The following is a 72,089-nucleotide window of genomic DNA, read 5'->3' as shown; positions in this document are numbered from 1 at the left end:
TTTGTTTTAGTTAGGACTGTGTCATTATGATTTGTTTGTGTGTTTTTCCCTCCCATGTGCTCCCTTATCTGCTTGCATTTGATTTGATATTTTTCCTTATGAAATAAAATTTTAATTTTGTTTCATCAACTTGGTCTACAAGAGTTTTCTCTACATTATAGTTCCTGCACCTAAGTCCAGAGTGTAGAATCTAAGGGGCGAGTGGGTCGAACCACTCAAGGTTTACTGTGCAAGAGAGAGAGGCCTCTAGAGAGAGAAACCTCAGGGAAATCTCTCAAGGAAAACCCGTTGCAGAAAATGGCGACTGCGGCAGGACTCTGGCAGCAGGATTGCAATGTAGTAGATCCAAGTTTGAATGGTCGAAATGCAATGGATGAGAGAATAGCGGATTATGGCCTAGAAATTCAGTCGCGTTTGCGCCCACTTATTGGCTATAAAGTGGTTTGCGCCTGAAGTTTTTTATCGCCCGAAATTCAGTTGGACCCTAACATCGGCGTTAGCCGGTAGCGCTGCGCCAGCACCGATGACGTCATCGGTGTGCGCAGCGCCCCGGTTGCAATGCTATTCCGGCCCGATGGCCAAATTCAGTTGCGGCCGCCTCGCCCGTGGCAGCCGCAAACAGCGTTTGTGAAACGGGGCCTTGCAGCTCCGAAAGGCCGGCGCATAAAGGTGGAGGGGCGGCCGGCCGCTTTCTCAGCGGCCGCCTGCCCGCACCTCCCTCCCCGGACTCCTGCACCACCCCCCCGCGGCATTGATGTCTGAGTCCCGCGAGCCCGGCACTTCTCCGTGGTGCCGGGCTCCTTTGCCGGGGGAATCCACCGGCGATCACACGGCTGCAGGCAGCTCCTCCTTAAGAGAAGGAGGAGGCCTGCAGTACCCCAGCCTGCCGCACCGCATCGGGAGCCGAAGCGGGAGCTGGACGCCTGAAAGTGACATTCAGCGCCCCTAGCGAGGCGGCCAAACCCTGCAATAGCGCCCGCCTCCGTCTTGGCCCGTCGCAACTGAATTTCAGGCGGGCGCTACGGGAATCCTGGCGAGCGCAAAATTTCGGGCGCAAAAGACCTGGCGGGGCCATACTGAATTTCTAGGCCTATATCTTTGGCAAGGTAAATCTCACTAAACAGTGGATTTCCGATCTCTTGCTGGATGGGCGTCCAGTGGACACAGCATCAGGTGGACAGAGAGCAAAGAGCATAAGAAGTCAGTGGAGAAGGCAGTGTGGTTGATGTGTTACAAGAAGCAGGTCCAGATCTTGGACCGGGTCGTTGCAGCACAGGCAGCCAAGATCACAGCCCAGGCAGCAGAGATAGAGGAAAAGGCCATGGGTGGGGAAAAACTCATCACAGCGCTTCACGCGCTGAATCAGGAACGCCAAGTGGTAGCTAGTCAACATCAGGCTAGGATAGAGTACCTGGAGTGCCAGGTTACTGAGGCAAAGATCAATGAAACGAGGATACGGGAGAAAAGCGCCCGCCTCGCACAATAGCTAAGAGCGCAGGAGGAGAGAGTAGTGGAGGTTAAGGCAGCTTACAAGCTGGCCCTCGAGCACGGATTTGAGAGCACAGACCACGGACCCTGCCAAAAGACCATAGAGGACTTAAGAACGGCCCTGGTTAAGGCAAGAGGCATGGTGTGTCTCGTCAGCCCGAAAGCCAGTCACATGGACTTTTTAAAGGAATCAAAACAGCCGATTCCAGCTGAGGTAATTGTGGTACCAGCCACCGAGCCCTCAGCACCGCCGAGCTATAGTGAGACTTGGTCGGAAAAGGACGGGGTAGTGAAAGAGGAGGTAGCCGAGGTGGAGTGTGTGGAAGAACCACGGGTCGCAAAGCCGGGACCGGCACTGATGTGTCCCGCTCGGCACCAGAGGTTCGGTCCCAACGCTGCCGATGGCAGTGTCGGACCCCACCAGAACCAGCTCGTGGTGCCCTACGCTTGCCCGCAATTAAGGTCCATGGTGAGCCACCTCACACGACTCACAGTGAAGGGAGATCCCTCGATTCATTTCAGGGAGATAGAGGAAACAGCAGCCATTAATGACTGTGATGACCAGGAACAGGTGAAACTGTTGTTTTTCTCCCTGGATTCTACAATCCTTCAGTGCCTCTCAGAGGATGGCAAGAGGGGACGGAAAGGGTATGCGGATCTCAGGGGGGAAGTTTTAGAAGTAATGGGAGTGGACGACGGTAGTTCGTTCGACCATGTAGAAGGGACCGTGCAGCTATCTGGAGAACCCCCACGGGTTTTCGCAGAAAGGCTGTGGCCAGTATATCCACGCAGCTGTCCGGGTATGCCTGAACAGGCTCTAATGAGCAACGAACAGCGGGTTCATTGGCTCCGTTGTTTGGTTACCAACAGCTTGCCAGAGATACGGGCCCTAGCCAGATCTTGATTCGATCCCCAAGGTCCCGGCGTCACGGAGGAGATGGCACTCCGTCAGCTAAATGTTGCGTACAAGAATTGTAGAGGTCAGGAAACACCTCCCCAGAAAGGGAAGGCGCATGAGGCAAAACCCGCAGCTCCAAGCAAGAAGGAGTGGCGTCAGGAGGGGAATCGCCCTGTCCAAGCCAAGCTCAATTGCTACGGGTGTGGGAAGGATGGACATTGGCGCAAGGACTGTAGAAATCCGTGGAAGGATAATAAAGGGAGATTTCCCGCAGCCCAAGCCCAAGCCCAGACCGCCGCCCCAGCACCAGCCCAAACCCAAGCCGTAGCTCCTGCCCCAGCACAAGGAGCTGGTGCAGTTATGAATCCCGCTGCGATTGAATCGATCATAGAGACGATGCGGTCTCTGATGATTTCGCAGGGAAAGATAGCCGTCACCACCGATCTTATTGTGCTCGAAACCCCGACCGTTGTGCCCAAATGACTGGAGCCAGCGCAGCCTGTCGACCTGTGTCCCCCAGAAAGACACGCACAGGAAGAGACCTCCTGTAAAATGGAGGAATACCTGCGGTGCCAGGTTGCGGAGGCTAAGCTAGTTGAGCAGGCTTTAAGGGAGGAGAACGCTAGGTTAACAGCGAGGGCTGGCAGTTTAGAGGGTCAGCTAAGGGCTTGTAAATGGTTTCACATCAATCAGCGCAAACTGTTTAAGCCGGGTGCAAGAGCATCAGCAACCGAAGCCAGGTCTGAGGGTAAAGATCCTCAGCCTGAGGCGCGCGATGAGTCACAGACCACACAAGCTGGCGTTGTAGCCTGCTTGGAAGGAGAAGCTGTCCCGCCCACTTGGGGGGAGGTTTCCCCGATGGCCTGGGACTCGGACGAGGAGGGGCCCGAACAACAACGTCCTGCCCTCGACATGATTCTGGAGGAGGTGGAGTCGGAGGACGGAGGTCCCGCCCTCGACTCAAGCGTGGGGGAGGTAGAAATTGGGGGCAGAGATTCTCCACCTGTAGGGACAGGTGAGGAGGAGCCGTCTGCCACAGGCCCAATTCCCGAAGGGGCGGAACCTGAGGGGAGGGAGCCGAAGCCCACAGTCGTGGAAGAGCCACGGGTTGTGAGAGCTGAAGTCCCACCCGAAGGTCCACTCGCCAAGGGAGCCTGCCCAAATCCCAAAGGGGCGGAGCCTGAGGGAAGGGAGCCGAAGTCTACAGTCGTGGAAGAGCCACGGGCTGTGAGAGCTAAGGTCCTACCCGAAGGCCCACTCACTAAGGGAGCCATGCCCAAAGCACCTTTTGGCAGGTCGACTCGTACGCCTCAGCCAGTAAAACCTTGGGCCGATTCCCCCGCCCCCAGTAGACGCCAACTTCAGAAATCCTCGTAAAAACACAGTCCCCGATTAACAGCAAAAGGCTGCGGGGAACCAGAGCCACAGGTCACTGCAGCCCCGCCACAGGGAACGGCGAGCTGCAGTCCAATCAGGGATTAAGCAAGCCGCCCGGGGACGGGCGGCGCTGTACATAAATTTAGGTTTAAGTTTAAGGTGTGTAAATATTAAAATGATTAGAGTTTAAGTAGTTTTAAATCTGCCCAATATGTGTGTGTTTTGGATCGAGGTCGAAAGATCCGATCATGCCGTCACCTAAGCCAGAATCTCTCGGGAGCCTGGCTATATTGTTTGATTTATTGCAGGAACCAGGAGAAAGATGAGAGGGATCCTCGTCGCGTTCGTGATGGTCGGATGGAGCTGGGCCTATCGGGGCCGCACCAAGGACTTCACCGCCTACGGGTGCTCTGGAAATAGAGGCCCCATCGCGACTGATGGAACCGGCTCACGGGACGCTGAAGAGACTGCTGCCTACTTCCATGAAGGGAGATGGCCAGGCTGGCTGGGGTCGAACTCTACTGAATACTCCAGCCAGACGGGATTTGCATACATAGAAACATCTCTGATGTGCCCCAGGGTGCGGATCATTGCGCCCAGGATCAGCGTCACCGTGGGCAAGAAGATTTGCCTTGTTTGTCACGGACATGTACCTTTAGACCGCTGGTGGTGGCTGCGCAAGTTGAGCAACACCATGAAGAACTCGACGGTGGAATGGGAGAGATTGGGTAATAACACCCATCGGACAATAACGGGAACACACGGGGGGTTGAGTGTCTGTTGGGACAAATGGTGGGAACCAGATGAGGGGATCTACATCTGTATGTGGGGTTCAGAACGCGCTTGCCCCACAGACGTCTCCATCTTTTTCCAAAGACAGTGGCAGGATGCTGGACAAGGAATGAGGTGGGATGTCAGCTCACGGGTGTGCGGAGTCCCATACTCTCAAATCCCAGTAAACGCCACGGAGCTCATCACCCGACCCCGCAAGCCCCTGCCCACAGTTCCAGTAGCTAAAGCCCTCAAGGAAGGGTGCCCCACCACGACAAAGGGACCCAGGAACGGATTGGTATTTGTACCCACAGATCAGGTACTGTACCAAAGGGTCCACTACGCGGTGGCTTCGGTGATTTTAAAGCTCACCGAGGTAAGATTGCCAGCGTGGTGCCCCAGGGAAACGGAGCAATTATACCAGGTCCTGCTTGTTGTGTCGGTACCTTTCTACCTAGACACAATTTAGGACTCAGAACTCAGAGATTCAAACATGAAGTGCTTTATTGGAAGGAAAGGAAGTTCTGGCAAGTTCCGAACAAAGAGAGCTAAACTTAACAGAGAACACCCAAACATTTATCTCCTGTGACAGCGCCACCACAGGTGGGAGGAGAACACACAATAGAACACACAATACATAACATTTCCTCCCCTCTTAAATGGAAGGTCCACATTATTCCTCAACAGGTAAGTTACTTTCAATGCACTCAACGAACCTAGGGTAGAGGTAGACTGCCTCAAACCCTGACTTTACCCTGGGGTTTATTCTGCCCCAGTCTTGTGGGTAAGTCACTAAGCCTACAGATCCAAGCGTCTTGGAGACCGCCGCTCTCTGACAGGATACCGGTGGTCATCGCTGGCTTCCACAGCAGTAGGCACTGACACAGGCCTGGATGAAGAAGGTGCCTGTGTCAGTTGAAAGTCAGGAGTTTGCACAGGTGGAACAGTCTCTTTGACTTCCTGTGTTGGAGAAGAGCACTGTGGCAAAGGATGCTGGTTTGCTGTATCATCCGGAAACAGTTCAGGCCAACTAGCCATTGGAGCCTCTGTGGCTGTCTCTGCTCCTAGCAACAGTTGATCTGTGTGTCTTCTCCAGACGACGTCCTCAGCAGTCTCAACCATGTAAGACACAGGGCCCGTCTGCGCGATCACCGTAGCAGGAACCCATTTTGGTCCAGTGTTGTAGTTTCGAGCTAGGACGTGCTCTCCAGGGTGAAACCGTCTCTCCTTGGCTCTTTTATCTCTCTTTTCAACTTGAGCTTGTTGTTGACAATGGACAACCAGTTCTGCCCTTGGAGGTTTGAGTAAGTCAAAACTTGTCAGTAACTGCCTTTTCATCATGAGCGAAGCGGGGGAAGTTTTGGTTGTGGCATGCGGCTCGTTCCTGTAGGACAACAGGAAGCTGTTCAGACGTTGGTGGATTGAGCCCTGACCTTGCGAAGCCTTCAAGGCGTGATTCAAAGTTTGCACAAACCTTTCTGCCTGGCCGTTAGTAGAGGGATGATAGGGCGCAGACCTGATGTGTTGGACACCATTCAAATGCAGGAAGGTTGCAAACTCCTGTGATACAAATTGTGGACCATTGTCACTTACAAGTTGTTCCGGTGAGCCATAATGGCTGAACATCTCACCAAGTTTCTCAATTGTTTTCTCTGCCGTGGTAGACCTCATCACAGTGACCTCCGGCCACTTGCTACGAGCGTCCACAACCACCATAAACATCTTCTCTTCGAAAGGACCGGCGAAGTCCACATGTACTCGCTGCCACACTTCTGCAGGCCAATCCCAGGGGTGTAGGGTTGCCAGTTGTGGAACATTCCGGACCCTTTGACATGGGGAACATGTTTTGGCTTTCTTCTCAATATTCCCATCGAGACCTGGCCACCAGAAGTAGCTTCTTGCCATTTCCTTCATCCGAACCATCCCACTGTGGCCTGTATGAAGTTGTTGCAGTATAGGTTCCCTCAGAGGTGGCGGAATGATGACACGGCGTCCCCAAAGAAGAGAACCTGCCTGGACGGAGAACTCATTTCTTTTTGAAACGTAAGGTTTCAAACAAGGAGAATCTCCTATAGCTCTCCCTCGAATGACATCGTCCATTACCTCAGACAGGACTGGATCGTTGTGGGTGTACCTTCGCACCTGAACTGCAGTGACAGGTGCTCCCTCCACTTGTCTAAAGTAGAAGATGTCTATCTGACGAGGCTCTGGGGGAGTAACAGGCAAGGGTAGCCTCGAGAGACCGTCTGCGTTGCCGTGCAAGTCTGATTTGCGATATTTGATGTCGTATGTGTGTCCTGACAACAGTAAAGCCCACCTTTGCATCCTGCTTGCAGCGAGAGACGGAATTACGGTGTGGGGCCCGAAGATTGAAGTCAATGGACGGTGGTCCGTCAGGAGTGTGAACCTTCTCCCAAACAGGTACTGATGAAATTTTCGAATTCCAAAAACGATTCCCAAGGCCTCGCGCTCGATCTGCGCATAGTTACTCTCGGCCTTGTTCAAGGTGCGTGATGCGAAGGCGATAGGTTTCTCTTCACCCGAAGGCATGATGTGGGATATGACTGCTCCCACACCATATGGTGATGCATCACATGCTAGCTGCATGGGTAGCTTTGGGTCGAAGTGTGTCAGGACCTCCGATTTCAGCAATGCTTTCTTTGCTTGGGCGAAAGCTTCGTTGCACAGTTCAGTCCATTTCCATATTTTGCCTTGACATAGCAACTGATGTAACGGCTTCAGCAATGTTGCTAAGTCTGGAATAAACTTCCCATAGTAGTTAAGTAGCCCCAGAAATGAACGGAACTGGCTCACATTCTGGGGTGCTGGGGCCTCCACGATCGCCTTGAACTTTGACGGCGCGTTATGCAGGCCAGTAGCATCAATCACATGCCCCAGGTACTCAACTGAAGACTGAAAGAATTCACATTTGTCTTTACAAACTCTGAGTCCATACTCTTTCAGTCGTTGTAGTGTCGCATCCAAGTTCAGAAGATGATCCTTCTCATTTGTCCCAGTGACAAGGATGTCGTCCAGGTAGCACTGGACTCCTGGCAGTCCAATCAAAATCTGATCCATTGCCCTTTGGCATAGAGCAGGGGCTGATGTAATTCCAAACGGAAGGCGGTAGTACCTGTATAGCCCCTTGTGTGTCACAATTGTCAGCAGCTCCTTTGATTTGTCATCGACATGCATTTGTAGATAAGCCTGGCATAAGTCTATTTTGCTGAACTTTTGCCCTCCGGCCAGGCCCGTAAAAAGATCATCAATGAGAGGAAGAGGGTACTGTTCCGCAGACAGCACCGGGTTAATAGTCACTTTAAAATCCCCACAGATTCGAACAGATCCATCCTTTTTCAGGACAGGAACAATGGGTGTGGCCCATTTGCTCACGCTCACAGGCTCCAGGACTCCATTCTCAACTAAGGCCTCCAAGTTAGCTTCAACTTTTGGCCTAATTGCATAGGGTACAGGTCGGGCTTTGTGAAACTGCGGCTTGCTGTCAGGTTTAATGTCCAGTCTCACGCTGATCTTTTTCATGCTTCCAAGTTCCCCATTGAAGAGTTCTGCATGTTTGTTTAACACTGCAGTCAGACCTGACTCCCCTTTTGACATCATGCGGACTGCAGGCCAGTCCAGCGTGATTTTCTCTAGCCACGCACGTCCCAGTAGCGATGGGTAATTTCCCTTTACCACATATAGTGGCAGTTTTGCAGTCTGTCCGTTCAATTTAACTGTCACCTCAATGACGCCTCTCATGGCCACAGGTTCGCCGGTATACGTCTTTAGCACAATGTTTGTTGGCTGAAGGGTAAGATGCTTTAGCAGTTTGTTGTCGACAGTGTCTGAAACAAGGGACACAGCCGCGCCTGTGTCCACCTCCATCCGCACTGATTGTCCCTCCACCAGTGGTGACACCCAGTAGCCATTTAAATCACCTGCAACCGTCAGTATATGCACCTCTTCCTCCTCAGAGGTGTCGCTCCCCTCTGTTTTGCTTGTTCCATCATACTGCACTGAATGAACACTCTTTTTCCTCTCTTGTCCAAATACAGACATTTTGCTTCCATGCTTCCCAGCTCTGTCTGTTCTTTTTTTACCTCTACAGGCACGTTCAATGTGACCCTTTTTGCCACAATTTCAGCATTCCAGCTCCGTACACCAGCAGTCATTAGCGTGATGGCCCGTTTTCCCACAACGGTAACATGTGCCGTTCCGCGCACCTTTAAGCTCAGACGACACCTTGTGAACTCTCCCTGTTGAACTCAACTGGTGAGCCTCCTTTTCCACCATCTCCATGGAGATACTAACTTCAATGGCCTTTTCAAGAGTAAGGTTGTCCTTAGTAAGAAGGCGCTTCTGTGTGGCTGCATTTTGCAGACCACACACAAGTCTATCTCTAATGGTGTCATTCAGCACCTCCTTGAACTGGCAGTGTTCCGACAACCTTTTTAAAGCAGCAATAAACATCGTCACTGATTCCCCCTCCTCTTGATTCCGTTTATGAAATCTAAATCTCTCAGCAATAACCAGAGGTTTTGGTGAAAAATGTGCTCCAAGAATTTCCACTAGTTGCTTATATGTTTTAGTTCCTGGCTTATCTGGTTGCACGAGGCTGCGAAGTAAATTGAATGTCTTCGGCCCGATTACACTCAAAAAGGTAGGCACGACCTTTTCATTTGCCACCACATTCGCTAATACAAAATAGTCAAAACGTTCTGTATAAGTGCTCCATTGCTCCACATTTTCATCAAAATCACCGATGTTTCCTAATATAGTAGCCATCTCACGTTTCAAATTAAATTTTCTGTTTACTCACTGCACCCGTAACGTACGCAGATTTGTCCGCTCCTCGTTGCCACTTGTTGTGTCGGTACCTTTCTACCTAGACACAATTTAGGACTCAGAACTCAGAGATTCAAACATGAAGTGCTTTATTGGAAGGAAAGGAAGTTCTGGCAAGTTCCGAACAAAGAGAGCTCAACTTAACAGAGAACACCCAACCATTTATCTCCTGTGACAGCGCCACCACAGGTGGGAGGAGTACACACAATAGAACACACAATACATAACACTGCTAACAAACATGTTTAAACAGTTTTACGAATTCGACTTTGTCGATGTCGACAGAGCCGAATTGTACACCACACCACATGAGGCCTTGGACAGAGTAGGGAGACAAAGAAGGGGTGCAGTAAATGATATTTTCACAGATTTTAATACAGGAACTTCTGTCATCAACACACTGGATGACATGGAGCTGCAAACCCAGATCAATGGTTTAAAAACACAGCTAAGAAAGATACTGATGAGACTAAGGTAGTGGGTTCTGAGTTACACGAGGACCAGGCCATGACACTACACTTAAAAAAGATAATAGCTGAGCTGGAGAAACACACCAGAACGGTAAATGCCCTCATCAGGGAGGATTGGAATGCATCCGATCAGGCTGCACACAACGAAGCTTGTGTGCTATACGGGGCGTGGTTACTGGGCGAGGGCCGCAGTAATCTGGAGGATTTAAGGCAAGGTTTAGTCCCCTCCTGGATCAGCAACAAGCACCTCGCAGCCCTCCACCCTTTGAGAATGCATTGTGTCCATGCCAGCTCAGACTAGCTTCAGAGGCCTACCCAGTCCCAGTGGACTGTGGACGGTCTAATCACACCATTATGGGTATAGTGGTAAGAATGCCGGTGATGGGAAAGACAGCTACACCCGCCCCGGTATACAGGGTGGAGAACATTGGAGTCATTCAGGGGGGTGCGCACATTCGCTACACAGGGGTCCCACCTTATGTCATTCGATGGGAGAATGCAATGATGGGTACCGACCTCTCGGGTTGCCAGAGCCGGGGAGCACACATCATCCTGTGTCCCCAGCACTTGAATGCCCATTCAAAACCACAGTGCGGGTTCAGAACTGCTGGCGTGAAGCCTATAAATTGCACCATGGAGGCAATGGCACAAGGCCATGTGCCCCTGCAGGTGGCATATATAGGAGGTGGGACATACTGTGTCACCACTGCAGCGCCCCACTACCAACATGGACAGCACGGTTGGTGTCCGGTTAGTGACAGCAGCTCCTGTTTCAAGCCCAGGGCAGAAGTTCAAGTGGCCCAAGAGCGAATTGTCCCCATTCCTGAACCTTCCACTGTTCACAGAGAATTTCACCGATTTGCAGCGATTCGTTGCACATTTTGGGTATATCATTCCCCCTCTCCCTGAACACCTCACCAAGATATTAAAAGCCATTGTTGTTTCACAGAAACACTTCTACACACTGGAGCAGAAAACTTTAGAGATAGGGGCAGACATATTGGATATATTGACCCCACCATGGTGGGACCTGTTCACTAATATAGAGGTCCCTTCCTGGATTTGGATAGCCTCCCACATTCTTGTAGTGTGCCAGGTTGTCATTGTAGTTTATTTACTGTTTGTACACTGTTAAAGGGTCAAACATTCGCAAAAGTATGAGAATAGAGGGGAACGGAGAGAGCATTATGTGCGGGTAGAAGAAGAGGCACCCGTTTAGATTTTTGCTGCTTTGTATAAAGTTAAAATTTTCCCTCCCTCCTCTGTATTATTTCTGATATGTATTCATGTGCTTTTTGAATTTCGTGTGTGTACTTTATTTTATTATTGAAATTTAATTAGATGTGATGTTATTATTAGAAGGTAATGTGTATGCACTAGGTGATGTAGGGGTATAAGGACCCCCTCCACGCCTGGAAGATAATTGTTAGATTTTTAACCCCAAGGTATTGCCATTTACAGAAGCTTAATGTACACTAGATTTTTCTGAAATGGGAAATGCATGTGTCATGGGGTCATAGATAGGTAAATACTGGGGATGGTTAGATTGTGGAAAGCCAGAAAATTTTGCTCACCCAGAATTATTATACTTCAAGCAAGTTACAGTATCATCAGGGGGGAGTGTAGGATTTGCAAAATTGGACTTTGTATTAATAAGGTTCAAATGGCAGAAGAGGCCATGATTTTAAAAGACTGATTTAAAGGAAGCCCAGAAAAAGGGGCATACAAAATGGCCAACATACCATGTGACCAGCTTATTGGGACACTTTAAAATGGTTCCTGCGCAACCTCAGACAGCTTTGTGGATTCAACCTACAGCAAGTTCTGGAAGCCGTTTCTGAGAGAACGAAACCAGACCCACACGTATGCATATGGATTAGATGCAGATCTAGTCAAGGTCGGCCTGGAGACAGAGGCCATCAAAATGTTGACCCAGACAAAAGGGGACAATTTCATATTCATGAGAACAGCACCCAGGACTAGATAACGAGATCAGTAAGACATTAAAAACAATGAAGGTAATTCCAGACCAGAGATGGGCCTTTACCAGCCGTTTAAGACATTTTAAAATATAATAACTACCCCGCTGTGCTCCCAGCCCGACAAAAATAAAACAAAGACTAACCTGATTTTGGGCGGGAAGTGAAGCCTCTGAAGAAAAGGTATAACTGGAGTTACAGTTGGAGGGGGTTGCAGTGACAGTTGCAAGCTTGAAGACAGTCGGAGCTGGAGAGTTTTGAATCACAGCCAGAAGAAAAAGCAGGCACTCGCAGGAGGAAGAAGAAAGCCAACATCGAGAAGGCCGTCTCGAAGCCGGCGTCCCGCCCCAGGGAAGCACATCAGGAGATCATCGACCATCCCCAGGCCATTGCCGGAACGAGAGGCCATCAACCCAACTTGGGAGAAGAGACAAAAAAATAAAGGTCCCAAGAGAAGAAACCTTCCAGCCACCCCAGCTCGGGAGAAGAGATAAAGAACTGAAGAAGCGATGGGAGCCAGCCCAAGGCTCCTCTGACCAGGTCGAGCCAACGATCCTCAACCCCGCCGACACCCAGGCCTGCCGGTCTCCAGCCGCCCCCGACCCCCACCTCAGGAGAGAGGTGTGGCGCAGCTCGCAGGGGCTCCACGATCCACGTGGAGATGAAACGCCTGAAAGGACCAAACACAGACTCGATTTCAAAACCTTGCACTTCCTAGTGGGATTGGTGAGCATGTTTCTGGCCCTTCACAATCAGATCTAGATAGGTTTAATAAGGGGGTGGATTTTAAGGGTACAATTAACATGAGTTGTTGTCCCTCAATGTTCCGTGTGTTTCCTTATTTCATGATGATCTTTGTAGAGTATAAGTTGCCTGTATTTGCTTTAGTTAGTATTGTGTCAAATCAAGCGACATTATGATAAGAGCGTAAAAGCATTTGAGTATGATGTTGGAGACTGAGTAATGTTACAAAATTTCTCTCCAAAAAAACACTCAGTCGAGATAAAATGGACGGGCCCTCATACCATAGTAGATAAATTAAATCCAGCTGTGTATCTACTGAATGTCCCATATGGTCCGAAGGGAGAACCTAATCTGAAATTGTTCCATATCAATCAGATGAAAACTATTAAGAATTAAGATGTTACATTTTGGTTTATCCACAGGTTAAAGATGTGTCTCTGTATGCTGTTACTGATAATTGGATGTGCAGTGAGCTCTCCAGAAGTAACAAAAACTTTTGACATTACCATTAACATCTGTACACTGGACGAAGGAGGCGAATGCGCCCTACTACCCATCTATGGAACAGAACCTTGAATCGTTGGCGGGCATAAACAATCAAAGAACTATAACGGATCATCCGAGACGTAAGAGGGGAATGTTTCAGTTTGGATCAGAAATAGTACAAAAGATAATATAACAACACCATACGTAACGGGTTGTGGTACATTACAAGAAAAGGTGTATAATTGGGAAATAAAAGAAGGATACGGTGTGTGTATCAGGTGCAGGATAAGGAACAGGAAAGGCCAAAATGTGTGGAAATTCCTGAAGAAAAATAATGGAATTTAGGAACAGGTACAAGAATTAAATCAGGGACCAGTAGCTTCAGAAAGTAAGGGATATTTAAAATTATGCTGGCCTCGGTTATGTTGGAAGAAACATACCGGCCAGTATTCTTGTATTGAGTCGAATATTATCATGGGCTTTAAAAATCAGGATGATGATTGGCCTCCTATTCCCGAATATAATGTAAAGATTACCTCAGCAGGATATGAGATTCGCAGAGACGATATAGAGATCACCGTAGTAGAAAATAAACACTTTATGATAACTTTTAAACAAGGGGGAAATTATAGGGATTTTGGGAATAAAGATAACAGCATAATAGAATTCAAAAATGCGATAACTGGATGTGTAAGGGACAATGGATATGTCTATAGTGTTAAACTCATACCCTATGAGAAAGCAAGTCATTCAGAACCACGAGAGGGTGTACCCGAGGAACAATGTCCGCAACTAACACCAGGACCTGGGAACGGTCTTGTAATTATACCCACCTATAAAGCAGTGTATCATCAAGTAATACCGGAAGTGGCCCCTGTTATCCTAAATTTAACAGAACTATTACTACCAAAGTGGTGCCCTTTCAAAACAGCACAACTAACTCAGAGAATGCTGCAGCAGGTTTTTAATCAGTACTGGGAAAAGGCGACCTTAGCTATAAGCATAGAGAAAACAGAAGGGACCTTCCATCATGAGTTTAGTACCACTAAAGAGAGTAGCCAGGGAAAGTGTAGACGGAAAAGAGGATTGATAAACGATGGACTCACAGGTTTCACCACAGTAACATCGGTAATTAGCTCAATGGACTCTGCAGATTTACAAAAACAATTACAAACAGTAAGGGAAAAGTTGAAGGAGATACTTAGTAGGGAAAACAACATAGTAAGTGAGGGGCTAAGGGAGGATCAGGTAATGACCATACACCTGCGGGACATCATACATGAAATAGAGGATCATGCCATAAGAATTAATGATCTGATTAGAGAAAACAGAAATGCCTCTGATCAAGCAGCCCATAATGACGTATGCATTATGTAGGGGAATTGGCTGATTGAACAAACTAGGGAAAACCTTCAGACCATCAATCAGGGACGTCCCCCCACTTGGGTCACTAATAAACAGTTATCAGGGCTAACCAGTTATTATGGTGGGAAATATGGAGATGGCAAAAACACTGAATGAATATTTTGTATCAGTCTTTACAGTAGAGGACACAAAGAATATCCCAACACTGGACAAACAGGGGGCTATAGGGGGGGAGGAGCTAAACATGATCAAAATCAATAAGGAAGTGGTACTCGGTAAAATAATGGGACTCAAGGTGAATAAATCACCTGGACCTGATGGCTTACATCCTAGGGTCTTGAGGGAAGTGACGGTAGGGATTGTGGATGCATTGGTAATAATTTTCCAAAACTCCCTGGACTCAGCAAAGGTCCTGGCAGACTGGAAAACTGCTAATGTAACACCCTTATTTAAAAAGGGCAGTAGACAGATGGCTGGAAACTATAGACCGGTTAGCCTAACGTCTGTGGTAGGTAAAATTTTGGAGTCCATTATTAAGGAGAAAGTAACAGGACATTTGGATAATCATAATTTAATAGGACAAAGTCAGCATGGTTTTATGAAGGGGAAGTCATGTTTGACAAATTTGCTGGAGTTCTTTGAGGAAGTAACATATAGGGTGGATAAAGGGGAACCAGTGGATGTAGTGTATTTAGACTTCCAAAAGGCATTTGACAAGGTGCCACACAAAAGATTATTGCTTAAGGTAAAAAATCACGGGATTGGGGGTAATATTCTGGCATGGATAGAGGATTGGCTATCTAACAGAAGGCAGAGAGTTGAGATAAATGGTTGATTCTCAGACTGGCAATCAGTAACTAGTGGTGTTCCGCAGGGGTCAGTGCTGGGTCCCCAACTCTTTACAATCTATATTAACAATTTGGAGGAGGGGACCGAGTGTAACATAACAAAGTTTGCAGATGATACTAAGATGGGAGGGAAAGTAGTGAGTGAGGAGGACATAAAAAACCTGCAAAGGGACATAGACAGGCTAAGTAAGTGGGCAGAGATTTGGCAGATGGAATACAATACTGGAAAGTGTGAGGTTATGCACTTTGGCAGGAAAAATCGTAGAGAAAGTTATTATCTTAATGGCAAGAAACTGGAAAGTACTGAAGTACAAAGGGATCTGGGGGTCCTGGTGCACGAAACTCAAAAGGTTAGTATGCAGGTGCAGCAAGTGATTAAGAAGGCCAATGGAATGTTGGCTTTCATTGCTAGGGGGATAGAATATAAAAATAGGGAGGTATTGCTTCAGTTGTACAAGGTATTGGTGAGACCGCACCTGGAATACTGCATACAGTTTTGGTGTCCATACTTAAGAAAAGACATACTTGCTCTCGAGTCAGTACAAAGAAGGTTCACTCGGTTAATCCCGGGGATGAGGGGATGGACATATGAGGAGAGGTTGAGTAGATTGGGACTCTACTCATTGGAGTTCAGAAGAATGAGAGGCGATCTTATTGAAACATATAAGATTGTGAAGGGGTTGGAGCGGGTGGATGCGGGGAGGATGTTCCCGATGATGGGTGAAACTAGAACTAGGGGGCATAGTCTTAGAATAAGGGGCTGCTCTTTCAAAACTGAGATGAGGAGGAACTACTTCACTCAGAGGGTGGTAGGCCCATGGAATATGCTGCCCCAGAAAGCTGTAGAAGCTACATCATTACATAAATTTAAAACAGAAATAGACAGTTTCCTAGAAGTAAAGGGAATAAAGGGTTACGGGGAGCGGGCAGGAATTTGGACATGAGTCTAGGTTCGGATCGGACATGGCCCTGTGGGTAGCGGAGCGGGCCCAGGGGCCATGTAGCCTGATCCTGCTCCTATTTCGTGTGTCTAATTCTGTTAAATTCAGGAGATGGTTCTGTGATAGTAGATTGGCGGTTAGGATCAGATCAGCCATGATCTTATTGAATGGCGGAGCAGGCTCGAGGGGCCGATTGGCCTACTCCTGCTCCTATTTCTTATGTTCTTATGATGCAGAACTATGTAAGATCAGGAGTTTGATTAAGATCCACCCTGTCAAACACGAATGCCACGAGGTAGGGAGTCAAAGGTTGATGGGAATAATATTACAAATTCCTAGTCTCATGAATCGAACTAGGCCCAACCCCTTATTTAGGATAGAAAATATAGGAGTAGTACAAGGGAATACTATTACCCAATTTCTCACGGCACCACAATGCTTAGTACAATTAGGAAAACTAACATGGATTGAACCGAACTTTCAGGGATACAATACAAATGAGGATGCCTTTGTCTGTCCATGCAGTTTATATGAACATTCAGTATTTGCAGGGAAATGGTGTTCGGGAAATTGATGGGATTGAAGGCCGTTACATCCCAGGGCCTGATAATCTACATCCTAGGGTACTTAATGAAGTGGCCCTAGAAATAGTAGATGCATTGCTGGTCATCTTCCAAAATTCTATGGACTCTGGAACAATTCCCATGGATTGGAGGGTAGCTAATGTAACCCAACTATTCAAAAAAGGTGGTAGAGAGAAAACAGGGAATTATAGACTGGTAAGCCTGACATCGGTAGTGGGGAAAATGCTAGAGTCCATTATAAAAGATGTAATAGCAGAGCACTTGGAAAACAGTGACAGGGTTGGACAAAGTCAATATGGATTTACAAAAGGTAAATCGTGCTTGACTAATCTACTGGAATATTTTGAGGATGCAACTGGTAGAATAGGTAAGGGGAACCAGTAGATGTGGTGTATTTGGACTTTCAGAAGGCTTTCAATAAGGTCCCGCATAAGAGATTAGTGTGTAAAGTTAAAGCACATGGGATTGGGGGTAAGATACTGACTTGGATAGAGAACTGGTTGGCAGACAGGAAGCAAAGAGTTGAAATAAACGGGTCTTTTTCCGAGCGTCAGGCAGTGACTGGTGGGGTACCGCAGGGATCGGTGCTAGGACCCCAGCTATTCACAATATATATTAAGGATCTAGACGAGGGAACTCGATGTAATATCTCCAAGTTTGCAGATGACACAAAGCTGGGTGGGCGTGTGTGTTGTAAGGAGGATGCCGAGAAACTCCAGTATGATTTGGACAGGTTGGGTGATTGGGCAGGGGCATGGCAGATGCAGTATAATGTGGATAAATGCGAGGTTATCCTCATTGGTGGCAAAAACAGGAAGGCGGATTATTATCTGAACGGCAATAGATTGGGAGAAGGAGAAGTGCAACGAGACCTGGGTGTCCTTGTGCACCAGTTACTGAGGGTAAGCATGCAGGTGCAGCAGGCGGTTAAGAAGGCAAATGGTATGTTGGCCTTCATAGCAAGAGGGTTCAAGTACAGGAGCAAGGATGTCTTGCTGCAGTTGTACAGGGCCTTGGTGAGACCACACCTTGAGTATTGTGTGCTGTTTTGGTCACCTTATCTGAGGAAGGATGTCCTTGCCATGGAGGGAGTGCAGCGAAGATTCACCAGACTGTAACCTGGGATGGCAGGAATGACGTATGAGGAGAGATTGGGTCGATTGGGCTTATATTTGCTGGAGTTTAGAAGATTGAGCGTATAAAGTGCGGGTGTATCTGTGAGTATACAGAGCGGGAGATTCTGACGTATGAGGAGAGATTGGGTCGATTGGGCTTATATTTGCTGGAGTTTAGAAGATTGAGCGGGGATCTCATTGAAACTTACAAAATTCTAACAGGACTAGACAGACTAGATGCAGGGAGGATGTTCCCGATGGCGGGGAAGTCCAGAACCAGGGGTCACAGTCTAAAGATAAGGGGTATGCCATTTAGGACAGAGATGAGGAGGAATTGCTTCACCCAGAGAGTGGTGAACCTGTGGAATTCTCTACCACAAAAGGCAGTTGAGGCCAATTCATTAAATATATTCAAGAAGAAGTTAGATATATTTCTTAAGGCTAAAGGGATCAAGGGATATGGGGAGTAAGCAGAGACAGGGTACTGAATTTGAATGATCAGCCATGATCTCATTAAAAGGCAGAGCAGGCTCGAGGGGCCGAATGGCCTACTCCTGCTCCTATCTTCTATGTTTCTAAAGGATACCTGTGGATATGGTTGGAATGAAGAAAGTTTAAACTGTACCATGGAAGTAACAGGCCCCTCAGATGTAAGAACTAGAACAGCCTACGTACGAGAAGGGAGATATTGTTTTACCACTTTAGAAAACTCCTAAAATCATGAAACACTTGAATGTTCAATAACCCCCTACTCTATTACCCCTACAAAGACTACAGTAATAGGAGGAAGAATTCTCTTTGTAATAGCCTCACATGGCCAACAAGTACTACAAGTAGAAGATAATTTAAAAATAAATCTAGTAGAGTATGTCACAAGATTCGGATATGACATCTCTGAGTTACCTGAAGCATTAACCGAGCTAATAAGTTAAGTGAGCACCTCTCAACGCCATTATTATACGTTGGTGCTAGGAAATAAAGACATAGCCGAGGAAATTCCAGACATCGAGTTTCAGACTCACTGGTGGGATATAGGAACAAATATGGAAATTTCTCCTTGGATTAGAATAATTTCCCATGTCCTTGTCATAGCCCAACTCATAGTATTAATATGGCTACAACTATACACCTGCTACCTGAAATGCCTGATGTCTAATACCCAATCACATTTAAATATGATCACAACCCAAAATACCTCAGAGTTGCACAAATGAAAGAGAACTAATCCACATGTAAGAGTTTAGTTTTGAGGGGTCGGCAAATGCCTTGTCCTCAAGATAGGGATTTGTAGGATAGGGTGTATCTGTATGATTAGTGAACATTTTTGTATAACTATAATATGTGAAATTGTATGTTAAAAGGCTAAAAGCCTGTATAAAATGGCGAATGGCTGAGAGAAAAAGCAGAATGGGAAATTATGCCAACCTGACTGAAACTGCCGTGTTTTCAATTACTGAAGTAATGAAATATAATGCTAAGTTTATGGAGATTGTCAGGAATGTGGTATTCAGTAATGTGATGGAAAAGAGATAAGAAAAGAGAAGAGAGAGAGAAATTGAAGGCACCCCTCAGTGATAGCACTATAAAATGGACAGACTGTTTAGACAACATCTTGGGAAATGGTCTTTGGAAAGAGAGCATCTAAAGATAAAGGGCACTTTGATATGCACAAAGCGAGACCTAGTGGGATCAACAAGGTCAGAAAACATGTACCAGGTGTCAGATAGCTGATTGCAGTCATGTAGGCAAAGGAAGGGAACGTGTATAAAGATACAGATATTGAACACTGAAGGCAGCGGGAACCAAGAATCAGAGTTGGAGGAGCGTCAGTCAAGAGAAAAGAGCAAGAGAATAAAGAGACCGCGCCACAGTCACTCGGAAGGAACGCCGAGGCTAAACGAACAAGACTGTGACTATCTCCTTGTTAAGTATTACTTCTTTGTACTGGATGTTAATGCTTAATAAACCTGTTTAACTTCTACACAATATACCTGTACCCAGAGTGGTTTGTGTAGTCACGGGCAAATTATTATAAGAGCTTTTGGAAGCTACAAAGAAGGCGGCTCACCACCACCTTCTCAAGGGCAACTAGGGATGGGCAATAAATGCTGGCATTGCCAGCGACGGCCTGATCCCACAAACAAATAAAAAAATGATGCCTTCTCCAGGTTGCCACATGAGGACTCGTGTGTTGGGAGTGAAGGTGAGATTTTCACGGTAGGTGCAATTGACAAAGACTTTCCTGTGAATGCAACTGAGATTGCAGATGAGACTCAAAAGCACTCAATATTGAAAAGAGTGTATGAAAGCACCTTGACTGAATGGACTGATCAGTGTATGGACACAGAGTTGAAACCATTCCATAACCGTCGTACTGAGTTGTCTTGTGAGCAAGGTTGTATCAAGGGCTGAAACAGAGTGGCGGTACCTACTACTTAGAGAGATAGAATTCTGGCTGAACTTCATACTGAACATCCAGGGATCGTCAGTATGAAATCAATTACAAGAAGCTTTGTTTACTGGCCTGAATTGGACAGTGATTTTGAATCATTTGTCAGCAAAGTGGATTGAAGTGAAACATAGGTTCAAACAAGTCTGACATAGAAACAGGATCGTCTTTAAGTTCGGAACCAAAACAAAACAGCTGGAAAATTGGTTCAGCACCAAAACCTTCTGTAAGGAGATCAGGAAGGCTCCACAAGCCTGTTATTAAACGGGATTTGTAGTTCATTTGTAGGATTTGTAGTTCATTTAAAAGACAAAAAAGCCAGGAGTTTTTGTTATGTGGTAAATGTAATGCTGGGACAGGTGGGACCATATTTTTGTTGTATTTGAGAGGGGAATACATACATTTTTTTTTAAGGGGGAAAGCAATGTAATGTATTATCACATGGTTTGTCACATGGTTTGGTATGAGCATGCTCAGTTCGCTCTGGCCTAATAAATCAAGCACATGGACTAACAACTCATTAGGGGAGAAATTCATTATAGCCCCGTTTGGAGTGCTAACTTTTAAAAGTTGAGAAAATTAATGCCAGGCGCTAATGTTTCTAAACTTTAAGAAAAATTGGTTTTGCACTCCAGGAAGGAAGTGGAGCACTAAATCCTTCCTGGAGCGCAACTGGCAGCAGGCGGGGCGGAGACTTCAGCAGTGCGGCACACTGGGCCGTGCAGCACTGCCACGTTCAAAGGCTCCTTCCCTCCCTTACAGGGAAGGGCCATCGCTGCAGGCTCTGCAATTTAAAAAGTACCTACCTGGACCACCAAGGCAGCCGCGATCCTGCGCGATCAGCCCAGCACTCAAGCAGAGTGCCGGGCTGATTGATCGCAGGCAGGAACTCACGAAAAAATCTAGAACAAGAAAAGAAAGGTTTTTTTTAACTTACCTTGTCCACCTCACCTTTAATCATCGTCCCCTGATGTGACCGGCCACCCAACACATTCCTCCTGCAGCGGTCAGTGTTTTCGACCGGCGCAGCTGCAGAGGGCGGAAGTCAATTTCGGGTCCGGGGCGATGCGCACGGAGATGATGTCACGATCTCCAGGCGAAGGAGGTCGGGGCGCAATGGCGCAGCACCACAGTAAAACTCCCGCCAAATATGGCGGGAGTTGATGTCAGCACCGCGCCCTGTCACAAAGCCATTTGCGTCCCGCAAGTACCCCCTGAGTGCACTAATAGGAGGCGCAATGGCACCCAATTTCAACCCCATCATGTCTCTGTCTTTCATTTGTTCTAGCCACATATATTACAAAACCCATAACTAATCTTGAAGACCTCTATCAGGTCACCCCTCAGTCTTCTCTCTTCTTGATAAATGAGGCGAAGCCTGTTCAATCTTTCCTGATAGGTATAACCTCTCAGTTCTGGTATCATTCTGGTAAATCTTTAGTGCACCTTCTCCATTACCTCCATATCCTTTTTATAATATTGAGACCAGAACTGTTCACAATTCTCCAAATGTGGTCTAGCCAAGGTTCTATACAAGTTTAACATGACTTCTCTGCTTTTCAATCTTATCCCTCGAGAAATGAACCGCAGAGCTTTGTTTGCTCTGTTTTAATGGATATGTGCACGATCATTGGCATGTGCTGAAAGCTGAGAGGGGAAACTTGGGAAGTATTGAAGACTTTTCATGGTGTCTGTATTATCCAGTGGCTGAGTAATGGGAAGTCAATAAATATAGTGGCACAAATGTTTATGCTGTGCTCATGTGCCCAGTCTTACATTACCTATCTATCATAAAATTGTTTGTGGCACTGAACTGCTGACCAAGGAGTCATGTATGTGGCATTTAAAGCCATTTGACACTTCCTTCCATCGGGCTGCACCCTCTGCTCCTTCCCTCCAAATGTGTCAACAAACTCCGGGAAGGAGTTTGAACACAGCCTCGTTGTTCTTCTTATTCCTCTTCCTCTAACTGCAACCACAAACCATCAAACCTCTCCACAGATGATCACAGTCCCAGTAGAAGCGGCAGACTTTAAGTCAAACTGCACTACAATAAGTTCGACCTCCCCACACATCTGCACCCAATCACGAGTAATCTTTATCGGGAGCCCGCCCTTACTCAATAAATTTAACTGATCCCAGAAATCACATTGCGGCTAGCGATGCGCATGTGTTGCGAGCGGGATTGCCCTCATGCTGAAATTCCACCAGCAAAATGGCCTAGCGGAAAGCCTAGACACTGGTCTCTGGATTGTTGCCAGCCATTGCTGGGTTGTCAGAAAGAAACGGCAGGATCATTGGTTTTAATAGCTGGTTGGCAACATTGAGTGAAAGAGAATAGCCCATAACTTGCAGTCGGCGGTGAAACCGGCCTTGAAGAAAGCTGCCCACAGAGATCTCGTGATCTCTGTGGTGAGGAGTTTGCCTTTCTTGATGGGGAATTCATTGTAGCACTCTGCAATAGGAATTCCCACTGAAGAGCTGTAGCGACATCAACAAGCTGTCTAAGCAGCCAATCACATTGTTGAATTCTCACAGACAACAAACCAGGAAATGAAAAGCAGTTTTACCTGGACTTTTTAAAAATATCACAGAGACCAAATAAAGGTTGGAACTTTCACATTGGGATAAAGCAGAAGCTGAAATATCATGAACTAACTTTAACATTTTTTTAAAGTTTAAAAAAAATTGTAATTTTTATCATAATGGAGAAATTTGACACTCCAAAAATATAAAAATTAGTTTTTCAGGGACAGAACAGGCTAATCCAGCACTGCGGAAGCAGAGCAGCGAGACAATTCAACCGGACAGGCCCCACAGACAGCATTCAAAAGGGAGGTTGGTGATCAGCTGGTTGGTAGGTCCTCTTCCTTCTCTTCTATACCTTTAAGTTAGTAAGTCCTATTAAATAGTGGTGTAATATATCAGGGCAGAGGGTCTTCATAACTAATAATAAGAAATTTAATTAATTACATAGATATGGGTGAACAGGTGATGTGTTACTATTGCGAAATGTGGGAGCTGGTAGACCCCATTGAGGCTCACGGTGATTACATTTGCGATAAGTGTTTGCTGCTAGAGGAACTCAGGCTCTGTGTTAAAGAGCTTGAGACCGAGCTTCAGACACTGCGACACATCAGGGAGGGGGAGAAATTCCTGGACTCTATGTTTCAGGAGGTAGTCACACCTATGAAATTAATTAATGCAGATGTAGTCCGTGGTCAGGGACAGGACAGTGTGACTATGAGTGAGGCAGGAACAGGGATCCAGGAGGTAGTGTTGAAGGAGCCGCAGCCCTTGCTCTTGTCAAGCAGTTTTGAGGTTCTTACTCCCTGTGAGGGCGGGAGTGGGGACTGCAGGGAGGATGAGCAACCTGGCCACAGCACCGTGGAACAGGGGGCCATTCAAGTGGAGGGAGTAAAAAGAAATGTTGTAGTGGTAGGGGATAGTATTATTAGGGGGATAGATAGGGTTCTCTGCAGTCAAGAGCGGGAGTCCCGAAGGCTGTGTTGCCTGCCTGGTGCCAGGGTTAAGGACATCTCTTCTGGGCTGGAAAGAAACTTCAAGTGGGAGGGGGAGGATCCAGTTGTCATGGTCCATGTTGGTACAGACGACGTAGATAGGACAAGGAAGAAGGTTCTGTTAAAGGAGTATGAGCAGCTAGGGGTGAAATTAAAAAACAGAATCTCAAGGGTAATAATCTCTGGATTGTTACCTGAGCCACGAGTGAATTTGGCTAGGATAAATAAAATTAAAGAGTTAAATGCGTGGCTCAAAGACTGGTGTGGGAAAAATGGGTTTTGCTTCTTGGGGCACTGGTGCCAGTACTGGGACAGGAGGGAGCTGTTCCGTTGGGATGGACTTCACTTGGCCAGTGCTGGGACTAGAGTCCTGGCGAATCATATAACTAGAGCTGTAGAGAGGGCTTTAAGCTAATTAGTGGGGGGGAGGTTTCTAGAGAGCAAATAATAAAAATGACAACGGAGAAGGTCATAGACTTAGGTAGCAGTGGGGGAATTAAAAAACAGAACGTGTCAGGAAGGGACAGAAGGTATGGAGTAAAAGGTAAAGTAGTAAAAGGGGGAAAAACAGGAACTAAGTGTCACAAAACATATTTGAAAGTTCTTTATCTGAATGCACGTAGCATTCGTAACAAAATGGATGAGTTAACGGCACAAATAACTACATATGGGTATGATATTGTGGCCATTACAGAAACATGGCTGCAGGGTGACCATGACTGGGAATTAAACATAACGGGGTATTTAACAATCAGGAAGGGCAGGCAGGAAGGAAGGGGAGGTGGGGTGGCTATGTTAATAAAGGAAGGAATCACTATAATACAGAGAAATGATATTGGGTCAAAGGAGCAGGATAGTGAAACAGTTTGGGTGGAGATAAGGAATAATAAGGGGAAAAAAACACTAGTGGGCATAGTCTATAGGCCTCCAAACAGTTGCAACTCTGTTGGACGGAGTTTTAATCAGGAAATAGTTGAGGCTTGTAATAAGGGAACAGCTATAATTATGGGGGATTTTAACTCTCATATTAACTGGACAAAGCAAATTGGGCAGGGCAGCCTTGAGGATGAGTTCATTGAGTGTATTAGGGATGAGTTTCTTGAGCAGTATGTAACTAAACCAACCAGGGGGCAAGCAACCTTAGATTTGGTCCTGTGTAATGAGACAGGATTAATTAAAAATGTCCTAGCAAAGGATCCCCTTGGAATGAGTGACCATAACATGGTTGAATTCCATATTCAATTAGAGGATGAGAAGATTGGATCTCAAACAAGCGTGCTGAGCTTGAATTAAGGAGACTATGAAGGTATGAGAGCGGAATTGATTAGAGTGGACTGGGAAAATAGATTAAATAGTAAGACAGTACATGATCAGTGGTGTACATTTAAGGAGTTATTTTACAACTTCCAAAAAATATATATTCCACTGAGGGAAAAAAGGTGCAAAAGAATAGATAGCCATCCGTGGCTAAGTAAAGTAATTAAGGATAGTATCCGACTAAAAACAAGGGCACATAAGGTAGCAAAAACTAGTGGGAGGATAGAAGATTGGGAAGTCTTTAAAAGACAGCAAAAAATAACTAAAAGATTGATTAAGAAAGGGAAGATAGATTATGAAAGTAAATTAGCAAAAAATATAAAAACAGATAACAAAAGTTTCTAAAGTTATATAAAAAGAAAAAGGGTGGCTAAAGTAAATGTTGGTCCCTTAGAGGATGAGACCGGGAAAATAATGGTGGGAAACTTGGAGATGGCAAAAACGCTGAACAAATATTTTGTATCAGTTTTTACGGTAGAGGACACTAAGAATATCCCAACACTGGACAAACAGGGGGCTCTAGGGGAGGAGGAGCTCAATATGATTAAAATCACTAAGGAAGTGGTACTTGGAAAAATAATGGGGCTCAAGGTGGATATATCCCCTGGAACTGATGGCTTACATCCTAGGGTCTTGAGGGAAGTGACGGTAGGGATTGTGGATGCATTGGTAATAATTTTCCAAAACTCCCTGGACTCAGCAAAGGTCCCGGCAGATTGGAAAACTGCTAATGTAACACCATTATTTAAAAAGGGTAGTAGGCAGAAGGCTGGAAACTATAGACCTGTTAGCCTAACATCTGTGGTTGGTAAAATTTTAGAGTCCATTATTAAGGAGACAGTAACGGGACATTTGGATAAACATAATTTAATAGGACAAACTCAGCATGGTTTCATGAAGGGGAAGTCATGTTTGACAAATTTGCTTGAGTTCTTTGAGGAAGTAACATATAGGGTGGATAAAGGGGAACCACTGGACGTAGTGTATTTAGACTTCCAAAAGGCATTTGACAAGGTGCCACACAAAAGATTATTGTAAAAAATCACGGGATTGGGGGTAATATTCTGGCGTGGGTGGAGGATTGGCTCTCTAACAGAAAGCAGAGAGTTGGGGTAAATGGTTCATTCTCAGACTGGCAATCAGTAACTAGTGGTGTTCCGCAGGGGTCAGTGCTGGGTCCCCAACTCTTTACAATCTATATTAACGATTTGGAGGAGGGGACCGAGTGTAAAATATCAAAGTTTGCAGATGATACAAAGATGGGAGGGAAAGTAGTGAGTGAGGAGGACATAAAAAACCTGCAAAGGGACATAGACAGGCTAAGTAAGTGGGCAGAAATTTGGCACATGGAATACAATACTGGAAAGTGTGAGGTTATGCACTTTGGCAGGAAAAATCATAGAGCCAGTTATTATCTTAATGGCAAGAAACTGGAAAGTACTGTAGTACAAAGGGATCTGGGGGTCCTGGTGCACGAAACTCAAAAGGTTAGTATGCAGGTGCAGCAAGTGATCAAGAAGGCCAATGGAATCTTGGCTTTTATTGCTAGGAGGATAGAATATAAAAACAGGGAGGTATTGCTGCAGTTGTACAAGGTATTGGTGAGACCGCACCTGGAATATTGCATACAGTTTTGGTGTCCATACTTAAGAAAAGACATACTTGCTCTCGAGTCAGTACAAAGAAGGTGCACTCAGTTAATCCCAGGGATAAGGGGGTGGACATATGAGGAGAGGTTGAGTAGATTGGGACTCTACTCATTGGAGTTCAGAAGAATGAGAGGCGATCTTATTGAAACATATAAGATTGTGAAGGGGCTTGATCGGGTGGATGTGGTGAGGATGTTCCCAATGATGGGTGAAACTAGAACTAGGGGGCATAATCTTTGAATAAGGGGCTGCTCTTTCAAAACTAAGATGAGGGGAGGATTCTTCACTCAGATGGTGGTAGGTTTGTGGAATTTGCTGCCCCAGAAAGCTGTGGAAGCTACATCATTAAATAAATTTAAAACAGAAATAGATAGTTTCCTAGAAGTAAAGGGAATTAAGGGTTACGGGGAGCGGGCAGGAAATTGGACATGAGTCTAGGTTCGGAATGGTCGTGGCCCTGTGGGTAGTGGAGCAGGCCCAGGGGCCATATAGCCTGGTTCTGCTACTACTTCTTGGGTTCTAATTCTGTGTTAGATTTCAGGAGATGGTTTTATTCCTGTTCCTGGCTGGGGTGGAGATCGCCTTTACAGAAGGTAAGTACTGTAGAAAATATAGGGACAGAGTGATCTCCTGGATGAGTTTCGATCGCCTAGATGGGTCAGAGAGGAATTTCCCAGATTTTTTCTCCCAAATTGGCCATTGGTTTTTTTAATCTGGTTTTTCGCCTCTCCCGGGAGATCACATGGGTTCGGGTGGGATGGAGAGTGATAGTAGATTTGAGGTTAGGATCAGATCAGCCGTGATCTTATTGAATGATGGAGCAGGCTCGAGGGGCCGATTGGCCTACCCCTGCTCCTATTTCTTATGTTCTTATGTTCTTATGCTGTTAAAAGCCCAGTTACATCTATTTCAACAAGACTCAACATTTAATGGGATATTTAACAGTGATCTTAGTGCAGCAAAGCCCAAGTTTACTTCAGTTCCACTGATTTCACGGATTGCTGGCTATGACGGGGGGTGGGGTGGGATGGGGGGGCGATGGGTGGGAGTCTACAGCAGAGCCAGTTTTGGAGCAGCGAATGACCAACTGCAACTACAGTATTTCCCTCTTTAGATGCGCATGCACTAAATCCTGAATTTGCGGTCAGTTTCAGAGTCAATGATGGCGAAAGGCCAATGACTTCTGCTTGTTGGTAATTGGAGGACATTTTTTGGGGTGGATGAATTTTTTACGAAGGATGGGGTTTATCTGAATAGTTTGAGGGCTAGAAGGCTAGCTCGAAGTGTAGCAAATGCCAGTGAGAAACATCTAAATTGGTTAGGACAGAAGATACCAAAGCTCAAACTGTATGTAGTTTCATTAGGGCTGGGGAACCATGGGCCAGCTGATGGTAGTAGTATCACTGCAATAAATACAGTACGAGGATAGTTTACTTGAGATGAACCAGGTGATGTAGGTTTAGTTGTAAAAGAGGATATAACTGTGATAGAGAAGGAGGATATTGGTCAGCAGGAGGGAGTTGAACTGGTTTGAGTGCAGCTAGATCATGGAGCTGGTCCAAAGTTGATTGTTGACACATAATATAGGCCTCTGGGATAACATGTTGAGCAAAACTTGGAGATTGTGATCAAATTATAAAAATAGCAGAACAACATTGGCCGGGATTTTGCTTGCCTCAGCGGGTCCAGGGCAGGCGATGTTGGTGGCGGGTCTCGACACCGCTGCTGACTCCATCCTGCTCTGTGAAATGACATTCCGTTGATGGGGCTAGTGAAGCCGACCCAGCGCATTTCCCAGTCCAATTAGTGGAAGCGGGTCTGATGATGTCATTTGGTGACGCATCATCAGTCGGTTTCCTTAAATGGACCATGCCCAACATTATTTTGACATTTGTGCTGTCAGTGTTCTACAGCATTGAGGTGCTGCAAACACTGACAAGCACAGCACAAAGGTGCACGGCTGCATCCAGGTGCTCCCATGACACCATCCATATACTTATGGAGGGAGTCACAGCATGCAGGGAGATTCTCTTCCCTTCCCATGGGCGGAAGACTCTTCCACAGGACACCAACACAGCCTGGCTGCACATTGCACAGGAGGTCACAAGCAAGGATCTTGTCAGGAGGACCTGGGTGCAGTGGTGCAAGCCTTTCAATTATCTCATTAGATCATGAAACGTTAGTATAAAGCCAGACTCACCTTCATCCTGCTTTGCCACTCATCACATCCCCATCACACCAACTTACCTTACACCTCCACCCATCCCTATCTACATTATCACACCCCATCCCACTAGCCACCCCTCACCTTCACCCTCATCCTAGTGCAATCATGCCAACTAACAACACACAAGGGTAGCCGCTTGGGTATTTTATCCAATGTTCATGTAATGTTTCTGGTAATGTGCTGTCAAACATTGAAACTTTAATTTTCAACACAGCGTTCTTGGACAGATTTGTGTGCACCTTTGGAATTGGCTTAATGAGTTGCAGTGAATAGTGAGACATAACAGTACCCCCCACAATGGTGGTGAGTGTGAAAGGAATGGTTTGGACATTGTAGGGATGCTTTATGGTGTTGGTGTGGGGTGGTGCCAACCTGGTGCATCATGTGGCAGCCATATGAGTGTACAGCATCAAGTGAAGTAAATCTGGCGATGGTGAGGCCATCCCTGGCCTCCCAGGCAGCAATGTGAATGGGTGCTGATGCCTTCTTTCCTGTGCAGCATCAGGTGATTGCAGAGAAGGTTGGTGTTGTTGTTGGTGCTGCTGGTGTGCCTGGTGCTGCTGGTGTTGGGGCTGATCGTGGTTGGATTCTGAGAACCAAGATGAGACAGTATAAAGGGCACCCATATTGATGGAATAGATGGGAGGTGAAGTACAAATGACAGAAGCATTCTATCAATGGTGAGAGAGTTCTTCCAAAGAGGTGATACTGGATGGAGAATGGAAAGTGGAAAGCCTGCAGAATCTGTGCTGGAAATGGACTGAGAAACAGATTGTGCTTGAGGAAAGCGAAGATCTGTCAGGTGGGAGCTTTTACTGTACATTTGAAGCTGTCAAGGAATCAGCTGGGGCAATGGCCACTGAACTCCTGCCTCAGGTTGACAGCCATGGTCCATGAACAGCGTTATTCCCGCGGCCATGAACTTAAAGCTTAAAGTGAAAAGGTAAGTTAAAAAAGCCTGTTAATGATCTGTCAACAACACAATAATGAGATTAATTGGGTCACCCACCGCTGCCTGTCGGGTCTGCTCAGCGCTGACAGTCCCGACATTGGGAAAGGCACATGGCGGAGGGTCACCTTCCCACCCGACCCAGCACCGAATGCACCCGCTTGCCCCCCGCAAAATTCTGGCCATTTTGTTGCTATGGACAATTTAACTATCCAAGTTAACTTGGTGACCTGCCAAGTTCAGAGAGGCAAGGCTGAGTTATTTGTTGATACCATTACCCGCCCACTGATCCCTCTCAAAAAATATTGTAAAGCTCGTCTGTGAGATGAAGTCAAGCGAGCATTCACGGGACAGGCAGAAGATCCGCCCACGACAGATACTTCCAAAAGAGCCGCAGGAGAAAGTTCAGAGTTATATCCTAAAATATTTACCCAACCTATAGCCATGTTTCTATTACTGGTGCCACATAAAGCCAGTGAGCAGGATTCATACATCTAGTTTCTCTATTTTATTTGCAATATTTGTAGCATTCTTTGATTGATTGCTTTCCCCTTCTAGTTGTGTCAGTGGTTGAATTTTTTGCCTCTAAGTTGTCACTCTGTTTAACTTCTGTAACACTTCCCAAATGTTTCTTTTTCCCCAAGCTAGTTAAAAATTTGAACTATTCCTCCCCAGCATTATTAATTTAAATCCTCCTCCAGTGCTATAATTACCCTCTCTGAGAGGATATCAGGACCAGGAAATGACGAGGATGAGGGTTTCGGAAGCAGAAGTGGAGATTTATAGAGAGGTGGGCTATGTTACGGAAATGGAAGGAAGTTATTTTGGTACTAGAGCGGATGTGGGAGTCAGAAGCTGAGCCCAGGGTACCACATCTCGTGCCTCAGTATAAGATGGCAGCTGCGAGGTTGGTGGAATCAATTTCAGAGGCTCGGCCCGTGTTAACTCAATGCCTTCAGGCTCAGCCTTTCACACATAATCATCTTTTTAATAAGTTAGTTTCTTCTCCCACTGTACCTCTCTTCCTGGATCCCCAAACCCAATCCCCTTCCAACAAATTCTTGCTCTTCAACCCAACAAATTCTTTCTCTTCAGCCCAGAAGGGCTAATTGCTTAGCCCAGATTAGACACATTTATATTAGGTAATCTTTATTAAGAATATATATTTAAAATAATTAAATATAGGAACATATGAACAGTAGTAGGCCATCCAGGCCTTCAAGCCTGCACCACCATTCATTGAGCTCATGGCTGATCTGTATCCTAACTCCATCCACCCGCCTTTGCTCTATATCCCTTAATACCCTTGGCTAGCAAGAAACTATTGATTTGAAATTATTAATTGAGTTAGCATCTACTGCTTTTTGTGGGAGAGTGTTCCACACTTCTACTACCCTTTGTGTGACGAGGTGTTTCCTAACTTCTCCCCTGTGGTTATAGTGGTAAAGATCACTGTCAATTCATATTTAATTTAGCGCTGATACACAGTACAATGACAACCTCAGTTGCTATTGACGTTCTTTATTTAATTTCAATAGTATATGTTGGAATCATGATTTATGACATGAATGCATTGAATTTATGGATAAGTAGAAAGTAAAATTTTGCTTAAAATACCATTAATATTCTTATCTGCTTTCAATGTAAATATGTAAGCAATGGCCTGCAAACATTTACTGCACAACTAAGTACATACATAGTCCAATAAATGCTAAAAGTTATTTTTCAAGCTTAAATGTTTTATTAACATTACCTTATTGCGAATTATGCAATAGATTGAGCGATTAAAGCAACAGATTGATCAATTTCATATTAAAATGCAGCAACAGTATTGTGAAAGAGTCAATAATTAAGCTTGAGTTGAATAGCCAATTTTGCCTTATACCTAAGATAACATTTCCATCTTCTCAAGCAATATTCTCCACAAAATGGAGTACACAGCGGTGTGGTAGCAAAGCATTTACTTAGTCACAATTCATCCACCCCTCTGGTTTGAAAGTTGCTCCGAAAGAAAGTCGACGGCTGTATTTGTACAGCAAAGGTCCACTTGTGAGGTAATAATGCCCTGTTAATAAAAAAAAAGTTTAGTTATTATTTGCTAAAATCACGGGACCCACATTTCCTTCTGCGTTCCACTAGATTCATGTTGTAACTCCAGCAGAATATTTTGGAAACAGGCAGGTGCCAGCTTTCTGCAGATTTTGCGAGTTTCCAGTTGGCCGTATAATGGGCAGAACCTCTGGCTGCCTCTTAAAAGATCAATGATGCCAAAAGGGTGGAGCCGGAATAAGGGGAAGGGACTTTATGTTTGAGTTCCGGCATTCCGAGCCCAGAAGGGCTTCGTGTAAGACTTGAAGCTGGTTTGCTAAGAGAGATGATAAGCATGTTCAACAAAATAACACAAGTGAGAGCCACCTGTATTGTCAGGCCAGGGAAGCAACGTAGACCCCAGAAGACAAAATAAATTGTTTTTAAAGCTCTGGATTGGCTTCCTTACACAGGAGGGCTGAGGGAGGGAGTGCATTGAGCCTCTGGGGGTTCCTGGGAATTTATCCCCACTCCTCCCCAAAGGTGGCCAGGCATCAGATGTCCCGACAGAATGGGGCAGGTGGGCACCAGAGATGTGCCTACAGTGGCATGGATGGCAACGTGCCCCAAGTTAAATTGGTAGCTTTTCCAGGAACCCTGCAAAATTCAGCAGGGTCATTGCTGGGGAGCACCAGTGAGCACAATCACAGATTAATTGGCCAATTGAGCCTTGTGGATTTTTGGAGTCAGATTTTCTTGAATTGAAAAGTTGGACAGATAATGTTGTGGTCCTGGGTAACTGTGTTACTGTTCTTAGCATTATGTGTAATCAGGATCAGAAAGATAGAGACTTTTTTCTCTCCAAACAGATTACTCCTTTCTGATATAGTCATTTAGAAAGAAAATTAAAGAAATTGCACAAAAAATCCTAAAAAGTATCTATGTAAGCAAGTGTCAGTCTTGGCTCAGTGATAGCACTCCCACCTCACAATCAAATGGTTGGGTCCAAACCCCAATCCAGGACTTGAGCTTCAGAGCATCACTGAGGGAATTCTACACTGTCACAGTTGCCATTTTACAGATGTTATGATCAAATAATTCACTTGCTCCCAAATTAGTCAGCAAATTGGGAACAGGGGCTTATATATGAATATAGTCTGTTCATGCAGAGCATGCATAGATATGCAGATAATTAAAAACAAATCAGGACAATGTACTTTAGTTTTTAGCTTTAGCCGAAGGAACACTGCCAGGAAAAGACAAAACAAAATCAGTGAACGATGCTGTCACCATTATGATGGTTATTTTTTCAAGGAGTTTCTTGTCAGTATAAATTTAACATTGAGTCCAGATTATGCCTCCTTGACTCAACTAGCAACAGGACAAAAAATGTGATCAAGATCAATCCCATGGCAAGACCTAATTAACAGTTATAGTTATACTTTTAGACCTGAACCTCTCTCCTTCATCAAACCTGCAGACTGATAGAGAGAGTCCTGCAGGTTTTATTGTCTCAACTTGTTAACCACTCTTGTATGTATTCAAATTACAGACAATTAAATTCTACATTTTAATGCTAAACAAAAACATTTAGTATAATAGATTCTTGGAAGCTGAATTGTTCAAACAATGGCCCAGAAATTCGGGTCTCCACGGGTGAGTACGCACTGCGCATGCGCGGGAAACCGGCACTTCCGATCCTCTGAACGAAGGGCTTCAGAGGTCGAACGCGCACGCAGGAGAGTCTGCGCGTGCGCTTTGAACTTAGGTTTTTTTTGCAGGTTTTCCCGGGATCGTAAGCCTGCAGTATTTAGAAATGTAAAAAGCAGGTGTAAGGCTTGCTTTTTATAAGGTAAGTGGTCAATTCATTAAAATTAAAACATTTTTTCCACAGGTTTATTATTTTTAAATACTTTAAAGCAAGGTAAGTTTATTTTTAGCCCCGTTCGAATATAAAATTATTTTTTTCAAAAATTTAAATGATTGTTTAAAATAGTTATTTAATGTAATTTAAAGTTTATTTAAAAAGTGTGATTATTTTTAAAATTTATTTGAAGGTTTACTGCTATTTTGGGGCCGTTGTATTTATAAGTTTTGACAGGTCTTCCTGTCAATCTTATGAATGGGCTTTTCCCTCCTCCGATTGGCTGCCCATGGCCCACATGATCCCAGGGGACACATCGAAGTAACTGCGCCCCTGGGATACACAAGCACTGCGCGCCGGCAGCTGAACCAGGCCCCAGATCGGAATTCCACGGGGCCCCACAGCTCAACTGCCGGCGCGCAAGGTAAGTGCAGATTGGGGGCTTGCACCCGCGGGAAGCCCCTGACCCGAATTTCTGGGCCATAATTATAAACTCTGACAGTGATGCCATTAACGGCTTGAGCTGCGATAAATATTTCTTTCTCTCTTTCTTTCAGTGGGGGGTATTTTAACCTATTAAAATGGGTGGGTTGGGGGCATGGGGGTAATTAAAGCGCTAAACATCAGAATCATGACCTGAACCCACCTCCAACCCACCCACTTCCGGTTTTAGCGTAGGAAGGCTGGGGTGGGGCAACCAGTCCACTGCCAGGAGTCGGGCCGTCTATTTAAATATTATAATGATGAGGCTGGAAGCATCTTTTTTAAACTTCACTTTGTGTTTAACTGTAGCTGGTCGGGATTTGCATACTTCGTAAAACCCACCAGCTACAAGGCGAGGTCTGCTGGATCCAGGATGAAAGTGTCTTTACAACGACCTCTTCGATCCAGGGTCCCTGTCTATCCCATCCCCCGCGATTGGAGACTCCCCGACAAGGCCTCCGATTGCCCGCACCAGGCCTCCACCAACCACGAGGCTTCCGATCGCCCAAGTCCTCCGATCCCCCCACGAGGCCTCCGATCCCCCCAAAAGCACCCACCCCCCCGCCCCCACTTCCGGCCACCCCCATCCTTCTCTGGCCCCCGATCTTCTTGCCGCTCATGGCCCGACCCCTTGATCATCTCCTCCCGGCTCAACTCCTCGTTCGTCTCCCGGCCCAGATCCCGACCCCTCGAGCTTCTCATGGCCCGACACCTTCATCTTGTCCCAGCCCGGCTCACCCCACCCGATTTTCTCCTGGCCCCTCGTTCTTCTCCCGGGCCGACACCTTGACCTTCTCCCAGCCTGGCGCCCTCCGCCCCGACCCGATCTTCTCCCGGTCCGATCCCCAGAGGCTTCCCATTCAAATCAGGCCCTGCCGTTAAAGTCGGCAGGTCCTGCGGAAAACCCGTTCTCCCGGGTTTCCAGACCGTCTCGGAGACCCACCCCCTCCCCCCCCACCCCCCCGCAACCCACCTTCCCCCGCAACCCACCTTCCCCATTAACATTCAGCCCATTGTGTCTGGTGCTGTGTTTGTCTTTTTCACCCTTTTTGAAGCACATCTCTTCCTCACTTGAACACTAGAAATGTCATGGGCGTGCAACTTACCCTACTGTGTCTATGACTATCTAGCTATCTCTGCAATCTCTTTTTTTCTTTGCCTCTTGATGTGCCTCAATGAATCCTAGACTCAACGTTAACAGAGCAAAGCAAGGCTTTTATTAACTCAGAAAGTAATACACAGTGGAGAAGTGTCTCTCATCCAGAGATCTGCTGTATGGCCTGTGAGACACGCTGGGGCCTGCTTAAGTAGGGGCCAGGTATGGGCGGAGCCCTACACACAATACAGTACAGGTAAGGAAATGAAACTGAAACTAAACTCCCCTGCTTGTCACAGTCACAGGCACAACCAAACACAGAGAATACAGAGTGCCTGATGAATGGCATATTTCATCACATTCACCCCTTCTACAGATTTAGTCTGCTCGGGGGTTTGATAGTCCTCTGTGACCGACGTAGCTGTTGTGGTGCCGCGGGTGTCGGCTGGGTGTCCCCGGTGGCCTCCTGGGTCTCTGCCGGGGGCGCCGCCAGGGTTGTTGAAGGGGTAGTTGGTGGGGGCACCGTTGGTCGATGTTCTTCCGGGGGTGATGAAAGGATAGTGGGTGGGTAAGAATTGCTGTGATCGTTGTTGCTGTTGTTGTCGTGGTTGTTGTCATTACCGGCTGGGGTGACATCTTTTATGGACACGGTGTCCTCCCTTCCGTCGGCGTGCCGGACATACGCGTATTGGGGGTTGGCGTGGAGTAGGTGCACTGACTCCACGAGAGGGTCCGTCTTGTGGCCCCTCACATGCCTTCGTACAAATACCGGACCTGGGGTGGAGAGCCATGACGGCATGGATACGCCTGAGGTGGATTTCCGGGGAAAGACAAACATTCGTTCATGAGGCGTGGCATTAGTGGCAGTACACAATAGCGACCGTATCGAATGGAGCACATCTGGGAGGACTTCCTGCCAGCGGGAGATAGGGAGGCCCTTGGTCCTTAGAGCTAGAGTGACTGCTTTCCATACTGTCCCGTTCTCTCGCTCCACCTGGCCGTTACCCTGGGGGTTGTAGCTGGTGGTACGGCTCGTGGCGATCCCCCTGGACAGCATGTACTGGCGTAGCTCTTCACTCATGAAGGACGCCCCCCTATCCGTATGGATGTAGCTCGGCATACCGAACAGGCAGAACAGGCTGTTGAGGCATTTAATGACCGTGGCGCTGGTCATGTCTGGGCAGGGGAAGGCGAATGGGAAATGGGAGTATTCGTCCACAATGTTCAGGAAGTAAACATTGCGGTCGACTGACGGGAGGGGGCCCTTGAAATCTAAGCTGAGCCGCTCAAAGGGCCGTGTAGCTTTGATTAAGTGGGCTCTATCTGGGCGGTAGAACCGAGGCTTGCACTCAGCGCAAGTGCGGCAGTTCCTGGTCAGAGACCAAACTTCCTCAATCAAGTAGGGTAAGTTGCGGGACTTTATGAAGTGGAACAGCCGTGTGACCCCTGGGTGGCAGAGGTCATTGTGGAGGGTCTGTAGCCGATCCCCGGTGGCGCTGGCACACATCCCTCGTGAGAGGGCGTCGGGGGATTCGTTAAGGGCCCCTGGCCGGTAAATGATATCATACTCGAAGGTGGAGAGCTCGATCCGCCACCTAAGAATCTTATAATTTTTAATCTTCCACCTCTGTTTATTATTGAACATAAACGCTACCGACCGCTGGTCGGTAAGTAGGGTGAAGCGTTTGCCGTCTAGGTAGTGCCGCCAGTGGCGCACTGCCTCCACGATGGCTTGGGCCTCCTTTTCCACGGAGGAGTGTCTGATCTCGGGCCCTTGGAGGGTCCTCGAGAAGAAAGCTACGGGCCGCCCCGCCTGGTTGAGGGTGGCCGCCAAGGCAAAGTCAGACGCATCACTTTCCACTTGAAAGGGAGTGTTCTCGTCCACTGCCTGTTGCGTGGCCCGCTCAATATCCCGCTTAATGCTTTTGAAGGCGGCGTGGGCCTCAGCAGAGAGCGGAAAAGAGGATGCTTTCAAGAGGGGGCGGGATATGTCGGAGTAGTTGGGGACCCATTGGGCATAATACAAGAATAACCCCAGGCACCTTTTCAGGGCTTTGGGAGTGTTGGGCAGGGGCAGCTCCCGTAGGGGGCGCAATCGGTCGGGGTCTGGTCCGATTTCCCCATTCTCCAACACGCTGCCTAGTATGCAGAGGCGCGTGGTGTTGAAAACGCACTTGTCCTCGTTGTAAGTAAGGTTGAGTTTTTGTGCGGTTTTCAGGAACCTCTCGAGGTTCGAGTCGTGATCCTGCTGGTTGTGACCGCAGATGGTGACGTTGTCGAGGTAGGGGAAGGGTGCCTGCAAGTGGTGGTCATCGACCATGCAGTCCATCTCCCTCTGGAAGACCGAGACCCCATTCGTCACCCCAAAGGGGACACTGAGGAATTGGTAGAGGCGTCCGTTCGCCTCGAAGGCGGTGTACGGGCGGTCCTCTGGTCTGATAGGGAGCTGGTGGTACGCTGACTTGAGGTCGATGGTGGAGAACACCCGGTATTGGGCAATTTGGTTCACCATTTCTGATATGCGGGGTAGCGGGTAGGCGTCTAGTTGGGTGTGCATGTTGATCGTTTGGCTATAGTCGATCACCATCTGTTTCTTCTCGCTACCCCTCACCACCACCACTTGGGCGCGCCACGGGCTGTTGCTGCGTTCAATAACGCGCTCCCTCAGCAGCCTGTCCACCTCGGTTGCGATAAACCGCCTGTCTTCCCAGCTGTACCTCCTGCTTTTGGTTGCTATTGGCCGGCAGTTGGGAGTAAGGTTCGCGAATAGCGAAGGCGGCTTTACCTTCAGGGTAGCCAGACCGCACACTGTGAGGGGCGGCTGGGACCCACAGTAATTGAGCGTGATGCTTTGGTGGTGGCACTGGAAATCCAGGCCCAAGATCACGCTCGCACATAGACTCTTCATGATTAGTAATTTAAAATTATCGTATACAGTTCCGTTAACGGACAATTGTACCGCGCAGTAACCCATAATGGTCGCTGTCTGGGTTTTATCAGCCATAGAGATGGTGCCCCGAGCAGGGACCACCGTTAGAGAGAGTTGTTGTGCTAGTCCAGGGTGGATAAAACTCTCCGTGCTTCCACTGTCAATTAAACATTTAACCCCGCACCCGTTTACCTCGATGTCCACCATTGATTTGGATAGCGGGTGCGGTCTGGTCTAGTCCACTGTGACCGATGCCACTGTAGGGCCCTGATCGAGACAAGATGGCATCCACGCTGTCTGCTCACAAGATGGCAGACTCCACAAGGTCGGGCAAGATGGCGTCCAAGATGGCCGCTCCCACGGCGCACACGCGGCGGTGGCGGGTTTTCCAGCGGGGTTCCCTCTGCACACCTTCCCGAAGTGCCCCTTCTTACCACACTTAAAGCAGGTGGTGCCTTTCGCTGGGCACAGGTTTCTGGTGTGCTTCGGCTGCCCGCAGAAGTAGCAGTTGGGGCCCCGACGCATCGTGGCTGTCATAGGGCTTCTGGGGGGAGAGCGGGGCCCCGACGGTGTCGGGCTGCCGGGCGGGGAAGATGCCTTCCAAGATGGCGGCGCCCTTGGTGCACACGTGGCGGCGTGGGCGGCGCGGGCTGAAGAGTAGGCATCCGAGTTTCTCTGGGCCACATCTAGGGATCGCGCTGTGTCCACAGCCTGTTTCAGGTCCAATCCCGTTTTTTCCAGTAGTCTCTGCCAGATGTAAGTGGAGCTGTGGCCTGTGATAAAGGCATCACGAACAAGCTCGTCAGTGTACACTGCGGCTTTTACATCTTGGCACTTGCAGTCTTTGCCAAGCGTTTTCAGGGTGACTAGGAACTCATCCAGCGATTCCCCAGGTCGCTGTGTGCGAGTAGCGAGCAGATGCCTAGCGTACACCTCGTTCGTAGGCTGCTGGTAATGCGCCTTTAGGATGTCGCAGGCGGCCGGGTACGTGTCGGCGTCTTGGATGAGGGGGTAAACCCGGTGGCTTACCCAATTCTGCAGGATTCCGAGTTTCATACTTTCAGCGTCCGTAGCATCTGTGATGGCTGCGGAATTGTCCAGGAAGAATTCCATACACTTAAACCAGTGTCCGAATCGTGCCGATGCGTCCGAAGCATGCGGGTCCAAATCCAAACGTTCGGGTTTCAAGAGTTGATCCATTGCGTTGAAAATTGAGTTAATAAAATTGATGTGCCTCAATGAATCCGAGACTCAACGTTAACGGAGCAAAGCAAGGCTTTTATTAACTCAGAAAGTAATACACAGTGGAGAAGTGTCTTTCATCCAGAGATCTGCTGTACTGCCTGTGAGACACGCTGGGGCCTGCTTAAGTAGGGGCCAGGTATGGGCGGAGCCCTACACACAGTACAATACAGGTAAGGAAATGAAACTGAAACTAAACTCCCCTGCTTGTCACAGTCACAGGCACAATCAAACACAGAGAATACAGAGTGCCTGATGAATGGCATATTTCATCACACCTCTCTTCCTCTCATAGTATCTCTCTCACTGCTCTTCATGTTTTATCTGTCTGTCTGTCCATTTGTTTGTCTCTGTAAAATGAGCTTGTGAAAATAGCTTTCCTGTACAAACTTACCCAAAAAGGATTCTAATGTTTAGTTTCTTGTTTGTTTTTCCTAGACTTCAAAACAAACTACTGTTATAGCCTGTCTGTCCCTTCAATTTGATTACTGCTCACATTTCCCACAGAAAATCACACTTCTGTATGTTGGGAGTTTCTCCACTTAAATTGCCTCATACTTGGAATTATCGGCACAGCAGCTTGCTAAGAATTATTGTCGGTGTCACTTCAGCTGCCATTGGTTGCTCTGGGAAGATCGTGGTTTCAAGATCTAGACTTCTCAGAGAGGCACAGGCCTCAAATGAAAAATGTTACTCGGTTTTTTTTTAACACAAGAAAATGCTCGTGTATAGGTACATTTAATCATTTTGTTTGTAAATGTTGTAATTTGTATGATACAGGCACTGTATTGTTATTTTACAAGCCTTATTTGAAGAAACTGTTTCTCAGTTAGTGAGAATTCAAAGTGGTGGCCAAAGAGATTCTCACAAATATTTTGAGCAATCCAGTTGCTTTATCTTCTCCCTCATTTTATTGATTGAGTTTATTGACTGTGCTTAATTTGTTTCTTCATATAGCAGTTTATTCCTAGTTTTTCTTAAAGACAAGAGAGAAAATGATGTCCTCATAAGGTGACTTGATGGGGCTGATGTTGTGAGGCTCAGCTGCTGGAATGGAGCCTTGCTTTATAGGAGCACAGATCAGAGAAATGGCTCTCGGATCCTCTGATTTGTGACACTCCTGATGTTCCAGTGATAAATATTCTACCTGACCTCTGCGCACGATTTTGTGACCCATGTTCCTATAGATAGGGTTTTGCGTAACATAACAGCATTTATATTCTTAATGTAAAGAGATCCATTCAATTCAAAACTATTGAATTTTAAAAAAATCCTTTGAAATCTCACAGCTACATCTTACTTACATCTTCCACACTGATTTTATTATTTTAATTTTACTGCTGTTATTAAACTATAAGTTACCTTTCTCTACCAAGTGCACACTTACCTTTATTTCTAAAAGCTGCATCCACGCGATTAGAAATTTGTGGAAAGTACTTGCTTATTGATCTTGGGTATCCACGGAACATTCGATTTCTACGTTGATTATAACTAAATAAGAAAATACATGGTACAGTATGTTATGATCTCCGGGGAAACAAACAACAGCAAAAGCATCAGAAAATGGGTCAAAGATAGAAAAAGTTATAAAAGCACTTACAGCCAGAGTTGATCTCCCACAAAGAACAGTATCCTTCTACGACCTACACCCATTGCGGCATCTATTTTATTAACACTGCTTGGAAAACCAAGGTCAGAGATGGGCTTTGGGTACCCTGATCTCAGAACAGTCCTTCTGAAACGCCAGTATTGAGATCCTGCAAGGTGAAAAGCAATTTATTGTAAAAATAATCGCAAAATGATTGGCCAATCCTCTCACTCAGTTTTATATTAAACAGACCTTATCATGCTGTGTATAATTGTGATACTCACAGATGCAGATTGATTGGCCTCCAGTGATGGCACACAAACAGACTTCTGTTGTGATAACAATATTTGGAATAACCCATATTATTAACAACAATGAGGAGGAGCATCCTCTAATAATTTGAAAATCATTACTGGAAGGATTATCATGATAATGTTGCAAATACTAAGGTCTAAAGAGTATTTTCTGCAACAGTCTACTCAAAGTCATTTTGTGTGCTAAAAAAAAATTATCCAAAAATTTGAATTAAGCAATGTAGATAGTACATGAAAGTGGGAATTTAGTGTTTAAAAATGTGAATTATCAGATCATTTAAACTAAGCAACTTTGAATTAGGAAGAGTAAACTCTTGGGCCGAATCATCCTGGAAAAATAATGGCGAGTTCAGGACACGCTTCATCATTAATGCACAAATCAGCCAGCAAGTTCAAGGGGTTAAGAGACACTCTGAGAGTTGCGAATCTCCAGAACTTGCTGGTGGATTCATGCCGCTCCGCCGTTTGCTTCACACAAAAGGCATCTCGACCTCAGCTTCCCCATTATTTTTAAGAACTTGCTGGGTTGCGCATTAATTGCCCATTAAACTCACCGCAGAAAGTTAGGGCTCACAATTAACAGCATAAGTACCCTTTTAACAACGTGATCATTGTTAATGCAATGCCAATCAATCTCTCCAGCCCAGAAAGAGAACAATTTAAACAGTTGAGTATTCATTTCTGCATGCAGTAAATTCTTACAGATTTTAAAAATTTCAAATTTCACTAAAGTCCCAGATGCTGTGTTGCCTTTGTCACGCTGTTATCAGCTCTCACTTCCAGCAAGTTACAGCACAAATTATATTCAAGCTGAACGGCGAAGGAAAAAGTCTAAATAATGGTGCATACTCCAGCAGGATTTGGCCCAGACATTATGCTTGATTTAAAAAAAATTAGAGAAAAATCCAAATCAACTATAATTGGTGTATGACTTTTATGCATCGTAGACAATAAACTATTACTAACATACTAATCGATTTATTACTAAAAGTAAATAAATAGACAATGTCTAACCAGTAAAAAAATAAATATTTGTCCTCCCGATTGCATAGGCAGCATCGATATTTGATGGGAGACTTGGCCAAGTGACGTCAACTGAGATTACCTTTGAAGACCGTGCTTTCTTATAGAACCTGTATAAAAATGAACAAAATTGCATCACTGGTTATCCTTGTGCAGAACTTGATGGAATCATTTTCTACATATGTTTTCATGGCTGGAAACCACACCAGCTGTCAGTATATACTCAGAAATAACCTCAATATTCAAAAATTTGTCTTTATGGGGGAAGACTTGTTATGGTCTTGCTATTTGCTACGGGCACTTGGAGAGGTTTAAGCTAATTAAGGAGAGCCAACGTGGATTTGTAAAAGGCAGATCATGTTTGACAAATCCAATTGAATTTTTTGATGAAGTAACAGGGAGGATTGATGAAGGGAATGCAATGGATGTTGTCTACATGGATTTTCGGACGGTGTTTGACAAAGTACCACATAGAAGGCTGGTTAACAAAATTGAGGCTCATGGAATAGATGGGTCAGTGGCAGCTTGGATAAGGAATTGACTTAAGGACAGAAAACAGTGAGTTGTGGTAAATGGCTGTTTTTCAGACTGGAGGATGGTAGACAGTTGTGTTCCCCAAGGGTCAGTGCTGGGGCCACTGTTTTTTTTGATATATATAAATGACTTGGATACTGGAATACAGAGTGGAATTTCTAAATTTGCCAATGACACCAAACTTGGGGGTGTGGCAAACAGTGAAGATGATATCAATCGACTGCAACAGGACAGAAAGGCTAGCAGAATGGGCAGACAAGTGGCAGATGGAATTTAATACAGAGAAGTGTGAAGTGATGCATTTTGGCAGAAGGAACAGAGAGAGGCAATATACACTTAATGGCACAGTTTTAAAGAATGTGCAGGGACAGAGGGACCTGGGAGTTAATGTGCATAGGTCCCTGAAGGTGGCAAAACATATTGAGAGAGTGGTTAACAAAGCATATGGGATCTTGGGCTTCATAAATAGAGGTATTGAGTATAAAAGCAGAGAAGTTATGCAGAACCTTTATAAAGCGCTGGTTGGGCCACAACTGGGGTATTGCATCCAGTTCTGGTCACCACACTTTAGGAAAGATGTGAAGGCCTTTGAGAGGGTGCAGAGGAGATTTACCAGAATGGTTCCAGGGATGGGAGATCTTAGGTACAAGGACAGTTTGGAGAAGCTGCTTTTGTTTTCAATAGAGCAAAGGAGGTTGAGCTGTGATTCGATAGAGGTGTACAAGATTATGACAGGTTTGGATAGGCTAGACGGGGAAAGGCTGTTTCCACTAGTTGATGGTACAAGGACTAGGGGACACACATTTAACGTTTTGGGCAAGAGATATAGGGGGGACATGAGGAAAAATTTATGCAGTGAGTGGTGAGGACCTGGAACTGGCGACGGAAGTGGAGACACTTTTATTTTTTCAAGGGGAGACTGGATATGCACTTGAGGGAAATAAACTTGCAGGGCTATGGGGATAGAGCGGGGGAATGGGACTGACTGGATTGCCCTCATGGACTCACACACACACACAGAAACCCCACAGTGCAGATAGAGGCCATTTCGGCCGAATGGCCTCCTTCTGTGCCATTATGACTCGATGGTTGCTTTGTGTAGCAAAGTTGTAAACATCTTGGCATGGAGTTTCCGCTATGTTGTGCTGTTTCTTCAGCACAATTTGCCTGAAATCAGCCAAACCTGTGCAAAAGATCGAGGAATTTCAAGCGCAATTACATCTAGTGCAAATCGAGTTTCTGCGATCTTTAACATTAGTTATTTATGATGCTGCTACACATACAGATGTTCCTGTATAAATGATTCTATTGCAGATAAAAAAAACTGATTACATTATTAATAGCCTAATTTAAAGAAAGCAGTCACAGAAAAGATATTATACATAAAAAGAAAACTTCAACTGCTAGCAATCTGAATTAAAAACAACAAATTGTTGGAATTACACAGCAGATCTATCAGCATCTGAAAAGCAAAAAAAAGTTAAAGCTAGAAATTCGGTTGAGGCGCCAAAGTGGCGTCAAGTTCGCCTGGGCGCTGATTTTTGCGCAGCGTTCGGAGCATTAGCGAACGTCAGAAATTCAGTTTCAGTGCCCCTAGAGGGAGACGGGGTGAGGCTCGAGGCGCTCCGTGTCCCTCTTAGGGCGCTGGAACTGAATATCGCAGCGCAACATGCCGCAGCGCAACGTGCCGCAGCGCCACACCCTGTGGCACAGCACGCTGCGGTACTGCAGGCCTTCCTCCCATTCTTAAGGGGGAGGGGCCTGCAACAGCGCGATCCCCGATCGCGAGTGCCGGCAAAAGAGCACGGCACCGAGGAGAAGTGCTGGGCTCTCGGGAAACAGCCGGCAATGCCGCGGGGTGGGGGGGGATCAGGAGGCCGGGGACGGAGGTGCTGGCAGGCAGCGGCCGGAAAAAGCGGCCGCCCCGCACCTCCACCTTAACTTGCACCACTGCCGGCCCAGCAAGGCCCCGTGAACCGGGCGCGAGTACCAAACGGTGCTACAGCGGCGTTCGCTACCAAATATCATGATCGGGGCGCTAATGGGGCACTGCGCACACCGATGACGTCATCGGTGGTGGCGCAGCGCAACAGGCTAACGCCACCATTAGCGCCCCCACTGAATATCGCGGGAGGCGCAGCCAGTGGCGCTACAGCCACTGACTGCCCTCTTTAGGTGCTAACAGGTGGCGCTAGACACCCAATTTCTCCCCCTTTGGGTTTAACCTTCATCAGCTGTGGACCCTGCTGACAAATATCCAGCTACTGTACTTCTAGCAATTTGATTTTTTATGGCAAAGATATTGCACTTTTTTTTAGCTTGCTACCAGTTGCTTGTGGTCTTTTCACTTTTACACAGCCTAAAATGAAGGTCAGACATGTTATTGGCGCTCTATGGCTGATATTAGGTTCACCAGGTGGAAAGGGGGAGGTAGCAGCCCTGAAATCAGACCACTGCACTTCTCATCCCATTCCCGCTCCGATCCAGCCCACTGCCTGGTCCTTCACAAGGGTAGCCTAAGTGCCACCTGAATTAATTAAATTAAAATTATGCAAATCGGAGTCCTATGCTGTAAATAGGACACCGCTTGCAATTTTGGTACAAATGGGTGGAGCATAAGCCGCGCACACTCTGTCCATTTGTACCGGGCAGTGAGTGGTCTAACTAGTGGTCCTTAAAGGGACAGCTGGCGGCCGCTCACAAACTGGACTGGGAAATATCTAACTCTTTTTGGTGGAGCCAGGAGCAGCAGGAGCTTCCGCCCCCCCCTCCCACAGGGTCCGACTATTGGCCATCTCAGCAAGTAGGTGGCAACGTTCGCTGCCGGTAGTTAAAATCGGCGCATCTGAATTATTTTTTCGTTGAGCTGTGTATAGTATAAATAATTTAAAACAAACATGAGATTTAAAAGTACATTATTTACCCATTCTTAAAAAGATAAACATGTCTTTGTATTGTTAAGGCAGCATCCGTGTACAGGTTTGGGTCACAGGTTGGTGGTTTCTCTGTTGGAGGCTGGCTTGGTGCTTGTGTTGGAGGCTGAGTTGGTGCTTGTGTTGGAGGCTGAGTTGGTGCTTGTGTTGGAGGCTGAGTTGGTGCTTGTGTTGCCGCAACTGCGGGTCCTGAATTTAAAGAGATATGATTATAATATCATGGAACTAAAGGAAAAAGTTATTATAATGTAAATACAGTTATTTGGCACATAGAAGGAAAGGTCTATTGTCACTTTAAATTCATTTTCATCCTCATGAGTATTAACTGTTGGGCTATAAACATTGCTGGAATATTCTACCTTTGTTCAAGTCGCTTGATTTGAACATATTTTGCAAACTTGGTGTATTTTAACATTTATTTTCATATCATATAACTTGAAGAAATAATTCACAAATTAACCTGTCATACTTTGGCATTCAACATTCAAAACACACCTGTCTTGCATGGACTGAAATGCACTGCAAAAACATGAGCAGAACTTGCATTTATATAATACTTTTAACACAGTAAATGAACTAAGGTGCTTGTAAGAGCTGGAATTTCCGTGGGGGTTCTCCAGAACTCCTGCTTAACTTCAGTGGAAAGTTGGCAGAAACCCCAGAAAAACAGCATAGAGAACTGTTTCCACTGTTACACTGAAGTTTCCACTGATCATCTGCTGAGGTTATGGCAAGAGATCGAGAGAACACCTGCGGGAATTTTACCCCAAAATTGATAAAAGGGAGAAGGAAACAAACACCAAACCAGGTGGAGGAATTAGGAGCGATGACAAAAGCTTGGTTGACAATAGTTTTGAGGCAGTTTGAAAGGCGGAGAGAAAAGTGGAAATGAGGAAGGTCTTGAGGAGGGAATTCCAGAGGATAAAGCAAGGCGGGTAAAAGGCTCTGCACCCAATGGTGGGACAAAGGGAGGTTGGGATACGCAAGTTTTGGGTACCGTATAAAGCCTGGATTCCTTGAACATCATCTTTTGGAAGAGTATACCCATCTGTGTTCACAAATTTATAGATGGGAAACATCAAAGCGTTTTCATCCTTAGAGTGATCGAGTCCCAGAGAATGTCCAAGCTCATGGCCAGCAACAAGGAACAAGTTGATTCCTAGAAAAACAATGTTAAAGTATTGTGCTCAAACCTGCTTAAACTGAAGATTATGCAAAAATTTAATTATTTATATGCATGAAATCTTAGTTCTTTTGTCAATTATCTATGATGCTATTGAAATTGATTCTAAAATTACAGATCAACTGACACTACTGCCTCTCATCAATATGTATCAGATAAGGTACATCACACATTTGTAGTGATCCAGGTTCAAATGGATCAGAAATTGATCACCAGAATGAAAACAAGCCTATTACCAGTTGAACATACTTTACGCTGGCAATTCAATCTGTAAACAATAAGGTAAATTTTCAGATCCTAAACTTCTGACACTGAGATCAGAGCACTTGATTCATGGCACTTTTAATTTACCAGTTGATACAGGCAGAGGGAGTTGACAACGCCTCCAGAGTGCTCACAGTGATTACTGAAATGAATGTAAATGATGTAGTGGGAAGTTATGCTACATGTCAGGTATGCAGTCTGACAGCAGGTAGAGTGCATAACCTGCATTAACCTCATTAAGTGATGTATCTGGTGATAAGTGATGCCATTTATACCTGGGCAGAATAGAATGGATACCTCCCACCCATGTTCCTCCTAATTTTACATTTGGGTATGCAGTCCCTTTAACGGTCTGCCGGCCCATTCAAAGTTACGCGCATGCGCAAAATTTTACATTGGAAAAGCTGGTCCTCTGCGCAGTCATGTTTCCAAGTGTTTGGAACAATCAAAACATCCAATGTAGTGACTGCACACTCCTAGATGAACCTTCAAGTTCAATGTGGCCATAGCTCCTTTAAATATCCTGGCTAAAAACACGTCATGGATGATGTCATCAGGCCCACACCATTTAATAGGGCTGGGTAACGTGCAGGGCGGGCTTAATAGGCCTGATTAGCGCAAAGTCCATTTCTGCAGCAGGATGGAAGCAAGAATGGGGTCACGACCTGCCACGATGACCCCCGGCACCAGACCCACCCAGGTAAAGAAAATTCCAGCCTCTGATTGTAAAGTTTACATTACACTTAACAAGTCCTGTAACCTTTAGCTGGTGTGGCAGTTTTGACAGTGCTGATGTAATAGCTATTTGCCGATCATTCTTCTTGAGCAGGTAGCGAATGAGGTTATATCTACTCTTAATTAGGATCCTTTTCCAATAAATGGTATTGAGGTTGGCTCACGTTCTAATCATGGATTGGCAACTTCCTGCAGTAAGGACAGCCTGGGCAAGGGGAGGAATTTGGGGCATAACTCTTATGCCCGGTATCCATTCTTTTCTGCCCAGGTACAAAAATTCGGACGGCAGGGCTGACACTAGCTCCACCTCTGCTGTGACATCACAGTGTGAGGTGGGACTGGCAGGGTGACACTAGCTCCACCTCTGCTGTGACATCACAGTGTGAGGTGGGACTGGCAGGGTGACACTAGCTCCACCTCTGCTGTGACATCACAGTGTGAGGTGGGACTGGCAGGGTGACACTAGCTCCACCTCTGCTGTGACATCACAGTGTGAGGTGGGACTGGCAGGGCGACTGTCCTCACCAGTTCCACCGAACGTCGAGTTTGTCTGAATGAAGCAAGTGGTCTTTGCCGCACAACAGCCATAAGTGGGACCCACAATGCCACAAGAAAAGTGGCAAATTATCAAAGGAGCACATCTGGAGGCAATTTTCTTTTTCAGTTACTTCAGTCAGCCCAGCCAGGAAGTGTCTAGCATAAAGTTACTGCTGTAACAATCAACATTTATATTCCTCACACCCGGCCCGCACTCCACCACCTCATGTTCGCCTACCCCCGTCCCCCAGGATTTACATCTGGGACACAGGGGAAACTGGTGAGCTGCCTCAGGAGGCCCAAAAGATGTTGCAGCTTGCCGGAATTATTCAGATGAGGCCCGAGGCCCAAAAAGATTTAAACAAATGGTTCCAGGGATGAGGGACTTCAATTACGTGGACAGACTGGAGAAGCTGGGCTTGTTCTCCTAAGAGCAGAGAAGGTTGAGGGCAGATTTGATAGAGATGTTCAAAATCATGAGGGGTCTAAACAGAGTAGATAGAGAGAAACTTTTCCCGTTGGCAGAAAGGTCGAGAACCATTCTATGATTCAATTTCGGACATACCTTCTGGTGCATGCTCCGAGTGCAACGACCATTTTGGATTTAAAATCGGGCCTGAACGAATTTACCCTGAATCTCACTTTCATTAATGACATGCGCAGGTACCTCAGTTCCCTACACCATGCACACAATATACGCGAAACCTAACACATGATGATGCGTTTTAAATAAGAATTAAATGTATCAAGAAAGAGCAGAGATTTTATTTAACTTTAATCTCATGAATTTAAATATCATCATTTGCACCATTACTTTTCAGTCTAAGTGGTGTGGTGAGAAAAATTGTGTAAATCCAGGAAATTCATGATTGCCATTGTCTTGTTGGGGAGGAGGGACTATGGTAATCAACTTTTCACAGTTTTGACGAGGGTATTGGCAGAGCGAGGGAAAAGCCCCAGGAAATTGTGGCGAGGCATGAATATTGGCCTAACTCACTCACACCATAATTTCCTGGGACTTTTGCATTGGGAAACAAACCCAACACCGCAGATGCTCAGATTACACTGGCGCAAGTCTCCTGGAAATTGAGGGCCTCTGTGTTGGGGAACCCAGTAAAACTGTTTTTATATGCTGCAATATATTTAGATATTGTGTTGCCAGTTCAGATTCCTAACGGACAAATTCAAAGTCCCAAAATTGCCTGAACAAACTTCCAGCACAGAGTCTTGCCCAGATAGGTCAGTGCCGAATTCTCCACTTTGGCCAGGAATTCAGCAGTGGTGCAATCCAAGCATGCTGAGCTCCATGCCCAGTTCTCTGATCTGTGCTCCTGTCAAGTTAGACTCTTTAGGCTCATCTGTAACACATTGGAGGACAAATTGAGTATAGCCCCGTTTGGGGCGCCAGCCTCGCCAGGGCGCTAAAAGTAGTGCCCCGAAACTGGAAAGTACTGAAGTACAAAGGGATCTGGGGGTCCTGGTGCACGAAACTCAAAAGGTTAGTATACAGGTGCAGCAAGTGATTAAGAAGGCCAATGGAATGTTGGCTTTCATTGCTAGGGGGATAGAATATAAAAATAGGGAGGTATTGCTTCAGTTGTACAAGGTATTGGTGAGACCGCACCTGGAATACTGCATACAGTTTTGGTGTCCATACTTAAGAAAAGACATACTTGCTCTCGAGTCAGTACAAAGAAGGTTCACTCGGTTAATCCCGGGGATGAGGGGATGGACATATGAGGAGAGGTTGAGTAGATTGGGACTCTACTCATTGGAGTTCAGAAGAATGAGAGGCGATCTTATTGAAACATATAAGATTGTGAAGGGGTTGGATCGGGTGGATGCGGGGAGGATGTTCCCGATGATGGGTGAAACTAGAACTAGGGGGCATAGTCTTAGAATAAGGGGCTGCTCTTTCAAAACTGAGATGAGGAGGAACTAGGTCCATGGAATATGCTGCCCCAAAAAGCTGTAGAAGCTACATCATTACATAAATTTAAAACAGAAATAGACAGTTTCCTAGAAGTAAAGGGAATTAAGGGTTACGGGGAGCGGGCAGGAATTTGGACATGAGTCTAGGTTCGGATCGGTCATGGCGCTGTGGGTAGCGGAGCGGGCCCAGGGGCCGTGTAGCCTGATCCTGCTCCTATTTCATGTGTCTAATTCTGTTAGATTCAGGAGATGGTTCTGTGATAGTAGATTGGCGGTTAGGATCAGATCAGCCATGATCTTATTGAATGGCGGAGCAGGCTCGAGGGGCCGATTGGCCTACTCCTGCTCCTATTTCTTATGTTCTTATGTTCTTAACATTCGCGCCTGCCCACCGGAAATTGAGTTGTTGCACCCCAAAGGGAAGCGCGGCACTACTGGAGGTGCCCCACATCCCTCTTGGGGCACTGCGAGTGAATATCGTGGCGCAACGTACCGCAGCGCCACATGCTGCGGCACATCACGCTGCAGTATTGCAGGCCTTCCTCCCCTGCTTAAAGGGGAGGGGCCTTGTGTAGCACGATCTGGGGCCCAGCTGGGCCCCCGAGGATCGGAAGTGCCGGCAAAAGAGCCCGGCACCAAAGAGAAGTGCCGGGCTCTTGGAACGCAGCCGGCACTCCGCGCGGGGTGGGGGGTACAGGAGGCCGGGGACGGGAGCGCAGGCAGGTTCTGGCAGGCGGCCAGCAACAAAAATGGCCACCCCACACCTCGCCTTTAATTTGCGCTTCCCCGGCCGCAGGTCGGCCCCCCTGAACCGGTCGTACATAGCGTCCAGCTGTATATCGGGGGTACTGCCAAATATCGTCACCGGGGCGTCAGCGGGGCGCTGCGCACACCGATGATGTCATCGGCAGCGGTGCAGCGCTAACGGTTAGCGCCACCACTAATGTCCCGTGAAATTTAGCGGGAGGCGTGGGTAGTGCCGCACCCGGGCGCGAGTTGGCTTGCGACCCACTTAGTGCCCTCTTAAGGCGCTAACGAGTGGTGCAACCAACTGAATTTCTCCCCCATTTTCTGTTAAATACACTACCCTGGTAATTGTGCAATGCAAAATTGGGGTATGTTTCCTAAATGTGTGCTCCCATTGCAGAGCCTGGCCAGATTGTGAAATCTGACCAGGTGAAACTTCATGGGCTGCACATGAGATTTCCTGATACACACTCCTGGGTTATGGCTCTGTGCCAGGAACAGGTTATCACAATATGTTCCATTTATTGTTGAATACTTAATGGCCTGGAATTTGCGGTCAGCGGCGAAACAAATGCGCTCGTCAGTGGCAACGAAAAAAGCTGCCCACAGAGATCTTGCGATATCTGTCGCAGGAGCTTTGCTTTTGCGACACGTAAATGATTTCAGTGCAGTGTAATGGGGATTCCCTAACGCCATCTGACTTTACAACAACAACAGCCAATCACATTGCAGAATTCTCACAGACAAGGAAGCAGGAAATGAGAACCTGATTTTATCCTGACTTTTTAAAAATGTTACAGCGAGCAAAACAAAGATTGGGACTCTCTCATGGGGTTAACGAAGAACCTGAAATATCATGAACAAACTTTAATTTTTTTTTTAAAGTTTCTTAAAAATTGTAGTTCTTATAATGAAGAAAATTAAAATGAGCTTTTTAGGGCCATATCGTTTGTTTAGCAGTCAATATGCTGTTAAAACTCCAGTTGTACCTAACACAACAACGTCTAACATTTAATGTGGTATTTAACAATGATATTACCGCAGAAAAGCCCAAGTGTTTGTCAGTTTCACTGATTACACTGATGGCTATGGGGGGATGGGGGGCCCACAGCGCAGCCAGTATCAGAGCAGTTAATGACTGACCACAACGTCAGGATTTCTGTGTTTAAATCCGCATGCGCTACATCCTAAAGTTGTGGTCAGTTTCAAAGTAGTAGTAATGGAGAACACTGTTAATGTGTCGTTATTACCCACTGCAAATTGCAGTCCATTATGTTCGGGTCAAATTGCTCTGTGCTATTTTAAAGAAGACTTTATTTTAAACAGGCTAATGCCTGTGTTAGAATAGAGAACGTAGGAATTTGATATGAAATAAGAACACAGGGTAATTTCAAGGTTATACAAGCTTAGATTTCTTTGCATTCCAGGGTGGTTCTTGCCACGGAATAATTGCAAGGTAGAGAGCAATACATCACCTTTCAATATGTTTATCCATTCATCTAAATTTTCAAATCCACGCTGGTGGCAAGCAACCTGCCCATGAATTTCAAAGATGCACTGGTGGCAACAGAGGGTGCTTTCCATCAGCAAGGACTCGAGAAATTTAGCTTATTGAATTTGAATTAATAGTGAAATACATTTACCATTATATCCTGTTGTCCAAGTTTCAGCCTCATCGAAATGAGCATCGCCACCAAGGTCTGGTCCAGGACCAAAGGCATGGGCCAGAGTCCCAGAGGGTCCATCAAATGGATTACCATCGTCATGCTCTAGCAAGAAGTATTGAACAAATATGTCAGTAAAGAATAATTGGCAGCTAAGGATGGAAACATCGTAAAAGTTTGTTTGAACATATGAAACAAAATAAAAGATGCTGGAAATACACAGTCGACCAATCAGCAGCTGTAAAAAGACACTGTTCGTGTTTCAGGTTAACCCTTCATCAGACTGAAGGCCTGTTTTATCTCTTAGCCTTCAGACTGATGATGGGTATGCACCTGAAGCATCACAACCTGTCTTTTCTATTTACAGATGCTGACTGGTCTGCAGTGTATTTCCAGCATTTTCTGTTTTTATTTTGGTTTGCCAGCATTTGCAGTTTTTACTGATAATTTTCTTGTTTGAACATACCTCCAGCAGCAAAAGTAATTTCAATGTCTGCCAAGGATGTTGATTTTGTAAATGCCAATGGAGTAACATCACTCCAAATTTTGAAAGCCTGCTTCAAAGCATCGTCCACAACATTCTGCGGTAAGTCACTTGTATATTTATTTATTCTGTGTAGAGACAAAGTCAAACACATCACTGTTCTAAAGCCATAATAAATAATTATGCTGATCGTACGCAGTTGTGTCTGAGATCAATGTCTGTCCTTCAGAAAACACCTCACAGCACCTGCGCCATTCACTTCTACAGAATCATAGAATCATAAAATCATAGAATGGTTACAGCACAGAAGGAGGCCATTCGGCCCATCGAGCCCATGCCGGCTCTCTGCAAGAGCACTTCAGCTAGTCCCACTCCACCGCCCTTTCCCCATAGCCCTGCAATCTTTTTTCCTTCAGGTACTTATCCAATTCCCTTTTGAAGGCTGTGATTGAATCTGCCTCCACCGCCCTTTCAGGCAGTGCATTCCAGATCATAACCACTCGCTGCATAAAACAGTTTTTCCTCATGTCACCTTTGGTTCTTCTGCCAATCACCTTAAATCTGTGTCCTCTGGTTCTCGACCCTTCTGCCAATGGGAATAGTTTCTCTCTATCTACTCTATCTAGGCCCCTCATGATTTTGAACACCTCTATCAAATCTCCTCTCAACCTTCTCTGCTCTAAGGAAAACAAGCCCAACTTCTCCAGTCTATCCACGTAACCGAAGTCCCTCATCCCTGGAACCATACTTATAAATTTTTTCTGTATCCTCTCCAAGGCCTTCACATCCTTTCTAAAGTGCAGTGCCCAGAATTGGACACAATACTCCCGTTGAGGCCGAACTATTGTTTTAAAACTGTTCAACATAACTTCCTTGCTTTTGTATGCCTCTATTTATGAAGCCCAAGATCCCGTAAGCTTTTTTAACTGCTTTCTCAACCCGCCCTGCCACCTTCAACGATTTGTGCACATATACCCCAGGTCTCTCTGTTCCTGCTCCCCCTTTAGAATTGTACCCTTTAGTTTATTTTGCATCTCCTCGTTCTTCCTACCAAAATGCATCACTTCGCACTTTTCTGTGTAAAATTTCATCTGCCACATGTCTGCCCATTCCACCAGCCTGTCTATGTCCACTTGAAGTCTATCACTATCCTCACTGTTCACTATACTTCCAAATTTTGTGTCATCTGCAAACATTAGCATCCAATCAGGGGGTTCAGCTGGCGAGTTGCAGGGGGAGCACTATGTGAGTCACTGAGCAAGAATGAGCAAGAATGTTGACAGGAGAACGAGCTCCAAGTTTCCTTCAAATGCTGAGCCCGGGGATTTAGATCTCAAAGGGCCTGCCTACAAATTCAGTTTGGAAGCTCAGCACAAGCATTTTATAAATTCATTTGAGAGTGTGCCAAGCGTTGTGAAAGGTTTGGGGGCATCTATGGAGGAAACCACAGTCTGCATCCGTACAGTGCTGCACGGCTGTCTGACTGAGCTGCAGACCACTATGCAGATCATGGTCTTCTACAGCAGACCCTCTCGGCCAAGGTCCTAAACACAGACAAAGCTTCCTTCAGGGGTATGGTGGCCCAGTGGTTATGGTACTACTTGAAACCCAGAGGTTGTGAGTTCAAATCACTCCATGGCAAGTTGTGAAATTAAATTCAATAAATCTGATCATTTTTGGGCTAGCATCAGAAAATGACAATGAAAGCTGCTGGATTGCAGTAAAATCCCAATAGGTTCACTAATGTTCTTCACCACTACCCACAATGGCCTACATGTGATTGCAATCTCACACTATATGATAGACTCTTATTGCCCTGTGGCAACTAGTGATGGGCAACAAATATCACCTTTTTAATGTCACCCACCAAGAATCAAAGATTATACAGACCTCCTTGGACATGTCTGGCTATAATTATCTTGGACTGTATATTGAGGGGAGGGAGGCAGGGAAAGGTTGGCTAAATCTTGAGCACCTAAGGTGGAAATGAACTTGGTGTGTATGTCTTTTCTGATCCTCCTCTTTCTCCTCCAGAACCAGTGGGAAGAGTGGTTTGCCTGGTGAGATAGACATGCATACCACTGTGGTTCTGGACATTTAGAGTGCCTTTGTCAAACACTCTCAGATTGGAGATCAGGTGCAGCTTCAAAAAATTTGTATCCCATAAAAAAGCACAAAAGCTGTAAATTTGCTTTATTACTTTGTAGAAACTTTATTCCAACACCTAACAAGAAGACCGCCTCTTAGAGGACTCAAATGGCTATATTGCCATATAGACCAGTGGCCTTTTATAAGGGCGATAAGCAACTGGAATACAGTTCTCAAGGCTTTGGTTGCATTGAAACCATCGGTTATTTTACATAATTTTCTGGGTCTTAACGAGCCTGCCCATGCCAAGTGTGCAGGCACTCAGTGCCACATGTTCTACCCAGCTGCAGAAGAGTGTGCTAAGTGGAACGGACACTGTGGTGTATGTAACCTGTTCCACCTAAAGAGAACTACCTTAAGAGATGTACTACTTTCTCTTGGCTGCTGTATACTGTAATACTGTAATACCGGGGTGACCAACATATAAGTGTTGTGCAAGGATTTGCTGGGCAGTTCAGCCCTGACCTTCGAATAGTAAAGACCTGTTAAAAGTTATTCTTGTTGTCTGTGTCCAGTGATTGATCCTAAACCTAACTGGAACATACAGACTCAACAGTGGCGACGAGTCCGATCTTACCCTGCGGCAAAATTACATCCAAGGCAGCTTCGTCCTCAAAACGGGCGTCGAGAAGAGGCATCCGCCCTCATCATCCTGCTGAGCACCATCGCACGGGAGGCATCAAGAACCCGGGTTAAAAAGAAAAAGAATTCTGACCACTAAGCCCTCCATCAGCGACAGGCAGTGTTCATCCCTTCTACCACGGTGGTGGGTAAGCTAATCAGCGACACGAGCAGAAAGTCGGCCGCGTTGACTGTGGAGCAGGGGAGGGAAAACGGAGGAATAAGGGCGGAGAGCTCGACCACGGCCGGTAGAAAGGGCCGGGCTGCAATCAAGACCAAGAGGCGCAGCGACTGGGGCAGCTTAAGGCTCGAGAGCCGCGGAGAATTCAAACGCAGCCGGTGTAAAGGACCGGGCTGCAAGCGGGGCTGCAAGGCAAAGCAGCATTGGGGAGTGAGAACCGCTGGGGAGGCGAGAACGGCAGCAGCAAGGCAATCGCCATTGCAGCCAGCGGGGGAAGAAGGCAAACGCGGGAATCCGCCATTGTAGTCGGCGGGGGAAGAAGACGAGCGTGGGAAAGACCGCCAAGCGCGGGAAGCCGCCATTTTAGTAGGCGGGGGAAGAAGACAAGCGCGGGAAGCCGCCATTTAAAAAAAAAAAAAAATGTTTAGCTTGCAAGGATGCCTAAACATGGGAGCATTAATACCTTTGATAGTGATGTCGAAGATTGGACCACGTATGTAGAACGCATGGAAGTTTATTGTAAAGCAAATAAGGTACCAGATGATGAGAAAGCATTAACCTTATTAAGCTCAATGGGGGCGAAGACATACGGGCTATTGAAGCACCTTCTATCACCAATTAAACCGGCGGATCAGACCTTCGCGAATATTGTTACTGTCCTGAAAAATCATTTAAACCCCACGCCGCTGATGATAGCAGAACGATTTAAATTTTACAGAAGAACGCAGTTGAAAGACGAAAGCAACGCTCAATTTTTAATTGAACTACGTAAGCTATCGAAGTACTGTCAGTTTGGGACAGGGCTAGCAGATGCGCTGAGAGATAAATTTGTGTGTGGATTGTTAAAAGAAGGAACACAAAAGCGACTGCTTGAAGAGAATGATCTTACGCTTGATAAAGCTGTCACTATTGCAGCATCGCAAGAAGCCGCAGCAAGAGGCACTGCGGAAATGCAGCTACGGTCACTGGAACTCTGTACCAATCAAATGGTCTTGAGTACAGTAAAATGTTATCATTGTGGAAAGACAACACATGATCAGAACCAGTGCTGGTTCAAAAATCAGGAATGCAGAAAATGTGGCAGGCTTGGTCACATAGCTAAAGTATGCCGGTCAGGAAAGAAGACCAGCAACAAAAAGTCACCGCAAGAAAAGTACAAAAAGGTACACAAGGTGACAGAGAACAGTTCGAACGAACAGAAGTCAGATTCAGACACCAGCAGTAATGAACTGGGTAGTCTAAGAGTACACAATGTTGGTAAGGAAGCAGACCTCCAAACAATTTGGGTCACACTTCAGATAGCAGGAGTCCAAGTGAAGATGGAATTGGACACTGGATCGGCATTGACGGTCATGAATAAGAAAGATTACAAAAGGTTATTCCCACATATTCCCCTACGGGATACGGAGATTGTATTGAAAACATACACGGGGCAAAGAGTATACCCCATCGGGAAGATAGAGGTAAAGGTGGTCCACAAGGGCAAAGAAAGCCGAGGAATGGACTTATATGTGCTACCTGAGGGAAGTCCACCACTACTGGGACGGGAGTGGATTAGGAAAATAAATATGGACTGGCATTCCTTAAAAGCACTAACGGTAGATTCCAGTACAAAAGATGTCAAACCTAAACGATTGTCCAGAATATTGGACGATGCTAAAGAAGTGTTCCAACAAGGACTGGGAACACTGAGAGGAATTACGGCAAACATCAAGATTGAAGAACATGCAAACCCGAAATTTTTCAAAGCCAGACCGGTACCTTATGCAATACGACCTGCTGTGGAAGCTGAGCTGAAAGGGCTAGAACGTTCAGGAGTACTGTCTAAGGTAGACTGGAGTGAGTGGGCCACGCCCATTGTCCCAGTCATGAAGCGTTCATCGAGCAACAAGCCGGGGGAACCGGGGAAGGTTCGCATCTGTGGTGATTACAAGATCACTGTTAATCCGATGCTTCACATGGTGCAGTATCCGCTTCCACGGATTGAGGATATCTTCGCTTCCTTGTCTGGCGGGAAACACTTCACCAAGATAGACCTGGCGCAGGCGTACTTACAGATGGAAGTTGAGGAAGAGTCACGCCAGTATCTCACGATCAACACGCATAGAGGCTTGTACCGGTATAATAGACTGGTTTTTGGAGTGGCATCGGCTCCAGCAATTTGGCAGAGGGCCATGGAGCAGGTATTACAGGGAATTCCAGGTACACAATGTTACCTGGACGATATTCTGATTACAGGAGATGATGACGAGGAACACCTTGCAAACTTAGAACTGGTGCTCACCAGATTGAAAAAATATGGTCTTCGAGTTAATCGCCAGAAATGTGAATTCTTTCAGAAGCGGATCTCGTACTGTGGTCATGTCATTGACCAGGAGGGGCTTCATAAGTCTCCTGACAAGATTGAAGCTGTTGTGAAGGCTCCCGCTCCGGATAATGTATCCCAATTGAGGTCATTTCTAGGGTTGATTAACTATTACCATAAGTTTCTGCCAAATTTATCCACGGTGCTGCACCCGCTGAACGCTCTTTTGCAGAAGGGAGTACCATGGAAGTGGAGCGAGGACTGTAAGAGGGCCTTTCGCGAAAGCAAGGCATTGATCACCTCAGAGGAAGTGTTGGCTCACTTCAACCCAACGCTGCCTATTCGTTTGGCTTGTGATGCTTCTCCATATGGTATTGGGGCAGTACTCTCACAGAAGTTGCCAAATGGCCAGGAGAGGCCAGTTGCGTTCACATCCAGATCATTGACCTCCGCTGAGCGCAATTATGCTCAGATAGATAGGGAGGCTCTCAGCCTTGTGTGGGGAGTAAAGAAGTTTAATCATTACCTGCAGGGCCAAAAGTTTACGCTTCTGACAGACCACCAGCCGTTGGTATCCATTTTTAACCCTAAGAAGGGTGTTTCGGTGATGACAGCACAGAGACTCCAGAGATGGTCCCTTTTCCTAGGGGCACATCAATATCAGATAGAATTCAAAGGTACAAAGCAGCATGGTAATTCTGATGGGCTGTCGCGCCTGCCACTACCTACAGAGGAGGAGGCACCGACGGTTGACCCTGTTGAGTTATTTCACTCGACCATCATCGAATGTTTACCAGTCACCAATGCAAGTATTGAAAGAGAAACCAGGAACGACCCGACACTGTCCAGGGTCTACGAAGTGACAGTGAAGGGATGGCCAGCACATGGTGATCCACTGTTACCGGCATTCTCAGCAAGACGAGAACAGCTGTCCGTCTGTCAAGGAACATTGATGTATGGAACAAGGGTGATTATTCCTCCTAAGTTAAGAGAGAGAGTTCTAAAGGAACTGCATGAAGGTCATCTGGGGGGAGTCAAGATGAAAAGCCTTGCTAGGGCTTATGTGTGGTGGCCGGGTATCGACCAACAGATAGAGGAGCTGACGAAAAGCTGCTCAGGGTGCCAAAAAGTGCAAAATGCACCTCCGATTGCACCGCTGCATCCATGGGAATGGCCTTCAACCCCATGGCAACGTGTACATATTGACTTTGCTGGTCCTTTCATGGACTCCATGTTTTTAATTGCGGTGGACGCACATTCTAAATGGCCAGAAGTGATTAAGATGACTACCACTACCTCGGAAAAGACGATCGCGGTGTTAAGAACGATATTTGCGAGAAATGGATTGCCAGAACAAATATGTTCAGGCAACGGACCGCAGTTCGTGTCAGAAGAATTCCAGGGATTCATGAAGAAGAATGGGGTGAAACATTATAGCTCTGCCCCATATCATCCGGCTACAAATGGGTTGGCCGAGAGATTTGTACAAACGTTTAAAAAAGCAATAAAGGCCATGAGCGAAGATCAGATTCCACTACAACACAAGGTGGACAAATTCCTACTGGCATATCGAAACGCCACTCATGCAGTGACAAACCAAAGTCCTGCCATGATGTTCTACAACAGGAGGTTGCGGTCCAGGTTGGACTTGTTAAAACCAAATGTGCGGAGGGAAGTTGAAAACAAACAGTTCCAGCATATAAATAACAAGACCACTCGGAGTTTCGAAATAGGACAACCAGTGTTAGCCCGGGACTATAAAAACGAGAAATGGCAATCTGGAACAATTCGGGCCAGACAAGGACCCCTGATGTACACGGTAGATATTGGTGAAAATGTAATACGGCGCCATGCTGACCAACTGGTAGAATCGAGAACAAGGGTCGAACCCATGGTTACGGCAGAGACAACCGTGAAAGAAGTTAGTGAACCTGAAGCATCTACCTCAGAAGTGAATGTACCTGATGATGATGTCCAATCCATAAGAGACCAACTAGATGAGTCACCCCAGCAACGAGAATCAGAGACCCCTGAAAGGCGTTATCCAACTCGAATCAGGAGGCCTCCTCAGAGACTGAATCTTTGAACTGTTTTGCATGAAGTTGTATATTTATATGTTATTATGTTATGTTAAATGGGGATATAACTGTTAAGCTAAAAAGGGAGGATTGTGGTGTATGTAACCTGTTCCACCTTAAGAGAACTACCTTAAGAGATGTACTACTTTCTCTTGGCTGCTGTATACTGTAATACTGTAATACTGGTGGTGACCACACCGGTATATAAGTGTTGTGCAAGGATTTGCTGGGCAGTTCAGCCCTGACCTTCGAATAGTAAAGACCTGTTAAAAGTTACTCTTGTTGCCTGTGTCCAGTGATTGATCCTAAACCTAACTGGAACATACAGACTCAACAGACACAGAGTAAGTCTAGTGCCTAAGTGATGGATAGGCTGCGTCATTTGTGCCTCATGTACTTGCTACTGAGACCAATCCTCGCAAAATTGACCAGTGTTACTGAATGAACAGGGCATGTCACATGACAAGAACCATACCTGTAGGTGAGATCATTCTTTCCAAACTTGGGTCCATCTGGAAACAAGTTGAAGTCTTTGGGATCAACTACTCCACATCGAGGAGGATTAGCAATTTCCACTGTTCCATTGACCAGGCTTGCAGTTATTTTCATATTATAGACTTTCTGTGTTCCCTAGAAGCAAGAAAAGGGTTTATTTTCCAGAGTGATTATTTACACGGCGTTTTCTGCCTCCCTCTGCACATGCTGGCCTGTTTGTACCGCGCTGTGCGCACTCGGATAGACAAGGAAGCCGGAAGTGGGGCCGACCTCAGCCTGAGGCCTTTGGGTCCCCTTTCAAAAATCAGTGACTATACCAAAGGAGCCTTCAGGACTTTTGTCTGGAATGTCGCTCTGAGTATCTACACAAACACTTTTGCCGCTGAGAGAGAGAGAGAGAGAGACTGTGGGGGGAGGAGAGAGAGACTGTGGGGGGAGGAGAGAGAGAGAGACTGTGGGGGGAGGAGAGAGAGACTGTGGGGGGAGGCGAGAGAGAGACTGTGGGAGGAGGAGAGAGAGAGAGAGACTGTGGGGGGAGGAGAGAGAGACTGTGGGAGGAGGAGAGAGAGAGACTGTGGGAGGAGGAGAGAGAGAGACTGTGGGGGGAGGAGAGAGAGACTGTGGGGGGAGGAGAGGGAGAGACTGTGGGGGGAGGAGAGAGAGAGAGACTGTGGGGGGGAGGAGAGAGAGAGAGACTGTGGGGGGAGGAGAGGGAGAGACTGTGAGGGGAGAGAGACTGGGGAGGGGGAGAGAGCGAGAAGGGGGAAGAGAGACAGAAAGTGGGGAGAGAGAGTGAGACTGGGGGGAGGAGAGAGAGACAAAGTGGGGAGAGAGAGAGAGAAACTGGATAAGAGAGGGAGAGAGAGACTGGGGAGAGAGAGACACTGGGGAGGGAGAGGGGGGGCTGGGGGAGGGAGAGAGAGACAAAGGAAGAGAGCGAAAGAGTGAGGGAGAGAGAGAGATACTGGGGTAGAGAGAGACTGAGACTCGGGGGAGAGAGAGACGGGGGAGAGAGGGGGAGACTGGGAGAGAGGGGGAGACTGGGAGACTGGGAGAGAGGGGGAGACTGGGAGAGAGGGGGAGACTGGGAGAGAGGGGGAGACGGGGAGAGAGAGACGGGGAGAGAGAGAGAGAGAGACGGGGAGAGAGAGAGAGACGGGGAGAGAGAGAGAGACGGGGGGAGAGAGAGAGAGACGGGGGAGAGAGAGAGAGACGGGGAGAGAGACGGGGAGAGAGAGAGAGAGACGGGGAGAGAGAGAGAGACGGGGGAGAGAGAGAGAGAGTCGGGGGAGAGAGAGAAAGTGACTGGGGGAGCGAGAGAGAGAGAGAGAGAGACTGAGGGTGAGAGAGAGAGACTGGGGAAGGAGCAAGAGAGACTGGGGGAGGAAGAAAGTGAGAGAGTCCGAGGAAGAGAGCGAGACAGAGAGAAACTGGGGTGAGAGAGAGAGAGACGGGGAGAGAGAGAAAGAGACTGGGGGGGAGAGAGAGATGGGGGGGAGAGAGAGATGGGGGGGAGAGAGAGATGGGGGAGAGAGAGAGAGAGACTGGGGAGAGAGAGAAAGAGACCAGGGGAGAGAGACGGGGGGGAGAGAGAGAGGAGACTGGGGGGAGAGAGAGAGACGGGGAGAGAGCGAAGAGAGAGAGTGGGGCGACAGGATTGAGAGAGAGTGAGGGGGGAGAGAGAGGGGCAAGTGAGATAGTGGAGAGAGGAGAGACTGGGAAGAGAGAGAGATGGAGACAGCGGGGGGAGGGAGAGATTGGAGGAGAGAGAGAGTGGGGGGAGAGAGAGGATGAGAGAGAGACTGGGGAAGAGAGGGATAGACTGGGGAGAGAGTGAGAGAGAAAGTGGGGAGAGAGAGAGATTGGGGGGAGATTGAGAGTGGGGCTGGGGGAGAGAGAGTGGGTGAAAGAGAGAGCGAGACCGGGGTGAGAGACAGAGTGGGGAAGAGAGAGAGAGACTGGGGGGAGGGAGAGAGAGACTGAGGGGGGGAGAGAGAGACTGGAGGGGGGGAGAGAGAGACTGAGGGGAGAGAGAGACTGAGGGGGGAGAGAGAGAGACTGAGGGGGGGAGAGAGAGAGATTGGGGGAGAGGAGAGGAACTGGGAAGAGGGAGATGGAGAAACTGGAAGAGAGAGAGGGAGAAACTGGGAAGCAGAGAGAGGGAGAGACTGGGAAGTGAAGAGAGCGAGACTGGGGAAGAGAGCGAGAGACTGGGAAAGAGAGCGAGAGAGAGAGGTGGGGGTGAGAGAGAGAGTGGTTGTTGAGAGTGAGCGAGAATAGGGGGGTGAGAGAGAGAGTGGGAGGAGACAGAGTGGCGTCTGGGGGGGGAGAGAGAACCTAACGGGGGGAGAGAGAGAGGGAAAGACTGGGGTACAGAGAGAGGGAGAGACTGGGCAAGAAAGAGAGGGAGAGGACGGGGAAGAGAGAGAGAGGAAAGACTGGGGGTTGAGATGGAGAGAGAAAGAGAGAGAGAGAGATGGGAGAGAGAGAGAGAGATGGGAGAGAGAGAGAGAGAGAGGGGGGAGAGAGAGAGTGAGGAGCGAGAGAGAGAAAGAGAGAGTGAGGGGGTGAGAGAAAGAGAGAGAGAGTGGGGAGAGAGAGAGAGAGGGAGAGAGAGAGAGAGAGTGGGGCGAGAGAGCGAGTGGGGGGAGAGAGAGTGAGTGGGGAGAGAGAGTGGGGAGAGAGAGAGTGGGGAGAGAGAGAGAGTGGGGAGAGAGAGAGTGGGGAGAGAGAGAGAGGAGAGAGATTGGGGAGAGAGAGAGGGACAGTGGGGAGAGGGACAGTGGGGAGTGAGAGAGAGAGGGAGTGGGGAGAGAGAGATTGGAGAGAGAGAGAGAGAGGGAGTGGGGGAGAGAGAGAGAGTGGCGTGAGAGAGAGAGAAAGCGAGGAGAGCGAGAGTGGGTGGTGGGAGGGAGTGGGGGAGAGTGATTGGGAATAGAGAGGGGGAGAAACTAGGGTAGATAGAGCGAGACTGGGGAAGAGAGACAGAGAGAGCAGTGGAGAGAGAGTGGGGAGAGAGGGTGAGAGAGACTCGGGGTGAGAGACAGAGATGGAGAGAGAGATAGTGAGAGAGTGGGGAGTGAGAGAGAGAGAGTGGGGAGAGATCAAGTGGGGGAGAGAGAGTGACGGGGAGAGAGAGAGCGGGGAGAGAGAGGGTGACTGGGGGAGAGAGAGTGACTGGGGGAGAGAGAGTGACTGGGGAAGAGAGAACGTGAGGGGGAGAGAGCGTGAGGGGGAGAGAGTGAGTGGGGGGAGAGAGTGAGTGGGGGGGAGAGAGTGAGTGGGGGGGAGAGAGTGAGTGAGGGGGGAGAGAGTGAGTGAGGGGGTGAGTGAGCGAGGGGTGAGTGAGTGAGGGGGAGAGAGAGAGAGTGAGGGGGGAGAGTGAGAGTGAGGGGAGAGAGAGACTGAGGGGATGGAGAGAGAGAGAGACTGAGGGATGGAGCGAGACAGGGCGAGAGAGAGACTGAGGGGGGAGAGAGAGGGACTGAGGGGGGCAGGGAGAGAGATGGGGGAGAGAGAGACTGGGGGGAGAGAGAGAGACGGGGGGAGAGAGAGAGACTGAGGGGGAGAGAGAGACTGAGGGGGGAGAGAGAGACTGAGGGGATGGAGAGAGAGACTGAGGGGGGAGAGAGAGAGACTGAGGGGGAGAGAGAGAGACTGAGCGGGGAGAGAGAGAGACTGAGGGGGGAGAGGGAGAGACTGAGGGGGAGAGAGAGAGACTGAGGGGGCGAGAGAGAGACTGAGGGGGGGGAGAGAGAGAGACTGAGGGAAGAGAGAGAGAGACTGAGGGGGGAGAGAGGGAGACTGAAGGAAGAGAGAGAGAGAGAGACTGAGGGGGGAGAGAGAGAGACTGAGGGAGGAGAGAGAGAGACTGAGGGAAGAGAGAGGGAGACTGAGGGGGGAGAGAGAGAGACTGAGGGGGGAGAGAGAGAGACTGAGGGAAGAGAGAGAGAGAGAGACTGAGGGGGGAGAGAGAGAGACTGAGGGGGAGAGAGAGAGACTGAGGGGGGAGAGGGAGAGAGGCTGAGGGGCGAGAGAGAGAGACTGAGGGGGAGAGAGAGAGAGACTGAGGGGGGAGAGAGAGAGAGACTGAGTCGGAGAGAGAGAGACTGAGGGGGGAGAGAGAGAGAGAGACTGAGGGGGGAGAGAGAGAGACTGAGGGGGGAGAGAGAGAGACTGAGGGGGGAGAGAGAGAGACTGAGGGAAGAGAGAGGGAGACTGAGGGGGGAGAGAGAGAGACTGAGGGGGGAGAGAGAGAGAGAGACTGAGGGGGGAGAGAGAGAGAGACTGAGGGGGAGAGAGAGAGACTGAGGGGGGGGAGAGAGAGAGACTGAGGGGAGAGAGAGAGAGACTGAGGGGGGAGAGGGAGAGAGACTCAGGGGGGAGAGAGAGAGACTGAGGGGAGAGGGAGAGAGACTGAGGGGGGAGAGAGAGAGAGACTGAGGGGGGAGAGAGAGAGACTGAGGGGGGAGAGAGAGAGAGACTGAGGGGGGAGAGACAGAGACTGAGGGGGGAGAGAGAGAGACTGAGGGGGGAGAGAGAGAGATTGAGGGGGGAGAGAGAGAGACTGAGGGGGGAGAGAGAGAGAGACTGAGGGGGAGAGAGAGAGACTGAGGGGGGAGAGAGAGAGAGACTGAGGGGGGAGAGAGAGAGAGACTGAGGGGGGAGAGAGAGAGAGACTGAGGGGGGAGAGAGAGAGAGACTGAGGGGGGAGAGAGAGAGAGACTGAGGGGGGAGAGAGAGAGACTGAGGGGGGAGAGAGAGAGAGACTGAGGGGGGAGAGAGAGAGACTGAGGGGGGAGAGAGAGAGAGACTGAGGGGGGAGAGAGAGAGAGACTGAGGGGGGAGAGAGAGAGACTGAGGGGGGAGAGAGAGAGACTGAGGGGGGAGAAACATAGAAACATAGAAGATAGGAGCAGGAGTAGGCCATTCGGCCCTTCGAGCCTGCTCTGCCATTCAATGAGATCATGGCTGATCATCCAAATTCAGTACCCTGTCCCTGCCTTCTCCCCATATCCCTTGATCCCTTTAGCCTTAAGAAATATATCCAACTCTTTCTTGAATATATTTAATGAACTGGCCTCCACCACTCTCTGTGGCAGAGAATTCCACAGGTTCACCACTCTCTGGGTGAAGAAAGTCCTCCTCATTTCAGTCCTAAATGGCTTACCCCTTATCCTTAGACTATGACCTCTGGTCCTGGTCTCCCCGGCCATCAGAAACATCCTTCCTGCATCTAGTCTGTCCAGGCCTGACAGAATTTTATAGGTTTCGATGAGATCCCCTCTCAATCTTCTAAACTCCAGTGAGTATAAGCCCAATCGACACAATCTTTCCTCATACGTCATTCCTGCCATCCCAGGTATCAGCCTGGTGAATCTTCGCTGCACTCCTTCCAAGGCAAGAAGGTCCTTCCTCAGATAAGGCGACCAAAACTGCACACAATACTCAAGGTGCAGTCTCACCAAGGCCCTGTACAACTGTAGCAAGACATCCTTGTTCCTGCACTCGAACCCTCTTGCTACGAAGGCCAACATGCCATTATCCTTCTTAACCGCCTGCTGCACCTGTATGCTTACCTTCAGCGACTGGTGCACAAGAACACCCAGGTCTCTTTGCACTTCACCTTCTCCCAATCTATTGCCATTCAAATAATAATTTGCCTTCCTGTTTTTGCCACCAAAGTGGATAACCTCACATTTAGCCACATTATAGTGCATTTGCCATGTTTCTACCCAATCACCCAACCTGTCCAAATTGTACTGGAGTTTCACGACATCCTCCTCACAGCATACTCTCCCACCCAGCTTTGTGTCGTCTGCAAATTTGGAGATATTACATTCAATTCCCTCGTCCAGATCATTAATATATATTGTGAACAGCTGGGGTCCTAGGACCGATCCTTGCGGTACCCCACTAGTCACTGCCTGCCACTCGGAAAACGACCCGTTTATTCCAACTCTTTGCTTTCTGTCCGCCAACCAGTTCTCTATCCAAGTCAATACATTACCACGAATCCCATGTGCCTTAAATTTGCACGCTAATCTCTTATGTGGGACCTTATCGAAAGCCTTCTGAAAGCCCAAATACACCACACCCACTGGTTCCCCCTTATCTATTTTACCAGTTACATCCTCAAAAAATTCCAGTAGATTAGTCAAGAATGATTTACCTTTTGTAAATCCATGTTGACTTTGTCCGATCCTGTCACTGCTTTCCTAGTACTCTGCTATTACATCTTTTATAATGGACTCTAACATTTTCCCCACTACCAATGTTAGGCTTACCGGTCTAAAGTTCCCCGCTTTTTCTCTACCACCTTTTTTGAATAGTGGGGTAACATTAGCTACCCTCCAATCCATGGGTACTGTTCCAGAGTCTATCAAGTTCTGGAAGATGACCAGCAATGCATCTACTATTTCTAGGCCACTTCCTTAAGTACCCTGGGATGTAGATTATCAGGGCCTGGGGATGTAGATTATCAGGGCCTGGGGATGTATCGGCCTTCAGTCCCATTAATTTTCCTAACACCATTTCCCTACACATACTGATTTCTTTCAGTTCCACCCTTTCATCAGACCCTATGTTCCCCGGAATCTCTGGGAGGTTATTTGTGTCCTCCTTTGTGAAGACAGAACCAAAATATGTATTTAGTTGTTCTGCCATTTCTTTGTTCCCCATTATAAATTCCCCTGATTCTGACTGCAAGGGACCTACGCTTGACTTCACCAATCTTTTCTCTTCACATATCTATAAAAGCTTTTACAGTCAGTTTTTATGTTCCCTGCAAGCTTACTCTCATATTCTATTTTCCCTTTCTTAATTAATCCCTTTGTCCTCCTTTGTTGAATCCTAAACTGCTCCCAATCCTCAGGATTATTACTTTTTCTGGCCAATTTATATGTCCTCTCCTTGGATCTTATGCTATCCCTAATTTCCCTTGTTAGCCATGGTTGAGTCACCTTTTTTGTTTTATTTTTATGCCAAACTGGAATCAACAAATTCTGTAGCTCATCCATTCGGTCTTTGAATGTTTGCCATTGCCCATCCACCGTCAACCCTTTGAGTGCCATTCCCCAATCAATCCTACCCAACTCGCTCCTCAGACCATCGTAGTTTCCTTTATTTAAATTCAGGACCCTAGTCTCTGAGTCAACTACTTCATTCTCCATCTTAATGAAGAATTCAATCATATTATGATCGCTCTGACCTAAGGGGCCTCGTACAAAAAGATTGCTAATTAATCCTATCTCATTACATAATACCCAATCTAAGATGACCTGGTCTCTGGTTGGTTCCTTGACATATTGGTCCAGGAAACCATCCTATAAACACTCCAGGAATTCCTCCTCCACAGTATTGTTACTAATTTGGTTAGCCCAATCTATATGTAGATTAAAGTCACCCATGATGACTACTGGGCCCTTATTGCATGCTTCTTTAATTTCCCTTTTAATGCCATCCCCAACCTTCGCCTTACTGTTTGGAGGTCTATATACCACTCCCACTAACGTTTTTTTCCCCTTAGTATTTCTCAAATCTACCCATACAGATTCCACATCATCAGAGCTAATATCCTTCATTACAATTGTGTTAATCCCTTCTTTAACCAGTAATGCTACCCCACCTCCCTTTCCTTTATGCCTATCTTTCCTGAATATCGAATACCCCTGGATGTTGAGTTCCCAGTCTTGGCCATCCTTGAGCCACGTTTCCGTAATACCAACCAAATCATATTCGTTTACCTCTATTTGTGCAGCCAATTCATCCACCTTATTACAAATGCTCCTCGCATTAAGACACAAAGCCTTCAGGCTTGTTTTTGTAATGCACTTAGACCTATTAGAATTATTATTTACTGTGGCCACGTTTGATTTAAATCGTTTATTTCTCTGATTGCCACTTTTGTTTATCTCCTTCCTATCTTTTGCTTTTATCCTTGTTTCCCTTTCCTCTGTCTCTCTGCTCAGGTTCCCAACCCCCTGCCATTTTATTTTAAACCCTCCCCCACAGCACTAGCAAACGCTCCCCCTAGGACATCGGCTCCAGCCCTGCCCAGGTGCAAACCATCTGGTCTGAACTGGTCCCACCTCCCCCAGAACCGGTTCCAATGTCCCAGGAACTTGAATCCCTCCCCCTGGCACCATTCCTCTAGCCACGTAAGCTGGGGAAGAAAGCGAGGGAGACTGGCGAGAGAGACAGAGAGTGAGGGGGGGAGAGAGAGACTGAGGGGGGAGAGAGAGAGAGAGAGAGACTGGGGGGAGAGAGAGACTGGGGGGAGAGAGAGACTGGGGCAGAGAGAGACTGAGGGGGGCAGAGAGAGACTTAGGGGGAGAGAGAGAGACTGAGGGGGGAGAGAGAGAGACTGAGGGGAGATAGAGAGAGAGAGTGAGGGGGGAGAGAGAGAGACAAAGGGGAGAGAGAGAGAGAGAGAAACTGAGGGGGGAGTGAGAGACTGAGGGGAGATAGAGAGAGAGAGTGAGGGGGGAGAGAGAGAGACAAAGGGGAGAGAGAGAGAGAGAGAAACTGAGGGGGGAGTGAGAGACTGAGGGGAGATAGAGAGAGAGAGTGAGGGGGGAGAGAGAGAGACAAAGGGGAGAGAGAGAGAGAGAGAGACTGAGGGGGGAGAGAGAGTGGGGGAGAGAGAGAGAAAGTGGGAGGGAGAGAGAGAGAGAGAGTGTGGGGGAGAGAATGGGGGGAAAGAGAGTGGGGGTGAAGGAGAGAGCGAGACTGGGGGTGAGAGAGGGGGTGGGGGTGAGAGAGAGAGTGAGGGGAGAGAGAGAGAGTGAGGGGAGAGAGAGAGAGTGAGGGGAGAGAGAGAGTGAGGGGGGGAGAGAGAGAGTGAGGGGGGAGAGAGAGAGAGTGAGGGGGAGAGAGAGAGTGAGGGGGAGAGAGAGAGTGAGGGGGAGAGAGAGAGAGTCAGGGGGGAGATAGTGAGGGGGAGAGAGTGAGTGGGGGGGAGAGAGTGAGTGGGGGGGAGAGAGACTGAGGGGAGAGAGAGAGACTGAGGGGAGAGAGAGAGAGAGAGAGAGAGACTGAGGGGGGAGAGACTGAGGGGGGAGAGACTGAGGGGGGAGAGAGAGTGAGACTGAGAGGGGGAGGGAGCCAGACTGGGGAAGAGCAAGAATGAGACTGGGGAAGAGAGAGAGAGAGAGAGCGAGTGGGGTAGAGTGAGAGAGAGTGTGTTAGAGAGAGCAAAAGACTGGGGGGAGAGAGAGAGACTGATGGAGAGAACGAGAGAGACTGGGGAAGAAAGCGAGGGAGACTGGCAAGAGACAGAGAGTGAGTGAGCAGGGGAGAGAGAGAGTGAGCAGGGGAGAGAGAGAGTGGGGAGAGAGAGTGAGAGAGACTCCGGGTGAGAGAGAGAGAGAGAGAGGGAGATAAAGATAGTGAGAGAGTGGGGAGCAAGAGAGAGAGAGTGGGGAGAGAGCAAGTGGGGGAGAGAGTGTGACTGGGGTAGAGAGAGAGACTGGGGGAGTGAGAGAGACTGGGGGAGTGAGAGAGAGAGAGAGAGTGGGGAGAGAGCAAGTGGGGGAGAGAGAGCGTGACTGGAGGAGAGAGAGATTGAGGGGGGAGAGAGAGGGTGAGGGGGAGAGAGAGAGGGTGAGGGGGGAGAGAGAGAGTGGGGGGGAGAGAGAGAGACTGGGGGGTGGAAAGAGAGAGAGACAGGGGAGCGAGAGAGACTGAGGAGGTGAGAGAGAGACTGAGGGGGGGAGAGAGAGAGACCGAGGGGGGGAGAGAGACCGAGGGTGGGAGAGAGAGAGACTGAGGAGGGGAGAGAGAGACTGAGGGGGGAGAGCGAGAGACTGTGGGGAGAGAGAGATGGGGGGAGAGAGAGACGGGGGAGAGAGAGACGGGGGAGAGAGAGAGACTGAGAGGGGGAGAGAGAGACTGACAGGGGAATGAGTAAGACTGAGGGGGGAGAGAGTAAGACTGAGGGGGGAGAGAGAGAGAACCTGATGGGGGACAGTGAGAGAGACTGAGCGGGGAGAGAGAGACTGAGGCGGGAGAAAGAGAGAGATTGAGGGGGGAGAGAGTGACTGAGGGGAGAGAGAGAGAAAGACTGAGGGGGGGTGGGTGGGAGCCAGACTGGGGAAGAGTGAGAATATGACTGGGGAAGAGAGAGTGAGAGAGAGACTGGGGGAGAGAGAGAGAGAGAAAGTGGGGTAGAGAGAGAGTGTACAGACAATGTACAGACTTAGTGAACATAGCCTGGCGATCGAAAAAGGTAGACACAGGCAGACCCGGCTACCAAGAGAGGACAGGATATGCTCTCACTGCAGTCAGGGAGTGGTGGAGACAGAGATGCACTTCCTCACAGCTTGTAGAAAATATCAGGGCATAAGGGAGAATTTCTACCCAAAATTCACAAAAATATGCCTGGAATTCAGAAATTTGAATGACGACCAAAAACTCCCATACCTACTAGGGGGAGAGAGAAATTGTGTAACACTAGCGGCACACTATGTTACAGCTTGCCATAAACAGAGGGACAACCACTAAATATAAGTAAAGAGTATATATAAATTATATGAAAGTATATTTATACACTCAGGGATATATCTGTTTATACACTGTATGGATAGATCTGTATTTTTGTGTACAAACATGAATGTTTTTCGATGCTTTGGCAACATAAGGTGTAACTTGTCATGCCA

General features: G+C 47.2%; 1 protein-coding gene across 1 annotated transcript; it reads right to left on the bottom strand.

Annotated features, from left to right (window-relative positions):
- Positions 1-31,548: 31,548 nt before the first annotated feature.
- On the bottom strand, positions 31,549-48,521 carry LOC147111625 (stromelysin-1-like). Its single transcript, XM_085999918.1, has 7 exons — positions 48,404-48,521; positions 47,055-47,216; positions 46,048-46,246; positions 42,582-42,700; positions 41,266-41,422; positions 41,053-41,156; positions 31,549-32,088 (listed from the first exon to the last, which is right to left on the bottom strand). The coding sequence occupies exons 2-7, from the start codon at positions 47,134-47,136 to the stop codon at positions 31,988-31,990; spliced, it is 762 nt and encodes a 253-aa protein (XP_085856044.1). The 5' UTR covers positions 47,137-47,216; positions 48,404-48,521; the 3' UTR covers positions 31,549-31,987.
- Positions 48,522-72,089: the final 23,568 nt, after the last annotated feature.

This window comes from Somniosus microcephalus, chromosome 10 (assembly GCF_052327205.1).
Source record: "Somniosus microcephalus isolate GS21.2 chromosome 10, FLI_Smic_1.0, whole genome shotgun sequence".
Lineage (NCBI taxonomy): Eukaryota > Metazoa > Chordata > Chondrichthyes > Squaliformes > Somniosidae > Somniosus > Somniosus microcephalus.
The sequence above is the reverse complement of the archived record's forward strand: the minus strand, read 5'-3'. Positions and strand labels throughout refer to the sequence as shown.

Excerpts from the sequence above, each read along its gene's own strand:
- LOC147111625 (XM_085999918.1), bottom strand. The coding sequence starts at position 47,136 with ATGTTTCCCATCTATAAATTTGTGAACACAGATGGGTATACTCTTCCA. Across the intron at positions 42,701-46,047 it reads GTTTATCTTTTTAAGAATGG|GTTCTATAAGAAAGCACGGT; the intron begins GTAAATAATGTA and ends ATTTTTATACAG. Across the intron at positions 41,423-42,581 it reads AAATATTTATTTTTTTACTG|GATCTCAATACTGGCGTTTC; the intron begins GTTAGACATTGT and ends TTCACCTTGCAG.